The sequence below is a fragment of the Halichoerus grypus genome, chromosome 2, assembly GCF_964656455.1.
Source record: "Halichoerus grypus chromosome 2, mHalGry1.hap1.1, whole genome shotgun sequence".
Lineage (NCBI taxonomy): Eukaryota > Metazoa > Chordata > Mammalia > Carnivora > Phocidae > Halichoerus > Halichoerus grypus.
Genome location: NC_135713.1, coordinates 161,496,872 through 161,568,778, shown reverse-complemented (window position 1 = coordinate 161,568,778; position 71,907 = coordinate 161,496,872). Strand labels below are relative to the sequence as shown.

Below are 71,907 nucleotides of genomic sequence, written 5' to 3'. Positions count from 1 at the left end.
TATTCACTGTGTTGTGCAACCATCACCACTATTTAATTCCAGAGTGTTTCTATCACCCCCAAAAGAAACCCCATATGTATTAGCAATTAGTCCTAATTCTACCCTCCCTACAACCCCTGACAACCAGTAACCCACATTCTGTCTCTATAGGTTTGCCTATTTTCTGGACATTTCATGTAAATGGAATCCTATACTGAGTGACCTTTTGTGCTTGGCTTATTTCACTCAGCATAATGTCTTCAAGGTTCATCCATGTTGTAGCAGGTGTCAGAATTTCCTCCTTTGAAAGTCTGAATAATACTCCATTGTGGGGATATACCACCTCTTGTTTATTCATTCTTTTGTTAATGGACACTTGGATTGCTTCCACCTTTGGGCTATTATTAGCAATGCTGTTATAAACAAGGGTGTACAAATATTTGTTCAAGTCTTTGCTTTCAGTTCTTTTGGATATATGCCCAGAAGTGGAATTGCTGGATTATATAGTAATTCTACTTTTAATTTTTTGAGGTACTGCCATACCATTTCCCACTAACGGTGAACAGAATTTTGATTTCTTTATATCGTCACCAACATTTGTTATTTTCTATTTAAAAAAAATAAATTTTATGATAGCCATCCTAATGGGTGTCACATGGTATCTCACTGTGGTTTTGATTTGCATTATCTATCAGTAATATTGAGTATCTTTTCATATTCTTATTGGCTATCAATATATTTTCTTTGGAGAAATGTCTATTCAAGTCATTTTCCCATTTTTAAATGTCACTTGCATTGTTTCTGACACAAAGTCTGCTGTCATCCTTATCTTTGTTCCTCTGTAGATAATGTGTCTTTATTTTTCTGGAGGCTTTTAATATTTTCTCTTTATTGGGGCACCTGGCTGGCTCAGTCGTTAAGCATCTGCCTTTGGCTCAGGTCATGATCCCAGGGTCCTGGGATCGAGCCCCACATTGGGCTCTCTGCTTAGCGGGAAGCCTGCTTCTCCCTCTCCCACTCCTCCTGCTTGTGTTTCATCTCTGGCTGTGTCTCTCTCTGTCAAATAAATAAATAAAATCTTAAAAAATATATTTTCTCTTCATTACTGGTTTTGAGCAATTTGGTTATGATATGTCTTTGTTTCCCCAACCATAGGAACTCCAATCATGCATAACTTAGAGTCATTAATAGAATTTACAGCAGAGGGTTGGGGTCCTTGTGGTCAGGAAACAGAAAAATATTTGAAGAAATAATGGCTGAAAACCTTCTAAATTTGATGAAAACTATAATCCTACAGATTCAAGAAGCTCAACAAACCCCAAACACAAAAAAGATGAAGCAAACTATGGCAAGGCATATCACCCTGAGACTGGAAGGTATTAAGGAAATCATACACACCAAAAAAGTGATCCCATAAAGCTGTGTATGAATTCATGATCTCACCTCCAAGTAACGCATGTATGAATTGGACCCTAAACTGTACAACAAAGTCTTTGGAAACTGAACTGTGGGGTAGACCACTTCCCAGATCTGAGACTGACAAGTAGGTGGTGCACACAGGACAGATCTGAGTAGCACTGCAACAGCTTTGAAAACTGAACTAATGAAGTTGTAGTGCACAGAGGGTTGGTAGAAAATGGTGAATTGGAGCTAACATGGTTAATGGCGTGCTAAAACAAAACAAAACAAAACAAAACAAAAATCAACATTTTCCACAGGACTTAAATAAGACCAGGGGTCTCATAACACAATATTCAAAATGTTCAAGATAAATTCCGAAATTGCTTGACATATTAAGAACCATGAAAATGTAAAATTCTTTTCTTGAAGAGATTTTATTTACTTATTTGAAAGAGAGAGATCATGAGTGGGAGGGAGGGGTAGAGCAAGAGGGAGAAGCAGGCTCCCCGTTGAGCAGGGAGCCTGATGCAGGACTTGATCCCAGGACCTAGAGATTATGACCTGAGCCGAAGGCAGACGCTTAACTGACTGAGACACCCAGGCGCCCTGAAAATGTCAAATTCTAACAAGAGAAGAGACAGTCATCATGTCAACTCAGAGATGACACAGACGTTGGGATTATCAGACAGACTTTAAGTTCATTATAACCATGTTCCAAAAGAAAGGATGAGCAGACTTGAAACAAATGGAAAGATAGTTTTGTCAGAGAAATAGAAGATTCGAAAAAGAACCAAAAAGAAACTGTAGAGCTGAGGAACACAGTAACTGAAAGAAAAAAATGCTGGATGGGATGAATAATAGAATGGAGATGAGAGGGGAAAGGGTTGGTGAACATGAAGATAGTTTAAGCTGAACAACAGAAAGAAAAAACAAAACAAAACAAAAACATAAACAGAGCCACAAGGACCTGTACAATACCTAGAAGGTCTAACGTTTATATCATTAGAATTCCAGAAAGAGAGTAGGAAGAGTACAATGTGGAAAAAATATTTGAAGAAATAATGGTCTAAAACTTTCCAAATTTGGCAACATATTTAAATTTACAATTTGAAGAAACTCATCAAAATCCAAACAGGATGAACTCAAACAGATCCATCCCCAGACACATCACAATTAAACAGCTGAAAATAAAAGGCAAAAATAAATATTCTAAGCAGCCAAAGAGTAATGAAGCACTACATATAGGGAAAGAATGATTAGAATGATTTCAAATTTCTCATCAGAAAACATGGAGGTTGGAAGATGGTGGGACATTTTTCAAGTGCTGAAAGAAAAGAACTGCCAACACCTAATTCTACATCCCACAAAAATACCCTTCAAGAATGAAGACAGAATAAAGACATTCTCAGAAGAAAGAAAACTAAGAATTTATCACATGTAGACCTGATCTAAAAGAAATCCAAAGAGAGTTCTTTAGATGGAAGGGCAGGGATACCAGAGGGAAACCTGGAACTTTAGGAATGAAGGAAGAGTAACAGAAATGGTGACTATCTATGTAAAGCCAATTTTTGGGCTTTTTTTCTTCTCAAATTCTTTAAAATACATATAATGCTTGAAAGCCAAATTTATAATATGGTCTGTGAATAGCCAAAGCAAATTTGAAAAAGAAAAAAAACTGGAAGTATCACAATTCCAGAGTTCAAGTTACAAAGCAGTAGTAATTAAAACAGTATGGTATTGGCATAAAAATAGACACATATATAAATGGAATAGGATGGAAAACCCAGAAATAAATGCACAACTATGTGGTCAGTTAATCTTCGACAAAGGGGGGATGAATATACAATGGGAAAAAGACAATCTCTTCAATCAACCAACTAGGGGCACCTGGGTGGCTCAGTTGTTGGGTGTCTACCTTCGGCTCGGGTCGTGATCCTGGGGTCCTGGGATCGAGCCGCACATCAGGCTCCCTGCTCGCCGGGAAGCCTGCTTCTCCCTCTCCCACTCTCCCTGCTTGTGTTTCCTCTCTTGCTGTGTCTCTCTCTGTCAAATAAATAAATAAAATCTTTAAAAAAAATCAACCAACTAAAAGGCAATTTACTGAATGGGAGAAGACATTTACAAATGACGTATCTGATAAAGAGCTAGTATCCAAAATATATAAAGAACTGATACAACTCAACACCCCAAAACCAAATACTCCAATTAAAAAATGGGCGGAAGACATGAACAGGCTAACCCATCCTCCCACCCCCCTCCCCTCTAACATCCTCAATTTGTTTCTCAGAGTCCATAATCTCTCATGGTTCATCTCTCCCTCCGATTCCCCCCCCTTCATTTTTCCCTTTCTTCTCCTAATGTCCTCTGTGCTATTCCTTATGTTCCACAAATAAGTGAAACCATATGATAATTGACTTTCTCTGCTTGACTTATTTCACTTAGCATAATCTCCTCCAGTCTGGGTATTAAGGAGGGCACGTATTGCATGGAGCACTGGATGTTATATGAAAACAATGAAGCGTGGATCACTACATCAAAAACTAATGAGGGGGGTGCCTGGGTGGCTCAGTCGTTAAGCATCTGCCTTCAGCTCAGGTCATGATCCCAGAGTCCTGGGATCAAGCCCCACATTGGGCTCTCTGCTCGGCCGGAAGCCTGCTTCTCCCTCTCCCACTCCCCCTGCTTGTGTTCCCTCTCTCGCTATGTCTCTGTCAAATAAATAAAATCTTAAAAAAAAAAAAAAAACTAATGATGTATTCTATGGTGACTAACATAACATAATAAAATAAAATTAAAAAAAAGAAAAAAGAAACATGTAAAAAAAATAAAAAAATAAAACAACAACAACAACAAAAGAAGACATGAACAGACATTTCTCCAAAGAAGACATCTAAATGGCCAACAGACACATGAAAAGATGCTCAACATCACTCATCATCAGGGAAATGCAAATCAAAACTCCAATGAGATATCATTGCACACCTGTCAGAATGGCTAAAATCAACAACACAAGGAACAAGTGTTGGCAAGGATGTGGAGGAAAAGAAACCCTCTTGCACAGTTGGTTGGAATGCAAACTGGTCCAGCCACTGTGGAAAACAGTATGGATGCTCCTCAAAAAAAATAAAAATAAAACTAACCTACGATCCAGTAATCTCACGGTATTTACCCCCAAAATGCAGAAACACTAATTCAAAGGGTTACATGCACCCCTATGCTTATTGAAGCATTATTTACAATAGCCAAACAATGGAAGCAGCCCAGGTATCCACTGATAGATGACTGGATAAAGAAGTTGTGGTATATTTATACAATGGAATATTACTTGGCCATAAAAAAGAATGAAATCTTGCCATTTTCAACAACATGGATATAGCTAGACAGTATAATGCTAAGTTACGTAAGTCAGTCAGAGAAAGACAAATGCCATATCATCTCATTCATATGTGGAATTTAAGAAACAAATGAGCAGAGGAAAAAGAGAGAAAAAAAAAACCAAGAAATAGACTCTTAACTGAGGGGAGGTAGGTGAGGGATAGGGGAAATAGGTAATGGGGACTAAATAGTGTACTTATCATGATGAAAAAAATGTATAATAAGGTCTGATGGGGTTTCCAGTGTTTGTAGATGTAAAATATGACAACTACAACAGAAAAGGGGAGGGTAAATGGACCTAATAGTGGTAACGTTTGTATATTCTACTTGAAGTGGTAAAATATTTATTCCTAGTAGTATATGAAAAGTTAAATATGTATTGTAATCCTTAAGTATATATTGTAACCACTAAAAAGTTAGAAAAAAAACTCAATAGAAACATGAAAAATACTAAAAAAATGTCAAATAATCAAAAGAAGGCAGGAAATAAAAAAAAACAGAATTGAAAAACAGAGGAAACAAACAGAAAACAAATAATGAAATGGTAGGCTTAAATCCAATCACATGCACAATTACATTAAATATAAATGGTTTAAATGCTCCAATTACAGAATTGAGATTGTCAGAATGGATCAAAAAGTTGATCCAAGTATATTTTATCTACAAGAAACTCACCTAAAAGTTAATGCAAAGATAAAAAGTAAAAGGATGGGAAAAGATATGCCTTGAAACACTAGTCAAAAGAAAGTTGGAGGTGGCTATATTAATATCAAACATAGTAAAATTATGTACAGAGAGTTGTTCATAGTATTCTCTTATTATCTTTACAATATTTGTAGATTCTGTAGTGATATATCCTACAAGGAAAATTAACAGAGATAAAGATAATGCTGAAAGAGTCAATTCATCAAAAGGATATAACAATCTTAAATGTGTATAAACTTAACCTCAAAATATATGAACCAAAATTGATAAGAAAAAACTGAAATGGACAAATCCATAATTATAGTTGGAGATTTTGACATTGCTCTGTAAGTAATTGATAGAACAAGTAGACAGAAAATCAGCAAGGAACTATAAAAACTGAACAACACCATCAAACAACTGTATCTAACTGATACTTAATACAACACTTCATCCGATAACAACACAATACACATTCTTTTCAAATGCACATGGAACATTCCCCAAGACATACCATATAGTGGGTCATAACACAGGCCTTAACAAACTTAAAAGAATTGGAATCATACAAAGCATGTTCTCTAAATAATGGAATTAAAGAAGAAATCAAGAACAAAAAGATAACTGGAAACTTTCTAAATACCTGGACATGGAAGAACACACTTCTAAACAGTTTATTGGTTGAAGAAGAAGTCTCAAGGGAAACTAGAAAATATTTTGAACTGGATGAAAATTAAAATATAATAAATCAAAATTTGTGAGATGCAGCTAAAGCAGTGCTTAGAGAAAATAGTATAGCATTTCACATTATATTATAAAAGAAGTTCTTAAATCAACAATCTAAACTTCCATGAAAACCACAGACTAATATCCTTCATGAACATAGGCACATAAAAGCTCAACAGAATATTAGCAAATTGAATTCAGCAATAGAAAAAAAGTCATACCATGACTAAGCTGGGTTTATCTCAGGAATGCATGAGTTGTTCATTGTTTGAAAATCAATGTAATCCATCATATTAACAGCCTGAAGAAGAGAAACTATATGATCATATAAACTGATGCATGCAGAGAAGACATTTGTCAATATTCAACATGCATTTGTGATTTTAAAAAACTCTCAGAAAACTAGGCATAGAAAGGAACTGCTTAATTGGATTAAAAAAAAAAGTGTCTGCAAAAAGCTCACAGCTAACATGATTCTTAATGGTGAAAAAAATGAATTCTTTCCCCCAAGATGAGGAAAAAGGCAAAGATAATTTTTAAAATCCTAAAACAAAAACTAAAAACAGCTAATCAACACTCAAAGATCTTAGTATTTAAAATCTTTGGGGCGCCTGGGTGGCTCAGTTGGTTAAGCGACTGCCTTCGGCTCAGGTCATGATCCTGGAGTCCCGGGATCGAGTCCCACATCGGGCTCCCTGCTCAGCAGGGAGTCTGCTTCTCCCTCTGACCCTCCTCCCTCTCATGCCCTCTGTCTCTCATTCTCTCTCTCGCAAAAAAAAAAAAAAAAAAAAAAAAATTAAAATCTTTGAGCCTTTAATTTTTACATAAGAACCAACTGGACTGTAAATGTCATGGTATCTTCTATCTATTTCATATCTAAGCAACTATGAAACATATATACTCAGGGCATAGTATATCTTTTCTTCTCAGTTTTTGACATGTAACTCACATGCCATAATCTTTCACCCTTTTACAATTTAGTTGTATAATTCAGCTGTTTTTTTGTATATTACAAGGTTGTGCAACCATCACCACTACTTAATTCTGGAATATTTTCTTCACACTAAAAGACATTGCATTCCCATTAGCACTCATTCCGCATTCCCTCCTACCTCTTCCAATCCCCTGGCAACCATCAATTTATTTTCTATCTCTATAGATTTGCCTAATCTGGACATTGCATATAAATGAAATTATGCAATATGTGACATTTTATGTCTGGCTTCTTTTACTTAGCATGTCTTCATGGTTCAAGTACAAGCAGCTATACCCTGTAGAGAAAGCAAGAACGGTGAGCGGATCCAAGCTTCTATCCCCTACCACCATGGAGATGTTAAGCTTGCTTCTTGCAGGCACCATGTTGGCAGGGAGGGATCCCCAGTAAACATTAGCCTGGACAGTGGAAGAAGATACAGGCTCAAGGGTGGGGGTGCCAGTCAGGAGATCCTCATCTATTTTATCCAAAGACAGTATTTTTGGCAAGTGAGGTCCTCAACCAATAGGGCAAAATAATCTTTTTTATCATAAAAATCAACTCTTGTACACTGGGCTATTTTTAATTCAGCAAGAACTCTTTGCCTGCCTTTTGTGTGCCAAGCATAGGGAGGAACCTGGGGGATTATGTGGTGAATCACTGCTTTGGCCTGTGAGTGAATGAGAAAACATATGGAAAGCCTTTGGCACGGTGCCTGGCACGTAGCAAACCCCCAATAAATGTGAGTTCTTTTTTTTTTTTTTTTTGAGAGGTTTATTTATTTTAGAAAGAGAGAGGGGGGAGGGGCCAAGGGAGAGTGAGAGAGAGAATCTCAAGCAGACTCCCCACTGAGCGTAGATCCCCACTTTGGGCTCGATCCCATGACCCTGAGATCATGACCTGAGCTGAAATCAGGTCAGAGGTTTAGCCGACTGAGCCACCCAGGCGCCCTTGGCAGTTCTCTGTTCCACCCTAACCAGTTAGCAGAAAATCTAGCTTAATGCAGAGATTGGAAGATCATATGATGGGAAGGATTGGTTTGAAGTCATACGGGCTTGAGTCACAGGCCAACTGTGTTAGTGACTAGCTGTGTGACCTGGAGAAAGTTACTTCTCCTCTCTGAGGCTATGTCTACCCTGTGAAATGATGATGCCTACCTCACAGGGTCATTGTGAAGATACAACAAGATAAAGTGCTTGCCCGCGTTGGATAGAAAACAACTATCAGGTAACACAATGTCAATGACTCTCAAGATAATACAACTGAGATATACACTGAGTGTCTGCTATGTGCAGACTCAGTTCTGAATGCTGCAAGCGTAAATAGTCATGTGATTCCACAAGAACCCTAGGAGGCAGGTGCTACTATTATTTCCGTTTTGCAGATGAGGGAATCTAAGTGATATTTAAAGACATGTCAAAGTGATATTTAAAGACAGTCACAATCGATAAGTGCCAGAGTCAGGATTAAAACCCAGGCAGCTGAACTCCAGAGCCTGTACCCCCGGTCACTGCACTGCAGTGCAAACCTTAGGCACTGGGCTCCAATCAAAGTCACTAACGCATGGAAACCATTTCACAGAGCCCGATGCATGAGAGACACTCATTTAAGGATAGATGTCATTATGTACATTGATGTCAATGGGAGTCTGACTGGACTGAACTAAATCCCAGTTCTAACGCTTACTAGTGACCTAGTGTATTTGTGAGCTATTGATTTGTCAAAATTACCCCCAAACTTAGAGGCTTGAAACAACAAACATTTACTATCTCACAATTTCTGCGTTACAAATCTGAGAGCAGCTGAGGTGGGTGGTTCTGAGCCAGGGTCTCTCAGGAGATTATAGTCAAGATATCAGTTGAAGCTGCACCATCTGAAAGCTTGACTGGGGTGGAAGGGTCTGTTGCTAAGATGGGTCACTCACATGACTATCGTCAGGGGAACTTCCGTTCTTCTCTGGATATTGGTAGGAGCCTGAGTTTCTTAACCTGGGGACCTCTCCATGGGGCTGCTTGAGTGTCCACAGACATGGCAGGGAGAGAAATGAGAAAGAGAGAGAGAGAGAGAAGCCACAATGTCTTTTATGACCTATTCTTGGAAGTCCCAAACCATCACGACAGTATTGATCAGAAGTGCAGAAGTAAATCCAGTCCGTATCCAAGGGCACAGGAATTCAGGTCCATCTCCTGAAGGGACAAATATCAAAATCATTTGTTTCAAATGACCAACACCAAGGGGCAAGTTATTAATCTCTCAGTGCTTCAGTGCTTTTATCCTTTAAAATGGGTTATTATTAATATTCTTCACGGCAACTTTGTGGGGTTAAGTGAGACGATTCACACCAAGAGCCTAGATGGTGCCTGACCGACAGAGTAGGTAAGCATCCATATATGTCAGCTCTGATTATTATTTATTATCAGCTATGTTGAACATGGCTGTGCCTCTTGTCCCTTAGTCCCAGTCTTCTCACCCTGTCAAATGGGATTAGTGTTATCTGCTGTGTTCAAGCCACACAAAAACTATTTGTTGAATACATGCACGAATGAATTTATTGAACACATACTATATGCCAGGCCCTGTTCTAAGCACTAGGGACATAACTAAACACACCAGACAAGGTTTTACCCCTACGCAACATACATTCTAAAGGGGGAAGACAAAAAATAAAACCCCACAAGTAAACAACAAAGTGAATCATTTTATTTTTTAGAAGATTTTATTTATTCATTTGAGAGGGAGAGAGAGAGAGAGCATGAGCAGGGAGAGAGGGAGAAGCAGACTCCCCGCTGAGCCAGGAGCCCGATGTGGGGCTCGATTCCAGGATCCGGAGATCATGACCTGAGCTGAAGGCAGACGCTTAACCATCTGAGCCACCCAGGCGCCCCTAAAGCAAATCATTTTAGAAATAAAAAACAAAACATGGCGATGTATGCAAGATAGAACGCAATGAGATACGACCAACACACCCACCAGAACGGCTAAAAAGACTGACAACATCAAATATTGGTGAGTATGTGGGACAAACAGAACTCTCATACATTGCTTATGGGTGTGTAAAATGGCACAATCAGTTTGAGAAATATCTGGCAGGTTTTTTTTAAGATTTTATTTTTAAGTAATCTCTATACCCAACGTGGGGCTCGACCTCACAATCCTGAGATCAAGAGTCGCATCCTCCGCTGACTGAGCCAACAGATGCCCCTCTGGCAGTTTCTTATAAAACTAAACACATACCTTTTCCTAGGACTTGATGATCCCACTTTCAGGTATTTACTCAAGAGAAAAAAAAAATCCACACAAAGACTTGTATGAGTTCATAGCCACTTTATTCATAGTAGTCCCAAACTAGAAACAGCTCAATGCCCATCAATGGGAGAATGGACAAACTGACATATATTCATGCAATTGAATATTCAGCAATAAAAGAAACTTCTGATACAACAACACGAATGACTCAAAAACATGCTGAGTGAAAGAAGTCAGTCACAAAAAAGTACACAGCATAAGATTCCATTTATAGTTCTAGAACAGGCAAAACTCATCTATGGTGAAAAAAATTAGAACAGTGGGAGACGGGGCTGATGGAGAAGAAGCAAGAAGGAACTTTCTGGGAAGATGGAGATGTTCTATAGCTGCACTGTTTGACATGCTGGCCACCAGACTTGTGGATTATTTAAATTAAATTATTTAAAGTAAAGTAAAATGGAAAATTTGGTCCCACAGCAGCAGTAGGCACATTTTAATTACTCAACAGCCACATGTGGCCAGTGGCTACTGTATCTGGATAGCATTATTCCATGTCTTCCTAGGAATGCATCCCCAGGGATGAGTTGTCAAAAAGCCACAGAATGGTGAAGTTAAGATTTGTGCATTTCATTTGTAAGACTTACATTTAAATACATTGAACTCGCTTAAAGCTACGGAGGCTAATGTGTTGAGGGTGAAGTATACTGCTGTCTACAGCTTACTTTGAAATGCATCCAAGAATAAGATGGACTGATGGAGGGATCGGGAGACACACCGATGTATGGTAAAGCAAATATAGCAAACTGTTAACTGCAGGATCCAGGTGGTGGGTATATGTATCTTCCTCAGACAAGTCTTTCAACTTTTCTGTGTGAACACTTTTGTAATAAAATTATGAAGGATCACCAGTTTTATTAAGGCTTTGTGATGTTTGCAATGTATTTATTTGTCCTACTAGTATCATATACAGTATCTTTAATTATGACATAATTAAAAAATGATTATCAAGATGGAGAAACACAGTGGGGCGTCTTAGCCAGGGGGTCAGAGAATAACCAGAAAAGGTTCCTTCTGGGATCACATTCATTCATTCATTCATTCAGGACACAGGGATGAATCAGACCTGGTCTCCTCGCTTGAATCCAGGAGGTGCCATGAGAGTAACCCGTTGTGCAAGGGTGCTGAGGACCTACTGTGTGCCTGGGCTGGAGCATGGGTCTGTGGGACACCACAGCCCAAATACTTTTTGAACTGTGCCACACTGGTTCCTTGTGGCCCTGACTATCTCTCTGGCTTGAGAGTGGACTACCCTACCCTTCCTTCACCATAATTTTGGGCAGATCCAAAAATGTCCGTCCCGTGAGGGGCGCTTGATATCCACCACCCAGCACATAGGAGATGTTCAACAAGCCTGTACCAAAGAAATATAAGAATGAAAATTGTGGTTCCGTTGGCCTCTCCACTCTGAGGCTTTTGAGCTTGCTGCTCGTGCTGTCTGGACCACTAGGTCTCTATTCTCGTCATTTCTGACTCTGCTCCAGCATCCCCTCCTGCAAGAGGCCTTCCCTGACCACCTTGCGAGTCTCCCCACCTCTCCATCATCACGTCATCCTGCTTTTCTCCCCCTTCTGTTAAAAAAAAAAAAAGCAATCAATACCAACGTACAAAACAATATATGTTTATAGATTTATTTGAAAATCACCGGTTTTATTAAGGGTTTGTGATGTTTGCAACGTATTTATTTGTCCTACTAGTATCAGCTTCTCCCCAGATGTTCACTATAAAGCAGGAAGGCTCTCCGAGTGCACCTCATCCTGTTTTGGTTCCTTCATACTATTGTCACCCTCTGAAAAAAATTTTTTTGCCTGTTTCGTACGCTTGTCTGTCTCCTCTTCTTAAAGGTAAATTCCAGGATGGCAGGAACCTTGCGAGGTTTGCCCACGGCCGCGTACGGTAAGTGCTCAGCGACGCAGCCTCGCTCCATCAGCGTGCACGGCTCCTGCAATCTCGCTGCTGCACTGGGAGGAGGGAGCCCAGACCCGCGGTCCTGGGAGAAGATGCGAGTGGAGAGCCTGGGACTGTGGACTGTCCCCAAAGCCACGCCCCCCGAGCCCCGCCTCCGCCGGGGCGCGTGCCGCAGCCTCGCTCTGGGGCCAGAGCCTGCGCGCTCGCGCCCCGAGCGCCTAGCGCCCCGCGCTCCCCGCGCTCTTCGCGCGCTCCGGCCGGCAGGGGTTTCTTTCCCCCAAGCCGCCCTCCGCGCCCCCGCTGTCATGTCTCCGGGCCCGGCCCGGCGGGGTGGCGCGGCCCAGGCCCCGGCGCCCGCGGCGAGCGACCGCCAGGGGCCATGATCCGGCTTGGCGGCTGGTGTGCGCGGCGGCCCCGCGGCGCGGCGTTCCCGGCGGGGCGGCGCTGGGGGGCGGGCTGGCCGGCGGGCCGGGAGTGCGGCCGCGCCCTGCGGGTGCTGGTGGACATGGACGGCGTGCTGGCCGACTTCGAGGGCGGCTTCCTCAGGAAGTTCCGCGCGCGCTTCCCCGACCAGCCATTCATCGCGCTGGAGGACCGGCGCGGCTTCTGGTTGTCCGAGCAGTACGGCCTCCTGCAGCCCGGCCTGAGCGTGAGCATCCCCCGCCCCGGGGCCCCGTTCCCGCTCCGGGGCCCCGAGCCCACCCGAGCCTGGCGGGACTGCGGCCCTCCTTCCCAGCCCTGGGCCGGGAGCCCGCGTGATCTTGGGTGGGGGTCACCTCCCCGAGCCTCGGGGTGGTCCTCTCGTAAAACGGGGGCGGGGGGGGGATGCTGGGGAGGACCGGCGGCGCCGCGCCCCGCGCAGCCCGGCGCGAAGGAACTGTTGGCCGTCATCGAGGCTTCTCAAAAGTCAGGAGAGTATGAAGCGTAAAATACGAACTCTATCTTTAGCTGACTTTTTAATTTTTGGTGCATTTGGCCGCAAGTCTTGAAATTTTTTTAAATGAAATAAACGTTACAAGTAAAGTCCTCTTTGACCCCTGCCACAGTCACATGTCCATTTCTTCATCCTCACGAATTTGATGAGTGTCTTTACCGTTCTTTTTTGTCCTTTCCCATGAATGCATAGCTCCCAGTATTTGATGCCCAGAGAAGTTGAGTGACTTTCTGGACATCACAAAATGAGTCAGTGGTCAAGATGGGGTGGGTTCAACTCCTTGGTTTATCCCCTTGCTTTGGTGGCCCTGCTGAACCTGAGCCCACCGCATCCCCCTGACTCCCGCTGTACTTTGCTGTCTGAGTCCAGGATGGATGGAGGGGAAATATCCAGGCATGTTTATAGACAGATGGCTTAGTTTGTGAGTTTAAACTATTTCGGGAAAGGAACGGGATTTTGCCTTGCACAAACTTAAAGAGGCTGATGTTTTCTGGCATCTCTTGATTGGAGACCCAAGGTCACCACCAGAAGTGTGATGATGATGATATTCGAGGCTGTTTTGTATCCACAGGTTGACTGCATTGTCTCCCATGTGAGGTAGACATTATTATCTTCATGATGCAGATGAGGAAACTTGTCCCAAGTCCTATAGCTAGTAAGGGGCTCAGCTAGGATTCCAACCCAAGTCTGTCTGCCTTCCCAAGCACATTTAGCTTTCCCCACCCCAAAATCCTCTTCTCTGTCCTGCTCTAACAAGTGACATTTCTTTTGACTTAAAAAAGTAACTTGACAATAATTGGTTTGTTGAGAGGCAGGTGTTAGAAAGAAAACCAAGCACCACGGCTCTTCGTCAACACCGTGCACTTCAGAAGGTGACTTTCCCAGAGTTCTGTGTGCTCACTTCTCCGAGCTCTAATACCTGATTACCAACTTCAAGCTGGAGAGAATATCCTAGTAATTTTTGCGGTCTCAGTAACAGACTCCCCTGCTCTATGTGGCTGTTCATTTATAGACAGTGCACAGTATTGGCAGTCTGGGCACCTTATTTCCTCCCAGGAGTGTATTGGGGTGAGGAAATAAAGCCCACCCCCAACTCTGAAAAGGACAGTGGCTTTTGAACTCCTTTGTACAGAGGTGCAGACTCCACATCTAAGGAGATAATTTTACCATTTTCTAAGGACTAGGCAAAGGAATGGAGCTCTTGGGACACTAAGGATGCAGTGTTCTGGGAGTGACCTGCTGAGTTCTGCTTCTGGGAGCATTGCAGGAAACAGGATTTTAATAGATGAACACATGCCCTGTGTCCCCAGCATAGCCCACAGCAGGACATCCCTGGGTCTCCCCTTGGCTGAGCTGGCCCGGCACCTACAGGTAAAAACAACCAATGAACCAACCCACCTTGATTATGTAAGCATTTCTGCTTTACAAAATATCACTCTCTTGGTAACCCCTTTGATCTTCATAGGGCTTGCAGAAGTAATCAGGGCAGAGGTGGAAGGCAAAGCTCATTTTAACTGACTTAGAATCCTACACTGTTAGGACAGTTGAAGAACTCAGTCCAGAGAGGGGAAGTGCCTTGACCAGGGTTTCAGAGCCAAGTTAGTGATGGAAGGAGGGAGGGGATGCCGGGATGCTGATTATTGAGGCAAGGTGGTGAGGCCAAGATCACACAGCCAGGGCCAGGACCTCTTACTCGTCCGTCAAGTACATTTTCCCCCCGTCCCCACTGCCTCTGGGTGAGTCAGAAGCCTTGAGTCAAGTTCTGACAGTATCACCCATAAGTGGCCTTGAAAACAGTCCTCTGTAAGCCTCTTTCCTTATCAGTAAACTGGGGATAGCGATTCTTGCCCCTTGTGGGAGATGAGGGTGAAACAAGAGAGACCATATATTAGCTATCAGTACTCATTTGCTTCAGCCCACATAGTTCACAAGAATAATGCCAGTCTGGGCGCCTGGGTGGCTCAGTTGGTTAAGCGACTGCCTTCGGCTCAGGTCATGATCCTGGAGTCCCTGGATCGAGTCCCGCATGGGGCTCCCTGCTCGGCAGGGAGTCTGCTTCTCCCTCTGACCCTCCCCCCTCTCATGTGCTTGCTCTCTCTCATTCTCTCTCTCTCAAATAAATAAATTTAAAAAAAAAAATCTTAAAAAAAAAAAAAAAGAATAATGCCAGTGTGATCTCGGGGTGCTCCACCTCTAAGTGGGACATGGTGGTGGTGCTTGTTCTAGAGTGTGCGGGTTCTGACCTGGGAGAGACACCTCCTGCTGCAGACGTGGGATTCAGGTTCCTGTTCCTCGGAGACCACGGTCTGTCCCCCCTCCCCTTGTCCTGGGCCTGGAAAAGTGTGGCATTCTGCAAACTGATTTTAGGCCGGTGACAAACGGTAGAACCTTGTAGCCTCGGAGTCAGGAGATGGTGTTCAGCTCTCAGTAATGCCACTCTTTTGCTGTGTGGCATTGAGTAAATCCCTTCCGCATTCAGAGCCTTGATTTTCTCATATGAACAATGAGGGTCTGGATTTTTGGTTTTCAGACTTTAAAAGCTGCAGAATACTTTTTAAACAAAGTACTTAATGACATACCAATGCATAAGACAGATACCAGAGCTGTTCCAGTTGATACGGGTGAGGAACCTGGAGTTCTGCTCATTTGGCCTTCCACCTGCCCTCCCTGGCCCCCCTTACCCCACATGGCACAGCAGTGCTCTTAAGAATCCCTGAGTTCCTCCAGCTCTTGAATTTAAGGACTCTAGTGCCATGGCAAGACCAGGTCCACCCCCAGAGCCTCTGAGATGCCTCCGGACATTAGAATCAAGCAAGCGCGTGATTCATGATGACTTGCCTTTGGTCCCAGACGGCTCTAGCCATGCCTCAAGGAGAGCAGGCTTCGGGATCCATAGCTCCTGACCCCTTAGCTGGTCTCTACTGGATCTTTGCAGACGTCAGAGCCCCTGGAGAGAGGCTGGAGCACACACATGCTCCATGTGATTCCCCAGTCCCCCCAGGATATGACCTTGGGTATGTGTGTGTGTATTGGGGGAGGAACGTGGAAGGCTCACACTCTTCTTGTCAACAGCTCTTCCCAGCTGTGCCATCGTCCCTGTGATGAAGCAATGTGCTGAGTCCCCTGAAGTCACCCACTTCTCTCTTGTCTTCTTAGGAGAAGGCCATTAGCATATGGGAATCAGAAAATTTCTTTCTTGACCTGGAGCCTCTGCCGGGGGCTGTGGAAGCTGTGAAGCAGATGGCCGACCTAGAAAAGTAAGTTTGTCTTCCCGCCTGAGCATCTGTGCCGTCCCCCTGCCAGTGCCTCCCCTACCCTTCCCCGCCCTCTGCCTCCCCTCACCCCTGCACGGGCCCGTGCTTGTTTCTTTGGTACTCAACCTGGTGACACCCTGAGTGAAACAGTCTCAGCTTGTAAACCAGTGTGGTGTTTTGATCTGGTAACAGGAGAAAATATTGAGTCTGATTGGACCTGGTGGACTGGGTGCTGGATGCGCATTTAATCAGCAAATAGCTGAGAACCGACCGTTAGATGCTGTTGGACAACAGTGGTACAGAGATGAACAAACGTGGTCCTGCCCTCATGGAGCTCACAGAGTAGACGTTAAACAAAGAATCTCACAAGCAGAGATAATCACAGATTGTGGTAAGCGCTGGAAAGGAACCGAGGAAGGAGTACGAAGAGGTCTAAAGGAGACCTAACAAGAAAACTCGGTGTGGAAGCAGTGTGAGCTATTTCTCTTTTGCTCTAGTGAAGTGGCTGCTTCTGGGAGCTGAAGCCCCAGCTCCATAGCCATTCACTAAAATCCATTAGCAGTTACAGATGACGTGCTTCCCTGAGGACTTAAAAAACAACAACAGCCGCATTGAGATATGATTCACATACCCTACACCCATTTAAAGTGTAAAATTCAGTGGTTTTTAGTATGTCGGCAGCAGAGTTGTGCATTCATGACCGTAGTCAATTTCCGAAGACTTTCATCAGCCCCGAAAGAAACCCTATACCCGTTACCAGTCACTACCCCTTCTCTCTCCTTCCCCTGCAGCCTTAGGCAGCCACTGTCTACTTTAGGGCTCTGTAGATTTGCCTGTGCTGGATATTTCATGTATATCTCATGTGCATTTCACACAGTACATTATGTGGTCTTTTGTGATTGGCTTCTTTTATGCAACATTGTGTTTTCAGGGTCATCTCCTTTGTAGCACAAGTCAGTACTTCATTCCCTTTCATTGCTGAGTAATATTCCTCTGTATGGATAGGACACATTTTGTTTATCTGTTCATCAGTTGGTAGACACTTGGATTGTTTCTGCTTTTTAAGAGTAATACTGCTGTGAACACTCATGTAGTTTTTTTTGTGGTTGTATGTTTTCATATAGGTTGTCTATACCTAGGAGCAGAATCACTGGGTCGTGTGGTAAATCCATGTTTAACATTTTGGGGACTGCCAAGCTGTTTTCCAAAGCGACAGTACCATCTGACATTCTCATTAGCAATGTATGAGGGTTCCAACTTCACACCCTTGCCAACACTTGTAGTCTTTTTTATTCTAGCCATCCTAGTGGGTGTGAAGGGGTATCTCATCATGGTTTTGATTTGCATTTCTCTGATGGCTAATGATTTGAGCATCTTCTTGTGTGTTTTTAGCCATTTGTTTATGTTTTTTGGAGAATTATCTTTTTTTGCTAATTTTTTTCAATTGGGTTATTTATCTTTTTGTTGCTGTTTTTAAGAGTTCTTTATTCATTTTATTTTTTAAAAAGATTTTGTTTATTTGAGAGAGAGAGAGAGAGAGAGAGAGAGAGAGAATGAGTGGGGGAGGGACAGAGGGAGAAGCTGACTCTCTGCGGAGCAGGGAGCCTGATGAGGGACTGGATTCCAGGACCCTGGGATAATGACCTGAGCTGAAGGCAGATACTTAACCAAATGAGCCACCCAGGCACACAAAGAGTTCTTTACGTATTTTAGATGATAAGTCCCTTATCAGATATATGATTTGCAAATATATTCTCTCATTCTGTGGATTGTTGTTTTAGTCTCTTCATGGTATCCTTTGAAACCCAAAATTTTTATGTGGATATAGTTCAATTTATCTGTTTTTTTCTTTTTTCTTTTCTTTTCTTTTTTTTAAGATTTTATTTATTTATTTGAGAGAGAGCATGAGCAGAGGCAGAGGGAGAGGGAGAAACAGACTCCCCACTGAGCAGGGAGCCCGACACAGGGCTCCATCCCAGGACCCCGGGATCATGACCTGAGCCGAAAGCAGACCCTTAACTGACTGAGCCACCCAGGTGCTCCTGTTTTTTTTTTTCTTTTGTCATTTGTGTTTTTGGTGTGTATCTAAGGGTTGTTTGCCTAATCCAAGGTCACAAAGACTTGCTCCTATGTTTTCTTCTATGAGTTTTATAGTTTTTGCTCTTACATTTAGGTCTTTGATCCATTTTGAGTTAATTTTTGAATATGGTGTGAGGAAGGCGTCCCACCTCATTCTTTTGCATGCGGAAATCCACTTCTCAGTACCATTTGTTGAAAAGACTCCCTCCCCCCCGCCCATTGAATTGTCTTGGCTTTCTTGGCAAACATCAACTGACCATCAATATTAGGATTTATTTCTAGGCCTGTGTATACTTTTATTGGTCACAGTTTTGATTGAATTTACCAACCTGAGAGACCAATCAAACATAAGGTCCGATTCGGTCTTTATTGTGCCATATAAAGGCCTCCAAAAATCATCAGCGTTCAAAGTTCTGACTTGGTAAATGGGCATCAGAGGAACACAAAATGCTTAGAGTTTGAGTTGAATCATAGACTCGTTTGGTAATTTATTTTTAGACTGGACTCAGGTTGTGCAGAGTAGTATATTTCATTCTGGTTTATGATTTGAACTTGATTGATAGTGGAGTACTGTTGCATAACTTCTTGCATCTGCAGGAAGAGCCTAGAGAGGCAAAGCATATGTGTATTTGCATTGCAGCTTTTCAAAGCTCTGTTTGTGTCTGGATCAGCGTTTCCTGGACCACATTCAGCCAACTGTATCCTGGGGTGCTAGATGGCATAGTGGCTAAGGTTATGTCCTAACTGGAATGAGACGGCCCAGGCTCAAGCCCGGGCTTTTCCAGAATCTAATCCTCAAACATTGGGCAAGTTATTAAGCTTTCTGGGTCTCAGTTTCTTCAACTGTAAAATGAGGGGAATGAGAGAGGCCTCACTATAGCGCCTGGCACGTAGTAGGTGCTCAGTAACCGTTAGCCGCAGTTGTTATTATTCTGCAAGATTTAATAGGTATGCAACAAAAAAAGCGTTCTTTAACCAAAACAGTGTGGGGGACATTGGATTAAGGAGGTTTCTTTACCATAAGACTTCGAAGGGCTTCAGGTTTGCTAATATGCATCGTGCCTCTTCACTGGGGTAGCAGAGGATGCAGCTTTTCTTCATATGTATTCTAGTCCAGAGCACTCTTTCCCACAGCTTCCCTGTGAACACTTCTGTGAGAATGCAAGTCTAGACCATACCACAGGTCTGTCACCTCCATTTTGGCTCTTAACGGGGTAGATTCCCAAGGTCAGTCAATGCCCAAAGTGTGGACAGAGACGGGGTCTAGTCCGTAGCGAAGTGGCTAGCTTTGTGTGTGGTGCTGAAGTAGACAGCGGCCAAGATTTAAAATGTTCCTGAAGGAATATTTGTCAGGCACCTGCTATGGGCGAGGCCCTGATACCAGATGCTGCAGATACAGAAGTAATTAAAAGACGGTTCTGGCCTTGGAGAAGTTCACCAGGAAACAAATGACTAGAACAGAGTTCTGAAAGTGATGTGGTAGATGTACGGATAGAGACGGGCAGGGCTACTCCCCAGGGCAGGCAGCGACACAGCTGTTATGCTGAGACGTGGAAAGGAATCTGCCGGGCGGAGAAGGCAAAGGGGTTTCCGGTAGGAGGGGAAGAGTGAGCAAACACCTTATCTGCCCGCTGTCCTAAAACCGCCTCCCTGGCAGGCTGTGTCCTGGCTCTGGGAGCACTGGGCAGGCGGCTGTACCGTCCTGGGCCTCACATCACGGCCCAAAGAGCCTCCTTGGAATATCTTCAGGGGCGACTGCCCTTTATTCAGTAATACCTGAGTATTTTCTTACGAAACACTCAAACGGTGGGAGCACACGTGAAAAAAATGTGACTTGCCCATTTTGTCCCTCTCTCCCCGTGTACATCTCCCTCAATCCCACTCTTCCTGTCCTAGTGAACAATTTGGGGTGCGCACCTCCAGACCTTCTCAAATGCACTTGCATACATGTTTGTCTATAGGTTTGCAACGTATCTGTTCTACCCGGCAGCCAGAGCGGTATCTCTAAACCAAATTCTGCTGATGTGGGTCCCCTCTTAAAACTCTCCCTTGGCTTCTTTTTGCACTCAGATAAAACCCTAACTCAGCCAGGCTTGTGAGGTGGTCTGCGACCCGGCCGTGCTACCCTCTGACCTCTTTTCCCCTGTTCCAGGCCAAGCTTGTTTCTGATCTTACAGCCTTTGTTCCTAGCAAATCCTCTTGTAGTGTTTCTCCTCGAGTACTTGGCGTGGACACATTGTTGTTGTTGTTGTTTTTTAAGATTTTATTTATTTATTTGACAGAGAGAGAGCACAAGTAGGCAGAGCGGCAGGCAGAGGGAGAGCGAGAAGCAGGCTTCCCGCAGAGCAGGGAGCCCGATGCGGGGCTCGATCCCAGGGCGCTGGGATCATGACCTGAGCCGAAGGCAGATGCTTAACCGACTGAGCCACCCAGGCGCCCCTGGCCACATTGTTTTTAATCCTTCAACTCCGAGCACTTTGCGTGTCACCTTCTCAAAGAGGCCATCCTGCTATTGCAGTAGAGGCCACTGTCCCCAGCTAGTCATTCTGGCGCATTCCCCCGGCTAAGCTGAAGTTGGGTGTCTGTGTTTGTCCCTTCCTCTGTCAAATGTCAGCTCCCTGAGTTCAGGGATTGTCCCGGTCCCTAGCGTGCTGCCTGGTGCATGGTACGCGCTCAGCCATCTGCTGAAGAAACATTCACATCATAGTTGTTGCTTATAAAGTAGGATTGTAGTCCTCTATATTATGCTACTGCTTTTTCTTTTCTACTTAGCAATATAATATGTGTTCGCTATCTTTCCATAACAACACTATTGAACTATCTTATTCTTTTAACTGCCACATGGTATTTTATTGTACGCCATATACCATCATGTATGTAACGATTTCCACAGAGACATTTAAGTGGTTCTCATTTCTTCCTGTATATCAGGGCTGCAGTGAGTGTGGATGTACATGTGCCAAGTATTTCTGTATAATAGTGGGCTAGCTGAGTCAAAGCCGTGTGCATTGAAAAATAGTTTTTATTGAGGTATAATTAACATACGTGTTATGTTCGTTTCAGGTGGGCCATTTAATGATTCAAAGATTGTATACATTACTCAGGCTCATTACGATAAGTGTACTCTTTTATTTTAAAGATTATTTATTTATTTGGGGGAGAAAGAGAAAGTGCATGCGCAGGAGTAGGGGAAGGGACAGAGGGAGAGAATTCCCAAGCAGACTCCCCACTGAGCGCAGAGTCTGATGCAGGGGCTCGATCTCATGACCCTGAGGCCATGACCCTGAGATCATAACCTGAGCGGAAACTGAGTCAGATGCTTAACCGTCTGAGCCACCCAGGTGCCCCACAATAATTGTACTCTTAATCCTCTTTGTCTATTTCACCCATTCTCCACCCCCCCAACTTCTCTGGCAACCTCCAGTCTGTTCTTTGCATTTAAACTTGATAGATACTTAGTGATAGATACTTAGATACTATCCTTTATGCAGACATTCCCCCATAATAAGTAGCATAGTATATTTCATATAAAATGCCCTCCATCAACCTGATTTATCCTTGAAAGGGGCATTTGGTGTTAAAAAAAAAAAAAAAAGCCAAAACTGATTTGGAGCCAATGTTAGCAAATAAATGAGTCCTATCTGAATCTCCCTAATGCTTAGAATATGATGGATTTTAATATATGTTGAATAAAAGGAACTCATGATGTCTAAAGCAATGAGTACTTTCTGATGGGACTGTAATTGGCTTCCCTAAGGGAGAAAAATGTTTGCTTTTAAAGAAAATAGAGCTTATGAGGGGGTGCCTGGGTGGCTCAGTCGTTAAGCGTCTGCCTTGGCTCAGGTCGTGGTCCCAGGGTCCTGGGATCGAGCCCCGCATCGGGCTCTCTGCTTCTCCCTCTCCCACTCCCCCTGCTTGTGTTCCCTCTCTCACTGTGTCTCTCTCTGTCAAATAAATAAAATCTTTAAAAAAAATAGAGCTTATGGTTAATTTTGGAAAATTAAAATATAGGATAAAAAAATCATTTATAATCTCGTCGTTTGAAACCACCACTTTCTTACATTTTGGTGTTTTTGCTTGAGTTTTAGCTCATATAGATCTTTTCCCCATAGTTGTTATTTTATGTGTAGCTCTTAAGCAATTATTAAGAAGTAGCGGTATTTGCCAAAACAAGTATTTGACATCCTAGGGGGACGACTTAACACCACTCATCTAGAAGGATAAGTTTAGATGTGCTTACACCTGTGTTTAATAAACATGACTTTCAACACCTATTGTTAGAAGTTGAAGGGGGGATAATACAGCATCCTCCAAACTGAGAAGGTACTTTTTTTTAAAAAAAGGATTTTATTTATTTATTTGAGAGAGAGAGATTGGGAGAACGAGTAGGAGGAGGGGCAGAGGGAGAAGCAGACTACCCGTGGAGCAGGGAACCCGACTCGGGACTCCATCCCAGGACCCTGGGATCATGACTAGAGCCGAAGGTATACACTTAACTGACTGAGCCACCCAGGCGCCCTGAGAAAGTACTTTGAGACCGGGGACTCCATACAGTTTACTCAGTTTTATTCAGGGTAACACTGACAGGGGGCTCAGACGGGTGAGGATCCAGAGCTGCCCAGCTATTCTGTGCAAAGTTCCAATCTTAAGCCATAGATTTTATAGGTCAAGGGGATGTACGGAGGGCACTATGGTGAGGTCAAAGGGTCTAACACTTAACAGACCTCATAGTGTCATCTGTGTGCCGAAAGAGGGGGGAAGAAACTATATTATCTCTACTAGTTACCTAAGCAACTTTAGGGGAGATCAGAACAAGCCCTCCCGCATTCCGGGCCGGGCATACATTAATCCGCCAGGGGCCTGGAACACGTACCCCCAAGGGAGGTCATTGCGTGGACATGAACAAGATGGAGTCAGTGTTGTCAACCTACCTACAGTTGAGGAGCCTGGCACAGGAGGCGATGTATTCATTCACCCACTAGACAGATATATTTTGTGTCACTTACTATGTGCCTGGCACTGTGCTAGCACTGGGCATATATTTGTAAATAAGACACCTAGCCTAAGGTCTGGGTCTTGAGGGGTTTTCGTTATGGTAGGGAGGATGACAAGTAAAAAGAAAACTAATTTTAGCTTGCAGTAAGCTTGGTGAAGGAAATAGCCAATGTGTTTGAGACTAACTGGGGAAAGGGCTACTTCAGATGGGGAGGAGATGACATGTGACTTCAGAGCTTAATGTTAAGAATGAACTAGTTAGTAAGAAGTCAGAGGGCAGAGGTCCTGATATGGGCAAGGATTTGCTTATTTGAGTGACATTTTGAAGGAGACAAGTATGGGTAGAATTCAGTGAGCATGGCGGGGACAGGAGGGATGGTCCACTGGCGGATGATTGAAGACTGAATCATGTGATTTAACTTAAGTTTTAAAAACATGGGCTTGGAGTGATAAGTTTGGACAGGGATTTCTCCAAAAAATATACACAAATGGCCAATGAATGCATGAAATTTTGCCCCAATGTCAGTAGTCCATAATGAAATGCAAATCAAAACCACAATGAGATACCACTTCACACCCACTAGAATGACTATAATAATAATAATAAAAAAAGGACAATCGTGTTACTGAGGATGGAGAGCATTTGGACCCCTTATCACTGCTGGTGGGACTGGAAAATGATGCGGCTGCTGTGGAAAGCACTTGGGAAAACATTTCGTCCAAATAGTAAATATGGAGTTACCATATGACCCAGCAGTAGCACTCCTGGGAGTATACTTGAGAGACATGAAAACACACATCCACACAAAAACTTGTGCATGAATGTTCCTAGCAGCGTTGTTCATAATAGCCAAAAGGTGAAAACAGCCCACATGTCCGTCAGCTGATACATGCATGAACAAATGAGGTCCATCCATCCACATCCAATGGAATAATACTCAGCAATTCAAAGGCGTGAAGCCCGGGTACATTCTACAATGCAGGTGACCCTTGGAAACGTTTTCCTAAATGAAGGAGGCCAGTAACAAAAGACCGTGTATTATATGTATGTGAAATATCCAGAACAGGCAAATCCACAGAGATAGGGAGTAGGTTGATGGTTTCCTAAGGCCAAGGGCAGAATGCAGAGTAATTGCTAATGGACACAAGGTTCCTTTTGGGGGCATGAAAATGTTCTGGTGATTGCTGTCAAAGTCTGTAAATGTAGCAACATTCATTGGATTACAAACTGAAAATGGGCAGCTGTGATGGTTTAGGAATTATATCTCCATAAAGTTGTTTTTTAAAAAATCAGCCCACTCAAAAACAAAACAAAACAAAACAAAAACAACCAACTATGGATACATTTAATAACATGACTGAGTCCCAGAAATAACTTTACTGGATGGAAGAAGCCAGAAGAAAAAGAGTACATATTCTGTGTTTCCATTTATATAAAATTCTAGAAAATACAGTCTAATCTGTGGTGACAGAAAGCAGATCAGTGGTTGCCTGGGGCCCAGGGGTGGGGTAGGGACAAGGAGGGGCAGGTGGAGAGATGACAGGAGGGTGCCAGGAAACTTTAGGGGGTTATTTATTATCTTGATTGTGGAGATCTGTGTTTCACATGTAACTTATCATATACCTGTGTAGTTTATTGCGTGTCAGTCATACCTCAATGAAGCTGTTTAAAAATAATCAGTCCAGGGCGCCTGGGTGGCTCAGTTGGTTAAGCGACTGCCTTCGGCTCAGGTCATGATCCTGGAGTCCCTGGATCGAGTCCCACATCGGGCTCCCTGCTCGGCAGGGAGTCTGCTTCTCCCTCTGACCCTCCCCCCTCTCATGTGCTCTCTCTCATTCTCTCTCTCTCAAATAAATAAATAAAAATCTTTAAAAAAAATAAAAAATAAAAAATAAAATAAATAAAAATAATCAGTCCAGGGGCACCTGGGTGGTGCAGTCGGTTGAGCATCTGATTCTTGGTTTCGGCTCAGGTCATGGTGTCAGGGTTGTGAGATCGAGCCCTGCATCGGACTCTGTGCTCAGCGCTGAGTCGGCTTCAGATTCTCCCTCCCTCTGCCTTTCCCTCTGCCCCTCTCCCCGCTCGTGTGGTCTCTCTCTCGTTCAAATAAATAAAAATAAAATCTCAAAAAGAAAAATCAGTCTGGATGCTGGGTGGAGAAAGCCTCGGCGGGGGGCAGAATTGGAAGTTGAAGAACCATGAGAGGTGGCAATGCTTGAGATCGGGGTGGCGACCATGGAAGAAAGTTGATGGAATGAAACACACCTTGGAGGAAGAACCCATGGGGGATGGATCTTGGGGAAGGGGAAAGGGTAGGAAAAGGGGTGATCTTTAGGTTTTTTGCTTGAGCAGCTAGATCTATATAATAGTGTCATCAACTGGGGAAGGAACAGGTTTGGCGAGTGGGGAGAACCATGTGTGCCATTTTGGAAAAAACGAGTGTTGGTGAGATGTCCACGCAGAGATATTCAGTAGGCTGTTAAGGACGTGAGCCTGGCACTCGGGGGACGGAGCTGGATGGTGAAGGTAAAGTTGGGGGCACCAGCATGAAGATGGTGCATAAAGCCCTTGATGACATCGCTGAGCAGGGAGTGCAGAAGAAGAGCCCCTGAGGGTCAGAATCACCAGGGCGGCTGGGAGATTATGCCTGGGGTGGCCGACGACGGGCAGGTGTGCCAGGACCAGGAGCTCTCACAGAGGAGGGCAGGGCTACCTGGGTGCTGGTGAGCCAAAGAAAGAGGGGGCGTGTGCATTGGCTATGGTGACATGAGGGTCCTTGGTGACAACAGGCACTTTCTGGGTAGTGGACGGCACGGACTCCAGATCAGGGTGGATCGAAGCACACACAGGAGGTGAGGCTGTGGGGTCAACAGGTACAGGCCGCTTGGGATGTCTTGGGAGCTGAGAGAAGGGACGGCACAGGAGCGGGTGTGAGGTCAAGGTCGTGTGTGTGTATATGTATGTTTTAAGATGAGAGAGAGCACAAGTTTGAGTTGTCGGGAAGCTCAATCCCGGAAAAGGGAATGTGGCAGCCCATTTCCTCCTTGTGAAGATCAGGGGATGGAATCCTGCGCACAAATGAAGGGCTCACCTTGAGAGTAAGGAGGGATGCCCATTCCTCCCGTGGAACTGAAAGGGAGAAGAAGTTCAGACACAGGCGTGGTTCTAGATTCCATGATGAGAAGCCAGGGAGTCTCAGAGCCAAGAAGTTGGAGGACACAGGGGTGGTGTGTGGCGGCTGTCCTGGAGACTAGTACCCGCCAGGGCCCTGGGGACAGGCTGCCTGGTAACTGCACCACTGCCTTGGGGTTGGGGTTATGAATTTAAGATGAAAAGGACCTAACTAACCACGCACTCTAACAGGAGTAATGGTCTGGAAGTGACAAGGGAGGGCGATGAAGACCCTCCTCGCCTGTGTCTCTGAAGCAGGTGGGGTGTGAGGGAAACCCACAGGGGAGGCGGCTTCCCCGCGTGAGGCCAGCTTTCAGTGCGGGCAGGAGGCGAGAGAACATGGAGGAGAGGCTGAGGACCTAGGGGACGGCCCTGCCCGTGGGAGGGGACAGTGAGGTTGGAGAGGCCGTGCCGAGAGGTAACGAGAAGGCACGTGCTCTCTTCCGAGGGACCTGGCAGTCTGACGTCGGCAGGACTCTCGGGACTAATTTGCCAAAGAGCAAAGGAGCCCGGAAAATCTAGTCTTCCATAGGCTCAGTCCGCAGAGCGGTAGATGGTGGCTTTCTGCGGATGTTCGGGACCAGATGGCTCTGTTGGGGAGGGTCTGGGGCCCCTGGGCTGTGGGGACAAGGCCCTTGAGGTCAGCTCCCCCGCTCTCACCAGCGCAGAAGAACCAGACTGTGGGAGAGGGCGATCCTCAGCAGAGCCCTTGTCCGGTTTGAGGGAGCTTAGCCTGGCTGAGAAGAGGGTGCTCCTCCCCCTCCCCCTTCTGCCAGAGGGCTTGGCGGACACACTTTACCAGAAGACTCTCCCTCATGGGGTTCTTTGCTTTGCATTGTGTGAGGCCCTGATTCTCCCTCAAGTGACTTGCCCTGTACCCCTTTAATGCTTCTCTCATTGCTAATGCTTCTTTCTCTCAGTATTTCCCTGTTCAGATTCCAGAGAGGGCAGGTGCTTCGCCCAGCCAAGCTCTGGGCTCCGGCCATGCAGAATTGCCATCCATGGATGCCCATCCCTGAGCGGGTCACTGGGCCAGAGGAGAGGTCACACGTGGCTGCTCAGGGCTGGGGGACGGGATGTGTCTGGCTGGGAGAGCAGTGTGGGGCGGTGGGTTTTCCCGTTTCCAGGTGATAGGGGCAGACCTGGGAGGGCCTGACGCCCGCAGAGCAGGGGGGCAAGAGTGACAAAGGCTGCGTGGGCGTGGGGCTCAGGCTGACTGTCCTTCCTCTTTCTCATAGCACTGATGTCTTCATCTGCACGAGCCCCACAAAGATGTACAAGTACTGTCCCTACGAGAAGGTAAGATGTGCAGCCTGCTTGCAGCCTCCTCTCATCTTGACCCCACGTGTCACAGGTAAGGGGTGCTAGCGCTCAGCACACCCCGGGGGAGGGGTGCAGACCCTCACAGTGAGGCCTTCAGCAGCTGGGGTGGTCTCGTTGCTGCCCCTTCTCCCGTCCGTCCCTCCCAAAGACCTTTGCTAGCACCAGTCTGACATTCCAGCACATTCTCTGCAGGGAGCCTGGTGAGAAGGCCAGGTTCTCTGGAAGGTGACCACCCCCATGGTAGTGAGACATCATTTGTGAAGGGTGAGGTGCTGGAGGCAACCCAAACCCAAACATTAGGGTGCGTGAATGTATTTATGCAAAAGTCTTACAAAAGTGAAACGGTTACATTGCGCTTCGCCACACACTCGTGTCCTCATCTTCATTGAAAATAGAATTACTTAAAACTGAGGTTTTTCTGGAAATTGGGAACCTGTGGTGGCTAAACCCATGGGAAAGGTGTGTTGCCCAGGAGGTGGGCATTTGCACAGGAGGTGGGTTCAGGGGAAGTGGGAGCAGCCTCGCCAGTACAGGAAGGTGGGATTGGGGGCCCCACTACCCCCCTGCTCCTGGGGGGCGAGGGGTGCTTGCTTGGCACAGACCTTTAGGCAAGTGTGTTCACATGATCTCTCCCTCTCCAACTCCGTATTAGAAACAAAATGCACACAGTCCGCCAACATTAAATGCCTTTGGCATGTGTTAAATGGAATGGGGACTCACCCTTACTGAGTAGTTAACAGCAGTGTTACGGGAGGTGCTTGGCAGCCACCGAGTCATCACGTGCTCCCACACCCCATTCCCTCGTTATCCCCGTGACTTTTTACGGGAGTTTAGCTAAACTCAGGGAAGTTAACAACTTGATAGAAGTGGACATTCTCCAGCCCCTCCTGGGACCTTCTGAGCTGCCCAGTGTGTTTTAACAAGTCCTGCAGGTGCACCCTTAAGTGTGAGTAACTCGAGCTGGAGCACCTGTTTCAGCTGTGGTTGTAGCGGGCCATCAGGGCGATCGTCCAGGGCTTCTTGGAGGAAGAGGGATGCGATGGCTGTCATCCATGCATTCCTGTGGATCTAGGTTCCATCTTTCTGCCCACCATCGCACCTGTGCAGCTTCAGCCCGGGACTGCACTGAGCTCCGGACAACTCAAACCTGATGTGCCTGTCCCTGGGCTCCTGACATCCCCGTCCCATGTCTGTCCCTCCCCTCTCAGTAGACTGGCATCGTCTACCAGCCTCTGAGGCTGAAAGCCAGGGAACCATCCTGGTGACACGCTTTTTACCCCTCACACCGAGTGCATCAGCAAGTTGTGTGTCCTGTTCAGGGTACCTGGTGTCCTGTTCAGGGTACCTGTTCAGGGTACCTGGCATCCTCCTACTTTCTCTCCATCGCACCACCTTAGCATTTCTTCCCAGAACCACTCTGAGAGCCTTCTACACTGCCTGTTCATTTCCACCCAGAGCCAGTGGAGGTCTTTCATAAAGTAGATCATGTCAGCCCCCTACTAGAAAACCTTTTAACAGTTTCCCACTGCACTTAAAATAGAATTTTAAAATATATACATACACACACACACACACACACACACACGAACTTCTCGTCAAAACCTGCCAAGCCCCTCCCAGCCACCTCTCTATCATCATAAGTTCCTGATTCTGCATTCACGATGCTCCCATGTTCCTATTTCTTGGACACGCTTCATGCCCCTAAACATGCGGGGACCCCTGTGTGCCTCGTTCCTCCTCATCCCTTATGTCTCACTTAGCTGCCCCCCCCATTTCCTGACTGTATCTTAAAGCTTATTCTTTCTCTGCCTTGCTGTTCCATCCCTCAGCCCTTGTTTCCTGTAGAAACACTTGAAATGGGTTCGCGTCTTTGTCTATGTCCTGTTACCTGTCTGTCTCCCCAGCGGACTGCAAGCCCCATGAGGGCAGCGACCGTGTCTGTCTTGTTGACTGTGGGTCCCCGTGCCCGGCGTGCTGTAAACACCCAGGATTTGTTGTCGGATGAATAGATTCATTTGTTCAACAGAAGCTTATCAAACATATCTTCGTAATAATGTTTGCCATTTATCCGATGCCCCCAATGTGCCAAGCTCTATACTTTTATAATTAGTACAGCAACTCCCTGTGAAACAGAGGACTCCTCTGGTCTGACAGATGAAGAAGGAGGCTGAGAGGGGCAAGGCGGCTTGTCTCCTGGGTCTCGTGATCATACAGGCAGCGGGGCTCGGTCCAGAGCCATGCGTCCCAGAGCCCGTGCCCCGAGCCGCTCCCACGAGCAGCGCATGCTTCCTGCCGAGGGTTTGGAGTCCAGTGAACACGTGGGCAGAGGATATCACTTGGGACCCCTCAGTTGCAGCAACGTGAATGGTGTCCGGCTAACTTGAACGAAAGTAGAGTTTATTAGGACACTATTGGTTTGCTCAGAGAATCACAGGAGAATCTGAAGCCCCTTGACAAGCCCCTTGACAAGCAGGCTGGGAGCCAGAGCCGGCGGGCGGTCTCCCCAAGCATACGTGCTCACAGAAGACCAAAGCCCCGTTCATTCTCCATCTGTGGGTGTCTCTGCCCAGGATTCCCGTTCCCAGGAGAGAGGCTTCCCAGCTGAGCTCAGGTCACAGTCCTGGCACTTGGCCAGGGGAGCATAGGCATCCTGACTGATGTCCCATTAAGGACAGGGGTATTTGCAGAGAAAAATCGAGGTGCTGATATCAGAGGAAGGGGCGCCATGATAGTGGATAGTGGATGCCCTGACCAAACAAAGGGAAAAAAGCAACAAAACCCCAGCTACCAACTTACTACCTAGTGATAGAAACCCTGTTAACATTTTGAGGTGTTTCTTTCTAGTTTTTCTTTGATGCATAGTAAACATAATACATATATTTTAACAAAACTTGAATCTCATGTGGTTTAGTATCCTTTTTCTCCTTAATGGAGTTTTAGCCTTTTTTCTGTCACCAAATATTCTTCAAAAGCATGATTGCTAAGAGCTGAAGTCATCTCGTACCTACATCTTCGTGTGATTATGTCCATAGGATAGATTCCAGGAGGTGGAATTCCTGGCTCCCACAAGAAGGGCACATTGTGACACGCACCGCAGGGAGGGGCATGTTGTCACTGTTGTGCTGGCGGCCGGCAGAACACCCTTCCCACCCAGCGGCCAGGCCGGGCCACGTACGGTTGGTCAGTGGAGGAAGTGGGACACTGAACAAAGACATGAAGCCAGCAAAATGCGGAGTATGTTTGAGGAACTTCGGGTGAATTGTGTTGGCTGGTAGCCCTAGAGCCTGTGGGGTTGGGATCAGACTGGGGTACAGGCTTATCTCCCAGCCATGTTGTCACCTCCAGCCCCCCGCCCCCGCCCCAGAACTAAGTCAGTGGGGAAGGCAGACAATGGTATCTTGTGAAGAGATGAAAATAGCCCCAGCCACCTCCTCTCCCACCATCCATGATCTCTCCCATCCCTAGTAGATGGACCTTGCATCCTTGGCTAGTTGAGGCTGGGGGCAGACGGGTGCTGATGATTCTTCTGCCTGGTGCCTGTGGTGGGGGAGTGCGGGGGCTAGTCTCAGGACATCAACTGAGGATGGATGTTTTGCCCTCATGGTGGTCCCAGTGGGGGCTCAAGACCCAGAACTCTCACAGAGTTCTTCCCTCTGCTCCTGCTCCCCAGAGCAGCATCAGCCTTGGGCAGCCGAAGTGGAAGTTTTTCTCCTTAGTTGATTCCTCTCGAGACCCAGTCAAAGGAGGGAAGCCTAATTGCTAAGAGGTCAACTTCTTTATCATACCTAAGGAGTCAGACTTAGGTGCCATTTAGTTTATCAGAACCTTCTTTCTGGCTGGAGCTTGCTGACATTTTAAACCCAAACCGGCTCAGAAGTAGCTGACTCGTGAGTTGGTAGTAATGCAGGCAAGGGCTTCTCCTGTAATGATCCATTAGCCTTCATAATAGCCCTTTGCAGTAGGTACTATTATTATCCCCATTCTAAAGATGAGGGAACTGAGGCACAGAGAGGTTAAGTCACTTGCCCAAGGTTGGTGGCAAGACATGGTGAGTCAGGGTTGGGCAGTCTGGCTCCAGAGTCTGTACTCTGTACCTCTGTGCTATGCTCACCCCCTTCTCTAATTCCACCTGACTCAGAACTTAGCATGGTTTACTAGTTGTTTTCCCCCAAGGAGATTAAAAAAAATCCATGTTAAATTCTTCATACTTGAGCATGACAGTTTACTGTTACTTTCCCTCGTTCCACAAGGTGAGTGATCACAAGTGGGATTAAGTGAGATGCTTGGTTGTAACAGTGGGACATGTTCTTTTCATCTGAAGTCGGGTCTCCTGATCATATGTCTTTCAGATGCTGTGGTTGATTTTAAGAATCAATGTCAAACATTTCCACCCCATCATCGAGCCTCTCCACTTAAACTCAAGTAAAAAAATGTAGATAATGAATTAAATTTCTTCACACATTTCACACCACATTGTCCAACTGCTCCCAGAACTTGAACCTCTTATAAGACTTACACTAAAAGGTGCATCACTTTCTCTTGCCACCAGCAGAAACCACAGGTTCTTTTGGGAGCAGGTAGAGCCACACTCCAGCAATTCAGGAACTTTCTCTGGTGATACCTCCCACTTAGTGCTACCCAGTAGTCTAAAACTGGGGCTCATGGTATGTTTTGACCCAAACTCCTTTTTATAAAATAATTGGCTATTCATGGTAATTGGCATAGGGTTTTTTGGGAGGATGATGGAAACTTCTGGGGATTAGATGGGCAATGGTTGTACAACATAGAGGATTACTTAAAAAAAACACTGAAATGTACACTCTCAATTGCTGAATTTTATAATATGTAAATTATATATTAAAAATGACTATCAAGTGAAATAAAAGGAAAAAGCCTTTTATAGTATAGAAAAGGAGAGGTCTCAAATAAAACCAGAAATGAAAGAGTTGATACAACTGTGGTTGATACCACAGAAATATGAAGGATCATAAGAGACTACTAAGAATAATTATATGCCAACAAATTGGACATTGTAGAAGAAATGGATACTTTCCTAGAAACACAACCTTCTAGGACTGAATCATGGTGAAATAGAAGATCTGAACAGACCAGTTACTACCAAGGAGATGGAGTCAGTAATCAAGAACTTCCCAAAGAACAAAAGTCCATGACCAGATGACTTCACTGGTGAATCCTGCCAAACATTCAAAGAAGAATTAATCCCAACCCTCCTCAAACTCTTCCAAAAAAATAGAAGGGGGCTGGAGGGACTCTTCCAGACACATTTATGAGGCCAGCATTACCCTGATACCCAAACCAGACAAGAATGCCACAAAAAAGAAAATTCAAGGACAATATTCCTGATGAATATAGATGCAAAATTCCTGAACAAAATATTAGCAAACTGAATTCAACGATACAGTAAAAGGATCATACACCATGATCAAGTGGGATTTATTCCAGGAATGCAAGGATGGTTCAACATCTGCAAATCAATTAATGTGATATAATACATTAACAAAACAGATAAAAATTATGTGATCATTTCAATAGATGCAGAAAAAGCATTTGACAAAATTCAACATCCATTTTATTTATTTATTTTAAAAGATTTTATTTCTTTATTTTGAGAGAGAGAGTGTGAGCAAGGGGAGAGGCAAAGGGAGAGGGAGAGAGAACCTCAAGCAGGCTCCAGATTGAGTGCAGATTCTGACATGGGGATCAATCCCACGATTCTGAGATCATGACCTGAGCCGAAACCAAGAGTCAGTCACTCAACCAACTGAGCCACCCAGGTGCCCCTGAACATCCATTAAAAAAAAAAAAAAAAAAAACTCTCAACAAAGCATATATAGAGGGAACGTACCTCAACTTAATAAAGGTCATATATGATAAATGCACAGCTAATGTTATACTTAATGGTGAACAGCTGAAAGCTTTTCCTCTAAGATCAGGAACAAGACAAGGATGTCCACTCTTGACACTTTTATTCAATAGAATATTGGATGTCCTAGCCACAGCAGTTAGGCAAGAAAAAAAAATCATCCAAATTGGAAAGGAAGAAGTAAAACTATCACTATTTGTAGATGACATGATATTATATATAGAAAAACCTACTGACTCCATCAAAAAACTGTTAGAACTAATAAATTCAGTAAAGTTACAGGATAAAAAAAATCATACACAAAAATCTGTTGCATTTCTTTACACTAATAATGAACTGTGCATAACAATAAAAAAAATTAAAAAAATTAATTAAAAAAAATAATGAACTGTGAGAGAAATTAAGAAAATAGTTCCATTCACAATTGCATCAAAAAGAATAAAATACTGAGGAATAAATTTATCCAAGGAGGTGAAAGACCTATATATTAAAAACTATAAGACATTAATGAAAGAAATTGAAGAAGACAGAAATAAATATAAAGATATTCTGTACTCATGGATTGAAAGAATTCATATTGTTAAAATAGTCATACTACCCAAAAACAATCCACAGATTCAGTGCAATCGCTATAAAAATTCCAATAGTAACTTTCACAGTCCTAGAACAAACCTAAAATTTGGAACCACAAAAGACCCCAATAGTCAAAGCAATTTTGAGAAAGAAGAACAAAGCTGGAGGTGTTGCACTCCCTCATTTCAAACTATATTACAAAGCTATAGTAATCAAAACAGTATAGTATTGGCATAAAACAGACACATAGATCAATGGAACTAATAGCCCAGAAATAAACCCATGCATATATGGTCAATTTATGACAAAGGAACCAAGAATATACAATGGAGAAAGGACAGTCTCTTCAAGAAATGGTGGTGGGAAAATTGGACAGCCACATGCAAAAGAATGAAACTGGACCTCTATCTTATACCATGCACAAAAATTAACTCAAAATGGATTAAAGACTTGAATGTAAGACCTGAAACCATAGAACTCCTAGAAGAAAAATAGGTGGTAAGCTCCTTGGCATAGCTCTTGGCAATGGTTTGAATCTGACACCAAAACATAAGCAACAGAAGCAAAAACAAACATGTGGGACTACATCAAACCAAAAAGCTTCTGTATAGCAAAGGAAACCATCAACAAAATGAAAAGGCAACCGCCTGAATGAGAGAAAATAATTACATATCATATATCTGATAAGGGGCTAATATCCAAAATGCATAAAGAACTCATACAACTCAAGAGCAAAAACCAAACAACCCCCAGACCAAACAGTCTGAGTAAAAACTGGGCAAAGGATCTGAATAGACATTTTCCAAAGAAGATATACAACAGGTACATGAAAAGAAGCTCAACATCACTAAATATCAGGGGAATGCAAATCAAAACCACAATGAGATGTCATCTCGCACCTGTTAGAGTGGCTTTTATCAAAAAGGCAAACAATAACAAGTGTTGGTGAGGATAAGGAGAAAAAGGAACTGTTGTGCGCTGTTGGTGGGAATGTAAATTAATGCAGCCACTGTGGAAAACAGAATGAAGGTTCCTCAAATGATTAAAAATAAAACTACCATATGATCCTGCAAGTTTACTTCTGGGTATTTATTCCAAGAGAACAAAAACACTAATTTGAAAAGATATATGTACCTCTATGTGTATTGAAGCATTATTTACAATAGCCAAGATATGGAAACAACCTCAGTGTCCATTGATGGGTGAATGGATAAAGAAATTTTGTTATTATATGCAATGGAATATGACTTCAGCCATAAAAAATAATGGAATCTTGCCATTTGTGACAACATGGATGGACCTCAAGGGTATTATGCTGAGTGAAATGTCAGACAGAGAAAGACAAATACTGTATGTCTTATATGTGGAATCTAAAAACAAGCAAGCAGGGATGCCTGGGTGGCTCAGATGGTTAAGCGTCTGCCTTAGGCTCAGGTCATGATCTCCAGGTCCTGGGATCAAGCCTCATGTTGGGCTCCCAGCTCAGCAGGGAGTCTGCTTCTCCCACTCCCTCTGCCTCTCCCCCTGCTTGTGCTCCCTCTGTCTCTCTCTCAAATGAATAAATAAAATCTTTAAAAAAAATAAAAAAACAATAAAAACAAGCAAACCAAACAAAAACCCCAAATCCAAGCTTATAAATGCAGAGAACAGATTGGTGGTTATAAGAGGTGAGGGTTGGGAGAAATGGGTGAACAATTTGTTTTAGTTTAAATAAATCAAATTTAAAAAAACTAATGGAACTGCAAGGGGAAATAGACAAATTCACAATTCTTATCCAAGGCTTTAATATCCCTGTTTTAATAGCTGATAAAATAAGTAGACCCCCCCCAATCAGTCAAGATGTAGAAGCCCTTGAACAAGCATTGACAACCAGCTTGACCAAGTTGACATTTATATAACACCTCGCACAACAACAGTAGGTATCTGTTCTAGTCCAGTGCACACAGAACATTTAGCAAGATAGGCCATGTTTTGGTATAGCGGATATACTAAAAGCCACTGAATTGTATACTTTAAATTGGTAGATTTTATGGTATGTGAATTATAGCTAAAAAAATTTGGTTGTTCAAATGGCTGATAGTTCCAAAACTAACTCTATTCTTCTGCTTAGATGTGGTTATTTTATCATCTTAATTGGGTTTGTGGACAGAAGTGCATGATACCTGTACGGGGTCCTGGGTCAAGCCACTTTCCCTGAAAATCTTGGGCTCAATGCCACCACTTTTCACATCTTTCACTAAATGAAGTAGGCCAGTAATGATGACACCTGTTGTTGGGTAATGGCCTGTCCCCACCATCTCCCAGGACTTGCATCCCCTCCCTGATTTGAGGCTTGTCCTGGGATCTGCTCATCTGAGCAGAGCAAGACTTTTGGGGGGATTCCACCCAATATTTGATGAGCCAGGACCGTGTCTAACTCACAGATCTTCATTTCTGAGCTGCGTCTTTGCTTGTGGACCCACATGGCTCTGAGAGGGCTGTGAGGAGGTGTCAGGGAGCTGCTCCAGGCCCTGTCACTACCCTGGGTGTTCTCCCTCCTGTCTTTTCTCAGCACTATCCTCATCAGCACCCGCCTCCCCCCATTCATCATCCTCACAGTAAATTCTTCACTCCTACAGTGACTGGTTTTATGAGCTTGCTGCTCATACCGTAGGTCTTGAGAGATCACCTCCCTTGAAAGTCCTTCTTGTGATTCTTGTGCTAACATGTAGTTTGGATTCAGTTTCAGTCATTTTGACAGATTCTGGTTTAGGAATGGCAACACCATTTTACACTTGGATAGCTCTACATTCATCTTATCCCCAAGTATTTTTAGGAACTGAAATTGTAATCAGGTGAATAATGAGCAATGCCTCTCTTTCAAAACAGCAGCTAATAAACATAATGAATGATGCTTGTCCAAGCCCTGACTTACCCCTAGAGGTGTCCCTCAGACACCTGACCTCTCTGAGCCCTGGCTGAACCTGAGAGTCACACTTTCACCTCTGGATCTGTGGCCCCACCTGTGAGCTTCTCAGCTCACCTCTCTGGGACTTGGCTTCTTCGTCAGTACAGTTGTAGTAATACCTTCCATGGGCATAATTAAAATTGACTAGTAATCAAATTGCATTATATAAATGTATCAAGTCAACACAAATTCCTTAAACTTATACAATGTTATATGTCAATTATAACTCAATAAATGTAAATTAAAAAAATAAGTTGGAGAAGAAATTTACATAAAGCACCTGACACTATGCTTGCTATAGCAGTAAGTGTCATCCCCTTGTTTCTATCTGTCCCCAAATTCTCCTGTCCAGCAGTAAAGAATGAACTTCAACACACATTTCTCAAACCAGAAACCCTGGACAGTTCTATGGTTGATTAGTTTTTCTGCATTCTTGGATCCCAGAAAAATAACTTTTGTATAAAGTTGCCTGTTGCCTATACAGTTTGACTAGAACTGTTTCTTTTTTTTTTTTTTTAAGATTTTATTTATTCATTTGAGACACAGAGATACAGAGAGAGAGAGAGAAAGCATGAGCAGGGAGAGAGGCAGAGGGAGAAGCAGGCTCCCCGCCGAGCCAGGAGCCCGATGTGGGGCTCGATCCCAGGACCCTGGGATCATGACCTGAGCCGAAGGCAGACGCTCAACCATCTGAGCCACCCAGGCGCCCTGACTAGAATTGTTTCTTAAAATAGCAAATTAAAAAGGGGAAGGAAATACAGCCAACTATAGATGTTTCTTTCTCTAACGTTCTCGATTTTCCAAATTTTATTTGATAAGCCATTACTTTTGCAATAAAAATGTAAATTTTTTTGGTTGGCATTCATTCAGCAAACATTTACTGAGCAATCTGCTACAATGCTTACAAAATGCCCCGTCTCTGCTTTAGGAAGATAGGTGGTTATCACTCTGTGTCACAGGCTCTGTGGTCACACAAGAGGAGGAAGCCAGGGTGGCTTCTTGGGGAAAGGAAGAATTGAGTCGAATCATGGAGATGAGAAGACAAAGAAGTGGGAGAGTGAGCTCTGAGTGGTTGGAACAGCATGTACAAAGGCAAAGAGGAATTCCAGGGATCTTGGGGGTGTGTGGGGTGTAGGGGGTAAGGACAGAGAGGCATGGGAGGGAGATGGTCCTGGGGGGGGTTGGGATGAGAGGGGAGAAGCTAGAGATGAGACTGAATAGGCAGGCAGGGAGCCTTTGGTAATCAGGAGTTTGTACTTGAGGCTTGAGGTTTGTAGTTGAGTTTGTACAGCCACTGAGACGCTTTTGAAGGATTTTTAAACAAAACTGTCATGCATCCCATTGGTGTTTTTGAACACTCGTTGCAGCAGTATAGGGGGTTCATCAGTGGAGGCCACATAGAGCCTGCTGCGGTGATCCAGATGGGCTATAAGGGGGACCTAAACCAAGACAGTGACAAAGACCCAAATGGACTTAACTGTTGCCGTGGGGATGACTTGAAAGACTTCTTACACCCATGGGAAACAGTGAACACCCTAGAGATAAATGGGCTGTGGATGTGAATAGAAAGCTCCCTGAGAGCAAAAACCTACAGTGAACTTACGCGCAGAGCACTTAACTTTATTAGGAAAGAAATTACACTTGAAGTGATTTTTTTTCCTATTAGGGATAATTGTTTAAAAATTATAACAACTTGTTTGCGTTTTCAGATAGGGTTGATGGAAATAAACATAAAACCTTTCTGGGTGGCAATTTAGCAGAAATCTCAAATTCCTTAACATTTGCCTTATTACTATATATATTTTTTGCATTGTTTATTGGGATATAATTGAAACTCAACAAATTTACTTCCTTAAAGGATAATCACCACCACAGTCAAAATGCTTCCTCTCGGGCCCCAGTCATCGGGGGCCCCCACACTGTTGTGAGTTTTGCTTTTAGGAGCTTTCCCAGGTTCTCATAGTGAAGCTCAGGAAAAAAAAATTCCCTTGCACTTCTGGTAGGGGGAGGAAAAAGTAACTATTTTGAAACGTGCCAGAATATTCTATTCTATTTAACAAGGCCTACCCTCAACAAAAACTGTTTTACAAAAGCCTAAATTGCTGAAGTTTTATCAGAACTTACCTGACCTTTCCTCCTGCCCATTTAGCTATCCTTTCCCACTTAAGAGGGAAGCACTGTGAAACACTGGTGAGGCTCACAGTCCAGGGGCACGGGCTCATCACAGGACTAGAGAACGCTGTCCCTTTCCCCACACCTCACCACCACATTGCTGAAGGCCTGTTTACTGCAGTTCCTTCTACCCAGTACATCTGTATGGCTTTCAGCAAAAAGTTACAAGGCATACTAAAAGGCAAAGAACACAGTTTGAAGAGAGAGCAAACAATTCTAAGAAAGAATAAAAAATGAGTGCTGGAGGACAAAACACTGTAACAGAAATGAAGAATGCCTTTAATGGGCTTGTTAAGTAGACTGGACACAGCTGAGGAAAGAATCTCTGAGCTGGAGGATATCTCAGTAGAAACTTTGAAACTGAAAAGCAAAGGTGAAAGGAGTATAAAAACCAAAAACTAAACCTCCAGAGTATCCAAGAACCATGGGACAACTAGAAAAGGTATAACATACATGTAATAGGAATACCGGAAGGAGAAGAAAGAGAGACAGGAACAGAATACTTGAAGCAAAAATGACTGAGAATTTTTCACCAAATGAATATCTGACACCAAACCACAGATCCAGGAAACTCAGAGAACACCCAGCAGGATAAATAGGAAAAACAAAAACAAAAACAAAACAACCCATACCTAGGCATATATTTATACTACAGAAAATCAAAGATGAGGGCAAAACCTTGAAAGAAGTCAGAGGAATAAAAAACCTTAGCTGTAGAGGAACAAACATAAGAATTATATCTGACTTCTCAGAAATCATGCAAACAAGAAGGGAGTAGAGTGAAATATTTAAAGTATTGAGGGAAAAAAAAACCAAACCCACCAACCTACAGTTCTTTCTCCAGCAAAATTCTCTTTCAAAAGTGAAGGAGAAGGGTGCCTGGGTGGCTCAGTCGTTAAGCGTCTTCCTTCGACTCAGGTCATGATCCCAGGGTCCTGCGATTGAGCCCCACATCGGGCTCCCTGCTCCGCAGGAAGTCTGCTTCTTCCTCTCCCACTCCCCCTGCTTGTGTTCCCTCTCTCGCTGTGTCTCTCTCTGTCAAATAAATAAATAAAATCTTAAAAAAAAAGTGAAGGAGAAATAAAGATGTTCTTGAGCATACAAAAATGGAGGGAATTTGTTGTCCGCAGACCTGCCTTGCATGAAATGTTAAAAGAAATTCTTCAGAGAGAAGGGAAATTATATGTCAGAAACTCAAATCTACATGAAGGAGGAAAGTGCATTAGAGAATAAATGAAGGTAAAATCAAAATTTTCATTTTTAATTCATCTAACTGTTTTCAGAATAGCATTAGCAACAATGTATTTGATGATTATAACTTCTGTGCAAGTGAAATGAATTACAACAATGATATATACATGGGATGGGAGGGAGAAATTAGGAATATATTGCTATTATAATGTACTTTCACTATCTGTGAAGTAGCATGTTTTTGAAAGTGGACTTGGGTTAGTTGTAAATGTATATTTCAAACTCTGGGCCAACCAGTTAGAAAAGTAAAAAAAAAAAAAAGTACATGCTTCTTGATATGCTAAGAAAGGGTAGAAAGTGGAATTATATAAAATGCTCAATTAAAATCATGAAAGGTAGAAAAGAGTGGAAGACAACAGAAATAGAGAATAAAGGCAGAAAGAAAATGTTTTTTTCTCTCAAAAATGGTAACAAATACAGCAGATATTAATCCAACTATATCAATAATCATTTTAAAAATCGATGGTCTAAATGGTCTAAATTAAAAGACATTATTATAGTGGGTCAAAAAAAAAAAAAAGACCCACACTTATGCTGTCTACAAGAAACACAGTTTAAATATAAAGACATAGACAGATTGAAAGTAAAGAGATAGAGAAAGATATATCGTGCTAACACTGTCAAAGGAAAGTGAGAATAGCTATTTTAACTTGAGACAGAGCAGACTTCAGGCCAAAGAAAATTATCATGGATAAATAAAGGCATTATATAATGATAAAAGGGTTAGTTTTCCAAGAAGACATGCTAATCCTTAAAGTGTATCCATTTAACAACAGTGTCAAAATATGTGAGGCAAAAACTGATAGAACTTCGAGGAGAATTCAATGAATCCACTATTACAGTGGTAGACTTCAGCATCCCTTTATCAGAAATGGACAGATCCAGTTGGCAGAAAATCGGTAAAGATATGGTTGCATTCAATAATACCATCAATCAGCTAGATATAATTGACATTTATAGACTACTTTAACAACAGAAGAATACATATTTTTCTCAAGCTCACATGGGACATTCATCAAGGCTGACCACATTCTGAACCACAAAACACACCTTAGAAATTTAAAATAATAGAAATCATACAATATATGTTCTCAAACTAGACACCAGTAATAGAAAGATAGCTGGAAAATCCGAAAATTCCTGGAAATTAAACAACACACTTCTAAATAACACATGGTTCAAAGAAGGAGCTCAATAGAAATTTTAAAAAAATATCTAGAAGTGAGAATGAAAGCACAGCTTATCAAAATTTGTGGGATGCAGTGAAAGCAGTGCTTCGTGGACAATTTATAGCAAGGTCTACATGACCTTGGACATCATGATGATGACTTTTTAGATACAACACCAAAGGAACAGTTCACGAAAGAAATAATTGATAAGCTGAGCTTCATTGAAATGAAAAACTTCTGCTTTGCAAAATATGATGTCAAGAGAATGAGAAGACAGGTCACAGACTGGGAGAAAATATTTGCAAAAGACAACTGATAGGGGACTGTTATCTAAGATATACAAAGCATTCTGAAAACTCAACAATAAGACAATAGACAGCCTATTGAAAAAATGGTCTTGAACAGTCACCTCATCAAAGAGGATTTACAGATGGCAAATAAGCACATGAAAGGGTGCTCAATATCCTATGTCATTAGGGAATTGCAAATTAAAACAACAGTGAGATATTACTATGCACTTATTAAAATGGCCAAAATCCAGGACACTGACAACACCAAATGCTGGAGAGGATGTGGAACAACAGGAACTCTCGTTCATTGCTGGTGGAAATACAAAATGGTAGAGCCACTTGGGAAGATAGTTTGGCACATCCTTACAAAACGACACCTACTCTTAACTGTATGATCTGCTAATCACACTCCTTGGTATTTATCCAGATGAGTTGAAAACATATGTCCACTCAAAACCCTGTAAAAAGATGTGTATAGAAGCTTTATCCATGATGGCCAAGACTTGGAAGCAACCAAGATATCCTACATGGATAAAGAAACTGTGGTATACCCCAGGTAGAGAAATATTTTCAGCACTAAGAGGAAATGAACCAACAAGCTATTAAAAGACGTGCAGGAACCTAAATGTATATTACTAAGTGAAAAGAAGCCCATCTGAAGAAGCTACAATACTGTATGATTCCAAATATATGACATTCTGGAAAAGGCAAAACTATGGAAGCAGTAAAAAGATCAGTGGTTGCCAGAGATTAGTGGGGAGGGAGGGATGGATAAATGGAGAGCAGAGGATTTTCAGATTAATGAAATTATTCATGGTGGATGCACGTCCTTATACCTCTGTCCAAACCCATAGAATGTACGACACCAAGAGTGAACCCTCATGTAAATTATGGACTTTGGATGATAATGATGTGTCAATGTAGGTTCCTTGAGTGTAACAAACGCCCCACCCCGTTGTTGGATGTCAGTAATGGGGGAGGTTGTGCATATTTGGGGACAGGAATTATATGGGAACTCTCTGTACTTTGTGATCAATTTTTCTGTGAACCTAAAACTGCTCTTAAAAAATAAATTAAAAAAAAATAGTGCGCCTTTGTGTCCCTTTCAGTCAGCCCTTTTCTCTGCGTCTTCCCTCTCTGGTATTGTTGGTAAGAGTGAACTACTGATGTGTCCTCCATGGCTACACTTTTGCCTCTTACACAGTGTCATATAGTGGGACTCATATAGTTTGTGTCTGGCTTTCATTTGAAGGCATAATACTTTGAGCTTCATCCATGTTGCTGCATGTATCAAGAGCGTATTCCTTTTTATTGCTGAATCTAATTCTACCGTATGACTGTAATCATCGTTTGTTTATCCATTTGCCAGTTGATGGACTTTGGGGGAGTTCCCAGCTTTTGGCTTCTATGAATAAAGTTCCTATAAACATTCATGTCCACATCTTTGGGTGGACGTGTGCTTTCATTTCTCTAGGGCAGATAGCCAGGGTGGGATTGGCTGGTTTGTATGATAGGTGTGTGTTTAACTTTTAAAGTAACTGTCAAGCTATTTTTATTTTTTTATTTTTATTTATTTTATTTTTTTTAAAGATTTTATTTATTTATTTATTTGAGAGAGAGAGAGAGAAACAGCATGAGAGGGGATAGGGTCAGAGGGAGAAGCAGGCTTCCCGCTGAGCCGGGAGCCCGATGTGGGACTCTGTTCAAGACTCTGGGATCATGACCTGAGCCGAAGGCAGTCGCTTAACCAACTGAGCCACCCAGGCGCCCCAAGCTATTTTTAAAAGCGGCTGTCCCGTCTTGCATTCCTACCAGCAATGTAGGGGTTGTCTGGTTGCTTCACATTCTTGTGTGCACTTAGTATTGTCCATCTTTTTTATTTCAGCTGTTTTAGTAGGTTCCTCATGATATCTCATTGTGGTTTTGATTTGTGTTTGCCTAATGATGAACGATGTTGAGCATCTCTTATGTGCTTATTTGTCCTCTTTGATAAAGCGTTCACATTTTTTGACTGATTTTTCATTGGGCTGTTTGTGTTAGTTTGAGTTGGGAAAAATCTTTATTCTAGAAACAAGTCCTTTATCAGATAATGGGTTTTTTAACAAATATTTTCTCTCAGTCTGTGGCTTATCTTTTCATTTTCTTAACTGTGGCTTTTGAAGAGCAGCATTTATAATTTTGGGTTTTATATTTGGGTTTTGGTCCATTTTGAGTTAATTTTTATATATGGTAGGAGTGAAAAATAGAGGTTTTTATGTGTGTGATTTTATGTCTTGTTTTTTTTTTTCTTTTTTTGGCCTATGGGTACCCAGCTGTTCCTCTGTTGGAAAGCCCCGCCTTTCTCTGTTGAATTACCTTGGTACCTTTGGGTCTGTTTCTTAAATATATTCTGTACCTTTGATCTAAATATCTATCCTTATGTGAATACCACTCTATCTCAGTTACTGTAGTTTTATAGTGACTTTTTAAAAAAAAGAATTTATTTATTTATTTTGACAGAGAGAGAGTGAGTACGAGCAGGGGGAGGGGCAGAGGGAGAAGCAGGCTCCCGGCTGAGCAAGGAGCCTGATGTGGGACTCCATCCCAGGACCCTGGGATCATGACCTGAGCCTAAGGCAGACACTTAACTGACTGAGCCACCCAGGCATCTCAACTTTTTTTTTTTAAGATTTTATTTATTTATTTGACAGAGAGAGAAAGAGACAACACAAGTGGGGGGAGGAACAGAGGGAGAAGGAGAAACATACTCCCCACTGAGCAAGGAGCCCGATGCGGGATTGATCCCGGGACTCTAGGGCCATGACCTGAGCCAAAGGCAGACACTTAACTGACTGAGCCACCCAGGTGCCCATTTATAGTGACTCTTGAAAACAGTGTGAACTCTCCAGCTTTATTCTTCATTTAAAAAATTGTCGGGGCACCTGAGTGGCTCAGTAGGGTAAGCATCCAACTCTTGGTTTTGGCTCAGGTCATGATCTCAGGGTCGTGGGATCCAGCTCCGCATCGGGCTCTGTGCTCAGCGCAGAGTCTGCTGGAAATTATCTCCCTCTCCCTCTGCTCCTCCCCCCTGCTCACACCTCTTTCTCTCTAAAATGAATAAATAAAATCTTAAAAAAAAAAAAAATGTTTGACGATTGTGGTAAAGTACAGGTAACATAGAATTTACCATCTGAACTATTTCTAAGTGTGTAGTCAGCCTATTTCATATTTTTGGTGCTATTGTAAAAGGTATTATTTCTTTCATTTCAATATCCAACTGTATATAAATACAAGTGATTTTTGTGTATTGACCTTGTATCCTGCTATTTTTTTTTAAAGAATTTATTTATTTATTGACAGAGATAGACAGTGAGAGAGGGAACACCAGCAGGGGGAGTGGGAGAGGAAGAAGCAGGCTTCCCGCGGAGCAGGGAGCCAGACGTGGGGCTTGATCCCAGGACCCTGGGATCACGACCTGAGCTGAAGGCAGACACTTAACGACTGAGCCACCCAGGCGCCCCGTATCCTGCTATTTTGAAAAACGTATTTGTTCTAGTAGCTTTTTTACATATAATTTGGGGCTATTAAAATTTAACTATAATGACATTTATTGAGTAAGTACTATGTGTCAGGCATTACTCTGCGTCCGACATAGATTTAATGTAATCACATCAACACCACTGTGAAGACACTGAGTCTTGGAAGGTTGAGTGGTTCGTTTGAGGCCCCGGAGCTCAGACACATCAGAACCACAGGAGAGGAGAGATAAGACCAAAAGCTAGAAGCCTTTGTCCAGCTGCCTAGTACTGAGCGCTTTCTGTGAGCCAGGCACTGGGCTAAGACTTTTATGTACATTTTCCCATTTAATCCCCAAAGGAGTCCCATGAGGCAATACTGTTATTATCCCTGTTTTACCGTGGATGGCCTGGACAACTCGCTGGGGACTCTTCATGACCAGCGTGTGGGCTCTGGAGGTGCAGACCCAATGTTGAACGGGGCTCTGCCACTCGCTGAACCTCTCTGAGCTTCAGTTGGTTTGTATGGCATTGATTCGCCACCATGACCCTTTAAAAATGTACATCTAGAGTCTTTTTCCTAAACGAAACCCATGTTTGGAGCTCCACTTGTGGTCTACAGACAGGTGCCGGCCCGAGACCAGAGAAACACAGAACTTGGATGTGGGTGGAAACTTTCATGGCCATTTGACATGGATGCAGCATCCAAACACATGATTGGATTTCGTATCTTTTTAAAAAAAATTTTAATTTCAATTCAATTTAATTAACATATAGTATATCATTAGTTTCAGAGGTAGAGTTTAGTGATTCACCGGTGGCATATAACACCCAGGGCTCATTACATCACATACATTACATCACATCACATCACTTACATCTTACTGCCCGTCACCCAGTTACCCCATCTGCCCACCTAATTCCCCTCCAGCAACCCTCAGTTTGTTTTCTAGAGTTAAGAGTCTCTTATGATTTGCCGCCCTCTCTGTTTTTGTCTTATTTCATTTTTCCGTCCCTTCCCCTATGTTCATCTGTTTTGTTTCTTAAATTCCACATATGAGTGAGATCATCTGGTATTTGTCATTCTCTGACTGACTTATTTTACTTAGCATAATAGCCTCTAGTTCTATCCACGTCACTGCAAATGGCAAGAATTTGGGTTTTTTTATGGCTGAGTAATATTCCATTGTATATATATAATACTACATCTTCTTTTTCCATTCATCTGTCGATGGACATCTGGGCTCTTTCCATATTTTGGCTATTGTGGACATTGCTGCTATAAACATTGAGGTGCAGGTGCCCCTTTGAATCACTATGTTTATATCCTTTGGATAAATACCTAGTCGTGAAATTGCTGGGTCATAGGGTAGCTCTATTTTTAACTTTTTGAGGAACCTCCATACTGTTTTCCATAATGGCTGCACCAATTTGCATTCCCACCAACAGTGTAGGAGGGTTCCCCTTTCTCCGAATCCTCACCAACATCTGTCGTTTCCTGACTTGTTAATTTTAGCCATTCTGACCAGTGTGAGGTGGTATCTCATTGTGGTTTTCATTTGCATTTCCCTGACGCCTAGTGATGTTGAGCATTTTTTCGTGTGTTTGTTGGCCATTTGTAGGTCTTCTTTGAAGAAAAGAACTTGTCAAACTCAGCACCCAAAACCCAAAAAATCCAGTCAAGAAATGGGCAGAAGACATGGATTTCATCTCTTACAGACAGAGGGGTCCACAATAAGTTGGGAATTTAGAAAACAACCACTCCTTCTCCATAGATAGTTTGTGAAACCAAGCTCTAATAGATGCCTGGCGGACTGAGAACAAGGAGTCCCTCTCTACCAAGGCCAGCGAGGCCCCATGGGACCTGGCCTGCCCCCTGCCTCTCTCTTTCCTCCCGCTTCTCTTCTGCACTCCAGCCACTCAGATAAACTCCAAAGTGTGTTCCTGCTCTGCACCGTTTGCATTTGTTACTCTGTGTGGAACTTTCTAGACCTTTTAATACCCAGGCTCTGCCACGTCCTGCGTGGCCAGTTGCAGATGTCTCTTCTCAGAGAGGCCTTCTCTCCCGCCCTCTGTCAGAGCTCCTTGCTGTATTACTTGGGAGGCCTGTTCCACCTGAATTTGCTTGTCTGTGTGCTGTGTCTCCTGCATTGTAGAATGTGGACTGCATGAGAGCATCTCTCCTACACACCGGGGGCTTCCAGGTCCTAGTGGATGCTCAGTAGACCCTGGGTGCATAAGGGACTGAATGAAGAGAATGCTGCCTGCTGCATCGGCTGTTTGAGGCTTAGATAAGATGATGGGTGGTGAGTGTTTGCGGAGTAGGTATGCTGGAAACATTAGCCCTGGGCCATTCCTGCCTCCGCATTGCACTGCACCCCACGCAGGTCAGGGGCCCTGCAGACTGCTGTTTGGGGGCAGTTTCCCTGGAGGCATCTAATGAATTGCTTCAGTGTGTCTTGAGCTCTGTCCCCCTTCGCCTCTGTCCCTAGAGCCCAACAGAGTGCATGCACACGGGGATCAGAGAAGGCAATCATGGCATGAGTGTTGGATTGCGTAGACCAGGCATGGGCAGGATTGGAGCTGTGGGGACATGGACAAGTCACACCATCTCCGGAGTATCCGTTTTCTCTGCTGCCCATGGGATCATCTCATCTCCTTGATGGCGGCCCTTCTTCCTGGAGAAAGCCTGGCTGGGCCCCAGCTCCGTCTGTGCCCAGGTCTGACGGCACTCTCTTCTCCCCCTACCTGTTTGTGTTCCAGTATGCTTGGGTGGAGAAGCACTTTGGCTCTGACTTTCTGGATCACATTGTGCTGGCCACAGACAAGACCGTGGTCTCTGCCGACCTTCTCATAGACGACAGGCCAGACATCACAGGCAAGTGGCCTACGGCAGGTGAGGAGCGAGTGTGGAGCTGAGAGCTGCCGGGACAAACAGCATGCGGGGCTGGCCTCAGGGCCCCTGTCCTGAGTGGTCCCCACTTGATCACCAGCGGTGTATTAGGCCTCCAGCCTCAGGCCCAGTGCCAAGCCCCTTCCCTACCAGGAAGACAAGGTTATTCTCAGCATCCAGCCTTCGAAGGGGTGCCACTGGGAGTCAGGAGAAGCAGGTCCTAGCTCCTGGGGTAACTCATGGGGTGGCCTCGGATGAGTCCCTTTATACCTTGAGGCCTTGCCTTTCTTATGTAAAATGAGGGCCAGACTGGCTTCCAAAAGTTTGGTTTTAGCACCAAAGCCATTTTTTCCCCAAGAGCAATTTGGAGTGAAGCTACTATGTAAAACAGAAGAGCAAAGTATCATTTCTTTAGTTGAAGGTGGTTTTGGAACTGTATTTATCCCTTTTGCTTCTAGGTGACTCCTTCCCAACAAACAAACAAACAAACAAACAAACCTTAAACTGGCTTAGAAAGGAGAGGGGAGATTTATTAGCACACCTACTTGGAAAGGTGAGGTAGGGAGGCTTCAGGCACAGTGAAACAAGGAGCTCGAACAACATGAGTCCAAATTCAGTTTCTTTGTCTCCCGGCTCTGCTCTGGTTTGTCTTTGTACGCACGCACGCTCTCTCCTCTCGGTAGCCATCAGCAGTTTCAGGGTTAAATCCTGTTCTTTTGGACACCTCAGTGGGAGAATACAGAATATTGCTTCCCTGATGGCATTTGGAGCTGCCTCAGGAAGCATGTGCATCTCTGCACTAGTCACAGTGTCCAGAGGGTAGAATTCGTGGGTGTGCCCACCCTTGACCTCCCAGACCACGCGGTGAACCAAGGAGAGTCAGGGCACACAGAGGGGGGGCCCCAGCGCCCCGCTCAGCTTCCGTGTCCAGCCACGGGGGAGCAGGGGAGAGGCCTGTGCAAGGAGGAGCCAGGGAGTCAGTGCCAGTGCGCAGAGGTGGACATGAGGGATGGGAGCGTGGGGGCGCTCGTGGGGCCCACGGCCAAGAGCCGGGAAGCTGCGGGAAGGCTGAGCCCGCGGGAGGGCAGGGGCCGGGCATCAGCGGGGCTCAGCCTCCGATGGTGGCCGCCGCGATGGCCGGCACAGAAGTCCCCGTGTGCGGTGCATCCGCCGGGTGCCACCCCCCTTCCCCACCCCCCCACCCCCATGCTTCCCGTGGGCCAGGCTCACGTAATCCTGGCCACCTGTGTCGGGACAGGCGCTAGTGTGGTCACCACTTTACGGACGGGGACTGGGAAGCCTGCCTGAGGACGCTCGGGGGCCTCCGGGGACTGAGGCGCTGCTTTCCCGCCCACAGGGGCCGAGCCAAACCCCAGCTGGGAGCACATCCTCTTCACGGCCTGTCACAACCGGCACGTGCAGCTGCAGCCCCCCGGCCGCAGGCTGCACTCGTGGGCGGACGACTGGAAGGCCATCCTGGACAGCAAGCGGCCCCGCTGAGCTCGACTGTGCTCTGGGCTCCGCCGCGGGGCCCCTGACCTCAGGGCTCCCAGCTCAGCGCCCCCCCCGGGGGCGGGGTGGGCGTCCCTCTCACATGGCCCGGGCCCACTGCATGTCTCCCCGCTCTCCCCAGCCCTGCCAGGCCTTAAACTGATCTCGGGGCAGGGCTGGCCCAAGGGCCCTGGACAAGACACGTCCGGCCAGGCGGTGCAGGCCGACCTTGGGCCAGGGCCAGGCTGCACGGGGCTAAAGGGGCTCCAGACCGGAAGGAGCCGAGGGCCAGCAGTCCTGCCCCCATCCCTCAGGGAAGTCCCCTCCCCATCGTGTCCGCGGCCCCTCGGCCATGGTGCTGGCAGTGAGGTGCTGGCGGGGTGAGAGGGCTACGAGCAGGAGCAGGTGGGACGAGCCCTCACAGTCTGGGCCGCAGCCCCTCCCTCCCCTCCCCTCCCGCCGGGGCCCCGCTCCCCCCACCCCCGCCCGGGGGCCCACCATGGATTCAGCAAACACTCCCCGAGTGCCAGGGCACGCCAGGCTCTGTGCTGGGGGCGCCGCACGCCGCCCTGCCTGGGACCGGCCGAGAGGTTTCACGCACCCCTGTCCCTGGGGCCCTGCTCAGGGCCCAGCAGTCAGCAGCCTTGAACATTTGTTGAAGGCCGGCCAAATAAATGCGGTTCACGTGTCGCCCGAGGATGTGGCCCCCTCTAGCCCCTGCCCCGAGATCGTCCGGCGTCTGGTGCCTGGGCACCCAGCTGCACACCTTGTAAGTACTTGGGGGGCAGCCTGCACTGCTGAGGGCGCTGAGGAGGGCGCGGCCTCACCGCCCACTTCACCACGGATGCTGCGTGGGACCAAGGAGGAATGGGCTGAGGGAGGAGCTGGTGGCCATGGTGGTCCCCTGGGTAGGCCGCCCACCACGCTGACTGGTCCCCCTCTCACGTGCCTCCTTGCCATGCATGCCCCCCCGCCCCGGCCTCCAGCCCCTCCTGCCCTGCCCAGTTCACAGCACCCCACTCTCTGCTCCTCTCCCATACAATGTTCCTAATGAGAGCCCAGGAGCCATGTGGGGAAGGGGCCGGGGGAGGTCACCCTCTTCCTTTTGTGCTTTTCGGTTTCTGTGCTCTTCGCCCACTGGGAAGGGGCAACTTGAACCTACCATCACCTCCCCAGGCTTTCTTGAAGACCTTTGCCCCCCCACTTGCTGTCGTCCCCATCGCCGCCCTGCAGAGAACCCCTAGTTGTCCTATCTCTGGGGGCCTCCTGGGAGGCCCCTGTGACAGGCACACTCGGGCTGCCCCACGGGGTGGCGTCAAGTGGGAGAAAAGGTGAGGGAAAAGTGTCTGAAGCTCGGGCTGGCTGAGTTTCGGGGCTTTGTGGCTCTCAGGCCAGCTTGGTCATCCAGATGAGGAAGGAAGGACTGTCGGCTTGATCAAAGGCGGTCTTCCACGGCGCTGTCCCACCTCGGTGGCTGTAGCCCTCGGGGGATGGGGTGGGGGCTCTGCGGGTCCCATCCTACGAGGAGTGTATTTGGGGTTGCGTCACCTGACCAAGCAGGGCAGCGTCCTGGGGAGTCTTGGCCACCCCAGCCTGTAGCTCTGGGAGGAGTTAGACCCTGGAGGGCTGGCTCCCCAGCTGCTCCCCGGAGACCCTCTGTTGCCACCCACTTGAGGACAAGGCCACTGTCTAAGGGCCAGGAGACCGTGCCACCTGCATGACGTACTTTCTTCCTGGGCCTGTGTCTTGTGGCCTCCACGCCCCAGTCGCCAGCAGAGGCCTGCCCACCGAGCCTTCACGCCCTCTCCTAAGAGCCTCCTCTGCTTGGTGGTCATGCGGAGACCCCCTGGGATCCAATCGCCCGGGACCGGCAGGGCATTGCAGCCTCTGGCTTGGTGAGAACCACGCTCTGCCCGGACTTGACCTTCTGGCTGGGAGGAGGACCCACAGAGCACCTGCTGCTCTGGGGCTGGTGCTAGCTCAAGGCCACAGCAGTGAACCAGACCCAGCCAGCCTGGTGCCCTCAAAACAAAAAAGCCACTTAGCTCATTTTTGTCTTGGGGCCTCATTGTGCTGAGGACAGAAACTTAATCTCATCAGGCTTTTCTCGGCCACATCGGGTTCCTCCCCAGGGAGTGTCCCAAGCGTAGGGTGGGAGGCATGCTGGGATGTGTGGTGGGGATGCGGGGTGTGTGGATGTGGGGGCATTTTATTTCGTGTAGTGATGGCAGTGGTGAAGGGAATCCCCTCCTCATCCTTGTGCTGGGGTCACTGGACCCATGGGTGCTGGCACTGCTGACCTAGCCTGTCCCCCCGAGGTCAGCTTTAGAGCCCCCCGTCTGGGGGACAGGCCACCTCCGTCAGAGGGAGACAGTTGCTCCCGCCTGTGCCCTGCTGGGGGCAGTGAGACCCCTTTGCCTGCTCACCTCCTGCAGCCTTTTCTTCCCCTGCTCCTGGCCCCTGGTGAACTGTAGGGAGCTCTAGGGCTCCGGGCATGAGGAGGGGTGGGGTGGGAGGCCAGGGCACAGAGCCCCCTCTTGGAGACTCCCTCCGTCGCATCTGCCAGCTGTCTACTCCCAGCCCGTGGCAGGGCCTGATTCTAGATCTGCTTCTCTCGGAGCTCTGGCAAGGGTGCTGTGCTCCGAGTCTCCCCAAACCTTTCCTTTTCAACTGATGGCCACCAGGACTTTTAAAGGCCAGTTTAAAAACTCCAAAGCTACAAATCGCTGAATTCATTCTTTGCTCATCGAACCTCACTCACCCTGAGGTAGCACTCACCTCTTCAGCTGCCTGATTCGTTTAAAGGAGAAAAAATAATTGCGGGGCAAGGATGCTTTAGTCAGTGCTTGGGAATGTGGCCCCGCCGGACAGGCCATCCAGAACTCACTGTAATTATACAGCGCTCCAGGAGAGGTCTGGGGGCTGCGGGGGGGGGGGGGGCGGGGGGAGGCAAGTGGAGTGGGGCCCTGGGCTGCCTGAGGTCCTGGAGAGGCCCCTTCCAGCAGGGGGCATCACCTGAGGGCTGGGTAGAAGAGAGTAGAGCCCTCTTGGCTGAGGGAAGGCGGTGCAGAGGCCCTGGGGCTGGAGGGTGTTGCCGAGGAGCAGAAGGGAGTGTAGGAGGGAGGAAGCCATAGAACTGGAAGCCAGAGAAGAGAAAGGGGAGGTAGGAGATAGAACCTGGGCAGGTAACCAGCATGGACGGCTGCCCACCCCATGGCACTCACTCTGCCGTGGGGCCCGTCACCACCCTCTTTGTGCCGGTGAGGGGGGGTACCCGCAACAGCCGATGACAGAGGCCAGGACTGCGAGGCTTTATGATTTTGTTCTTGTCAAATGGATATACACAATTGGAATGAAGGTGACTTTCTTCAAAGCCTGAGAGGCATATGTTTTGCTTTAGAACCGTTGAATGGACTGCAGCGAAGGAAGTCCGCCCTCCCGGTAGGAAAGCCAGCTTGTCCTGCCCTGAGATGAGGTGGCCCTGGTCAGAAGTGGAGAGTTGCCCCTTTGAAAACATTGGAAATGTTCTGGGTCCTAGGGCCAGAGCCCCTGGAAGGAGCGACAGCCTCCAGGTCAGCCAGGGGTTTTAGGCAGAAAGACGCAGTGTAGTTTCTTCAGTCTTCTGGGCCACGGTGTCCCCACTGGGACCCATTCCAAAATCATAACCCTAGCAATGATCATTTCCTTAGCACTTACAGTGTTCCAGAGCCTGATGAGCATGTTCTATGGCCTCATAACCACCCTCCTGCGGTCACTCCCACTTAACTGATGGGGCTGTGGTCTCAGCAGAGTCAAGGGTCCCCACCGAGGCCGTGCCGGGTCAGTGGTGCCAGCAGGATTGTAGCCCAGGCGACTGTGCTCTGGGGCTTGTCACCTCTACATGACACTGTCCTCCAATCTGGAATGCCCTAAGTGCTCAGGTGTTCGTGGTGAAAGCTGAGTCAGTGCTCAAGGGATGGGCCTCCATCTGAAGGTGAGTATTCAGGCACTCAGCCCACAGCAGACCCGAGGGCAGGTGGGAAAGGTTCAGGCCAGACCTGTGCATTGCCTAGAAGTCAGGAGAGTTGGCTGAGTTGGCCCTCAGTCACAAGCCCGAGGAAGGGGGTATGGGGAGGGGGGGAGAGAAAGAGGTGGAAGAGAAGGGGGCAGGGTTGGGGGGGGAAGCTCACTGATTCCTCTGCAGGCCAGGCAGAAGGACGAATATAACAGAGCATGCATGACACTTGGTACATGACCTGTGGCCCCTGATTTGCCAGTGGTCCTCCCCTGCACTCCTGCCATTCAGGCAAAGCCAGGGGTCCCACTGCCCCACAGAACGGCAGGCACGTGTTGTCTAGAACAGGAAGTCCATGGGGTGAGCAAGAAGGAGGAGATGGCCTGGGTCAGTCCTCACTAGAGAGAACGTGGCCTGCTGGTACTGGGATGAGTGACCACAGCTAGAGCAAGGATGAGCAGGAAGGGTCCTGGGAAGGGACCCCCCACCCTCTCGCAAGTGTGTGCATCAGGGGTGTGAGAGGGATGTTAGAAATTCCAGCAGCCAATCCAGCTGCTTGAGGAGGCCAGTTTCACAGGCAGGGGAGCCACTGAGCAGGTGAGGCCGAGGTGGCCCCCAAGATCCCAGCTCTCCCTCTGGCCCAGAAGGGAATGAATTCAGGGTCCCTGCATGCCTGTGTGGGGGATGCAGATGGAGGAGGACCCTGGCTGGGAGCTCATTAGGTGGCCGCCGAGGAGGGCCCAAGTGGCCCTGGAGCTGAGGGCTGTCGGGGGACCACCCAATCTGGCTGGGCCAAGAGGAGACCCTCATTAGCCCTGAAGCAGGGACTCAGTAGTGCAAGCAGGTAGGGTGAGGCTCACAGCCTAAAGCCAGGAGACATGAGCCCTGACCTGGGCTCCAAGCGGAAGCCAGCTCCTTGATCCAGATGTCCTCTTGGCTGGGACAGAAACGAGGGAGACCCTCTGACGAGCAAGAGGGGATCTCAGCCCCTCCAGGAGTGAGGATTTAGAGTTGAACACCTCTGGAAAGAGCCTGAGTTAGAGATCAAAGAAGACCATTTTAGGTGGAAAGAGGCTGAGTTAGTTTTAGTTGGCAATTAAAAAAACAGTTATCAGTCATAGTTAATATCAAGCATGTATCTGCTTGATATTATCTATAGAGTTTTAGCTTACGTATATTTGGTTTCTCCCACAACCTGCCCAGGAAGCAGGGCTCAGAGAGGTTAATTGACAAGCCCTGGGCCACCCAGTGGGCAGAGATGGGCTCTAAAGTCAGCTCCCAGAGCCTGCAGGGAAGAGCCAGAGGGCAGCCTGACAGTGGGAGGGTCTGGGAACAGGGAGTCTGGAGACTGGGTTTGCCACCAGCTTGCTGGGACCTCTCTGCAAAGCCACTTCTCTCTCAGCCTGTTCCAGAGCTGGTCAGCTTCCATGGTGACATGAGAAAGGGTTGCAGGCAATAAGGACGTTTATTCCTCCCTGGAGAAAACAGACTTGCTTTGTGAAACAAGGTGGTGAAATCGGTGGTGGGGAGCCCCCCCCCCCCCCCCCCCGCCCCCGCCGTGGGGTCGGATTTGTGTGGGCTCTGGAGGCTCGGATGGGAACCAGGGGCGCTTATCCTGGCTTGGCCACCAGGTGGCAGCACAGCCCACTCTTGAAATTGTGTGTGTGGCGGGGGGTTGGGGGGGTGGGGACGGGGACACTAGTGATTCGTGAGTACACAGGCAATTGCTGGGAAAGAAGAAGGAAGGGCCAAATTCCCTAAGCTCCGTGCTGGCCCTCCTGGACCAGCTCTTCTTGCCTCTTCCTCCCGAGCTGTTGGGGACAAGGTGGGGGGCCCTGGGTGTCAGGCCGAGGACCCTTGTCCAGCCTGCCTGGTGGGCAGGATACCCTGGCTCCAGCCACAAACCTCAAACACCAGCCACCCTCAAGGACTTCAGGGGGCCTGAAGAGGAAAGACATCCTCCTTCCGAGTCAGGAGTTTGTGCAGGTCCCAAGCCAGCTTCGGCTCCCTGAGGGTAAGGGGGAGACTCCTCAGCACTCCAGGAAGGCCCTTCCTGACCTGGCCCTGCCCACGTCTCTCAGATACCCTGGACCTCTGCGGGCCCTGGAATGCATCTTACCCGTGTCTTCACACGTGCTGTTTGCTGCCCTTTGCCAGAGGGTTTCTGTGCCAGACCTGACCTCCAACTCCTGGTGGGGAGGCAGGCTGCCGTCCCTCCCAGCCCTGCACCATCTGCGGGAAGGAAGGGCTGGTTCAAGTTGGCGGCTGTGGTTGCAGGGGTGTGTGTGTGAGAGAGAGAGCGAGAGAGGAGTGCGGGCGGGGGGCAGAGGGAAAGGGAGAGAGAATTTTAAGCAGACTCCGTGCTCATTGCGGAGCCCAAAGCGGGGCTCGATCTCACGACCCTGAGATCATGACCTGAGCCGAAATCAAGGGTCAGATGCTTAACTGACTGAGCTGCCCAGGTGCCCCGCATTTGCAGGTTTTTATCCAGAGCTGACCAGGCCTGGAGGCCGGGCCTCGGAGATGAACACGTCCGCACAAGTCCCAGAGTGGCAGCCCTCCACAGATAACGTTGGGGCTGTGACAAAATGACTCTTAAGGATAGAAACGCATAGAAATAGGAACCAAATCACCTGTCCAATGAACACCTCAGCCCTGTTGGCAATTTGGATAAAATTTTTAAAATCCTGGGTTAGATTCCACAAAGCTGGTTCAGAAGCATAGGCTGGGGCAGGGGACAGAAATCAGGGTACTTAAAATTTAGAGGTCAGGGGAGAAGTGGGGCTTAGGAGACGCAGCCTGTGATGTTAACAGTGTTCTCCCAGATTCTGCAGCATCCTCCCTGGCGGGGATCCTCTTTTGTGCACAGACAGGTGATGCAGGCTGGAGCGCGGGATCTGCAGTTCACACGATGGCCACAGGATGGAGCCAGAGGACCAGCTCTGGCTGCTCCGTGCCTCTCTGGGGTCCCCAGAGTGTAGTCGGCCTCCTGGACCAGACCTGCCCGGTATTCTGGTCCCATCCTGGTGTTCCCAACCACCAGCATCTCTTTCTGACCCCCTGTATGCTCTGGAAACCCCTGTGGGCTGAGCCTGGGCTGTGCACAGAGGGGACATCAGCTACTGATTCCTGAGCAGATGGATGAATGGCGTCAGCTCTAACCCTCACCTAAGAGAGCAGTTCAGGCTCCAGGGAGAGAGCAGGTGGGGCGGGCCTGGCTAGGGGAGAATGCTGAGAGACCTTATGGGTCCCTGTTCTCATGGAGATGGCACTGTTGTGGGGTCCCATCCAAGCTTGCTGCCTTCCCTCCTTCACAAGGCACCCCACACAAACCAGAGGCACCAGCTGGAGTCCTGAAGCATGGGCTATTGGCTAACAACATTTTTTCAGGGGATCTTTTACACCCTCCCACTCAAGTGCCCCCAGTCTGGCCAGGGACAGCGGGTGGCTGTCCTGGTTGGGCAGTGCTGAGCAGAGCTTCGGGATCAATGTGCTCACTCCTGTGTGCGCTGGAGGATTTGTCTCCACTCCCCGCATGACCCAGGCCTGTCCACACGTTTGAGTTATCTCCTGGCCCCTGGTGGCAGTTGAGCCCCTGGCCTCTGACTGGAAACAAGGCTTACCATTGTTTGCTCAACATTCCCACTCTTGACCCTGTCCTGTTCTCCCATCCTGCCCCACCCCCACAGCCTGCAACTCCCCCCTTTTCCTCTCCACTCAGTTCACCCCTGCTTGCCTCTGCCACCCCCCAGAAAGTTCTCGCAGACTGCCCTAGCCCCCTGGGACATCTCACTCTTCTGACCTCCTCAGCACTAACTGCCTGAACCACTAGCTTCAAACCTAAGCTCTAGGGAGGCGTTTCCTGTGTAATGGATGAAAGAGTCAGGAGGAAGAGGGAAAGGATCCAACATTTATTGAGTGTACTCCAGACACGTTATCACTTCATTAATCTTCCCACACGAGTATGAAGTCAGACCAGGATAATCTGGTTTTAATTTTGTGAAAACTGAAGCTGAGAAAGTGGAGCCTGGGTTCCACCCAACTCCGAAGGCCGTGCCATTCCCGCCATCCAGAGCAGCTGCTCTGAGTGGAAAGGAAAACACCCCCAGGCACACACAAGTGGAGAGGTCAAGTGGCTGCTGACTCACACTGAAGCCTCCCCGCATGGTCCCAAATCCCAACAACATGACAAACAGGAATGGTGCCGCTGGTGAACCAGAAACTGCCTAACACCTTAAAGGTGGGAGACAACTGGGGCTGATGGAAGGAGGGAGCCATGGGAGGGGGGTGGCCCTGGAGGGGGGATCTGGGGACTCAAGAGGGCCCTGGGCTCCTGGCAGAATAACTAACTGTTTAGGGAGCCACCAGGTGAGTTGAACCCTCTTCCCTACCACCCACATTCATGTCACACACACAAACACACACACACACACACACCTGGGCCAAGCAGAGAACTCTGGTATCTGTGTTTTGGGGAAGTGGGGAGAAGCAAGTGTGGATGCTATAGCTGAAGAGATAGGCAGTGTCCCAGAAAACTGGTAACACCCAGGGAGAATGGAGACCCCCAAGCACAGAACATTAGGGATCGCATAGTGATACATTCTCTTCCCCCCCCCCCCCGAATGAGTGAAGGCAGGCTGTGGGAAATCGATTTGGTGTCTGCAGCTAGAGTGAAACTCAGATACAAGGATGAGCCCATGAATGATGTCATCAAAGTCCTAAACAAGAGAACTGATACCCAAGGAAAGGGAGTTATGTAGCCAGAACAACAATTTAGAACAGGTATGGTCAATATCGTTAGACGTAGTAGAATATTGGACCTTCCAAAAGAACAATTAAAGAATTTGGAAAATTAAAATCTAGTCATGGGAAAAAAAAAAAAAAACCAATAAATAGGCTGAATAGCAGAATGGACATAGCTGAATAGCCAATAGTGGGTTGGAAGATTAAGTCGAGGACTCCTAGAATGCAACACTAAAAGGACAAAGAGATCCAAAGAACGAAATTTTGTTTCCTAGTCCAAAAGGAGACAAGAATGTGGGGGAGAAATTGTCCAGGGTTGAGGTTGACAGTGTCCCAGAACTCTGATTAAAATAGGTCACCAGGGTGCCTGGGTGACTCAGTCAGTTAAGCGTCTGCCTTCAGCTCAGGTCATGATCCTAGGGTCCTGGGATCAAGTCCTGCATCCCTGCATCGGGCTCCCTGCTCAGTGGAGTCTGCTTCTCCCTCTCTCTCTCCCCCTGCTTGTGCTCTCTCTCTCTCTGTCAAATAAATTAAATTAAAAAAATAAAAAAGGTCACCAGTGCCAGGCAGGATGAATGAAAGAGATTCACTACTGGACAGAGCATTGAAATTTTAGAACACTGGGGATAATAAATTCTAAATATTTCCGGACAAAAACCAGGCTACTTGCAAATGACATAATGCTAGAAACAAAAAGAAAGTGATTATCTTCAAAATCTAAGGGAAAATAATTTCAAACTCAGAATTCTCTACCCAGCTAAATGTAAGAAGAAAACCACATCCTGAAGACATGTGATTTCTTAGAATGTTTAGCATTGAAAAAAACTCCCTTTTAAAAATAATACTAATTGATGTGCTCTAGCAAGAAGAAAAATTAATCCAAGAAATGAAATACAAGAAACAATGATTAGCCAAGAACCAATAAAATTGATTAAATTTAAGTAAGTGTTGATTGTGTAAGAATTAATTACAATCTGGAGCTAAGATCACAGATCTTATCAACAGAGGAAAAAACAAAACAGCATAAGAAATAGAAAACATAAGTAATATCAGGAATAAGTTCAAACATTCTAAAAATTGCAATAAGTGTGAATGGGTTAAAATTTAAAGAAAAATCTCCACAGATAAAAAAAATACAATCCTGCCTTCAAGAGACACATATAAATGGTAACGACTCAGGAAGGGTCTACATAGGAGAATAGAAAGAGACATACCACATGAGTCCTAACAAAGGAATATTGGTGAGTGTACATCAATATCAGATGAAACAAAATCCAAAGAAGAACATTAAAAGGGGACAAAGTTGGGTTCATGTTGCTAAAAGAGACAATCTACCAGCAAAATAAAAGTTATGAAATTGTATGCCCCTAACAAAATTGCTTCAAAATGTTTACAACAAAGACTGATAGAACTATAAAGAGAAATGGGCAATTTCACAATTAGAGCAGGAAACTTGAATATATTTTTTCTCAGAAATTGACAGATCAAAGAGGCAAAAATAAGGAACACATATATGTGTGTATAAATATGTATTTTATACATATATTTATATATACAGTTCAAAAAAGAAATTACACTATTTTCAAATATACAGGGACTGACTGGGCATGAAATTGAAGTCTTGAAAAAGAAAATATAAAGCAAATTATTTTGTAGACAATATGATCATCTCCTTAGAAAAGGGAGAAAGAGCCAATGGCAGAGTTGTTGGATTGTAAGACCACATGCAAGAACCATTGCTTCCCTGGCAGTGGGAACAGGAAAGAGCAAGACAATTATGAGAGATGACATTTGGAAGGCAGGGCAAGGGGGCTGGGAGAGCAAGGACAAGATGATAATGGGAGGCCTCTTCTGGCTGAGGAGGTGAGAGCTGGGAGGGATTGTCTCCCAAGTGTAGGGAAGACGCAGAACAGATGAGTCTGGACTTGCCAATGGTTAGTGAGTGCCATGCGTCTCCCAAGTGGTATATATGAATTATCTAATCCTTGAGGTGGGTGCTCTGAATACACCCATTTTGCAGATGGAAAACCCAGGATGTACATAGGGATAGTGAATCATAGCAGGGTTGGGGTTTGGACTTGGGTCCATCTGATGCCAACACTGCTCTCAATCTTTAAACCATATGAAGAACATAAATCACCATAAACAGGTGCTCTTAACCCTGCTCTGGGTACCCTTCTAGGGAGAGAGTCTGTTGGTTTTATCTGATTTTAAGGAAGTCTATGATCCAGGAAATTTTAAGAATCCCTGACTCCCATATTGGGCTACCTTCCTGAATTAGAAAGGAGGGACTCTGAGAGCCTGGCAGTGGGGAGGGTGCTGGCCTCACAGCCTCTGGGGCCATCGGAAACCTGGGCAAGAGGTCCTGGGATAGACTGTGCTTGCCATTCTGATTCTCCCACGAGTCAGGACAGGACATGTGGTTCCATCTAAGCTCTGAGAGAGAGGAGAGACAGACTATCTGAGAACACCTCTCTAGTCCAACCCTGCCATCACAGATAGGGCCTCTGAGGCCCAGAGGTTGCCCTGGTCACCCATGGTCCTACAGCTGGTTGGTGGCTGGTGGTTGCAGCCAGGGAGTGGTCAACACCCTCCCATCTCACTGTCCTGAACACGATGGCCCAGCCTCTCCTCCCATGGTGTGATGTCCAGGAATGAAGGAAGAGCCCAGTTCTCCAGGGAACCTGTGGGCAGCAAAGGGACCAGAAGAAGACGTCAGCCTGTGGCCAAATGGGTTGATTTTTTTAAATTGTGGTAAAATACATATAACATAAAATTTATCATTTTAACCATTAAAAAATGCACAATTCAGTAGCATTAAGTACATTTGCCATGCTGCCACGACTGGCACCACCATCTAGTTCCAGAACTTTCTCATCACCCCAAACCCATTTGCCATCACTCTTCATGCTCCCCTCCCTCAGCCTCTGGAAACTACCAGTCTACTTTCCGTCTGTGCATTTGTCTATTCTGGAGATTTCATGTGAACAGAATCCAACAGTGGCCTTCTGTGTGCAGCTTCTTTCACTTAGCGTATTTCCAAGGTTCATCCATGCTATAACATGCATCAGGACTTCATTCTGTTTTATGACCTAATAATATTCCATTGTGTGGATAGATTACATTTTAATGTTTACCATTCATCTGTTGAAGGACACCTGGATTGTTTCCATCTTTTGGTGATTGTGACTAGTGCTATTATGAACACTGATGTACAAGTTTTTTTTGAACACCTGCTCTCAGTTCTTTTGGGTGTATACTTGGGAGCAAAATTCCTGAGTCATATGGTAATTCTATGCTTGACTTGTCGAGGAACCACCAAACTGAAGTCCACAACAGACTGGATTTTTCCTGGCCCTTCCTCTCTACGTTCAGCACCCCATTCCTGGACAGCTCCCTGCCCCCACACCCAGCAGCTGCATCTGCTCTCCTGGGCTCCAGACCCACGTCCCCAGGGCCTGCATGACCCCTCGGACCTCCCGGTGCATTTTCTTTCTCAAGTCTGCTCCAGCTGTGCTTGCCTCTTTTCTTTGACATCCAGTGTCCCTGCAGCATGGGTCCCAACAGGTGACAAACCTCCACCTCAGGCTGGCACCTGGACCACAGGTCATGAGGGTAAGGATGGTACACCTACTGTGTGCTGCTGGTCTAACTATGTATATTGTCCCACTTCATCCTCACAGCAAGGCCTGAGACAGGTACTAGTATTGTCCCCATTTGTGGATGTGGAAACCAAGGCTCAGAGAGGTTCAGCCACTTGCCCAGGACCACACAGCTAGTAAAGGGGTAGAGTATAAGCTTAAAACAGTTAGTCTGTCTCCTCAGGGGTTAAGACAGATCGCTGGGCTCCTGGGAACAACAGAAAACCCCTCTGACTTTCAAAAAAGAAGGTTAGAGATTAGGACCTGGGCTCCAGAAGAGACAGATGTAGGAGAGATGGTGGCTCTTGAGAGAAGTGCCTCTCTCAGGGGGGTAAGGTTAGAATGAGGGTCCCCTCAGGGCTGGCTGTCATCAGATCCCATATTTCCTGGCTACTGTGGCCCTTAAGGGCCTGCTGAGCCTGGGGAAGTTGACAGATAGCTGAGAGATTATGATTTTGCTCCAGTGTGACTGGAACACAACATGTGATTTCTTGGTGAGATGGTTTGTATCCCCATTCGCAGGCTGCGAGTGAAGGGGTACACCCCAACAGTGAGTATAATCCTCAGCCCCATCAAGGACCCAGGCGGCGCACAGAGGTGGGGGAGGGTGCCCACGTGCCCACGTGTCAATGTGCTGGAGCCTGAACATAACACAAACACCTGGCTGGTGGCCATTCCACAAGCCCTTCCTCTAGATGAAGAACCAGCCTCCAGGGGCAGTGACTGGCCTCTTGGTGGGCCTCCTTCTCCTCTTTGTCAGGAAGGCCGGGTGTTCATCTGTGGCTGCATTAGACTTGAGCCAGGCCTCATGCTGTCTTCTCAGCATGGGCTCTGGCTCAGGTTCCAGCTGATCCCCGAGGGCAGAAGGCAAAAAGGAGGCCTGCAGCATGCTGGGCCCTGTCCTAGGTGCAGGATCGTGCTGGGGAAGGCACACCCCATCCCTGCCTTCCTGAGCATAGGCCACACAAGCAAAGGAGAAGGTAGTGGTGGGCCATGAGGAACCCCACTCTCTCCCCTGTATGGATTCCAAGTAGGGGTAGCCACCAAGGATGCTCAGGAGGCCCTGGGAGCCCCAAGGCATATATGCCAGCACTGAATGGACACTAGGACCTTGCACCTGAGCAATCCAACTGACTGGGAGACCTTGGCTCTCCTGTGGATACGGCGGTCTCCCAGGTTCCAGCCCCCCAAAACTCCTCCCCACTGGAGCCTCTGGAAAACAGTTTCTGGATCCAGGTAGCTGAAGATCAGGTCCCTGATGGTGGAGACCTTGATGATTACCCATTGCTTTGTGGATTCCATGAGAGGGAGTGAGGGTAGAAGGGAGGGAGGGACAGACATATAAACTGGGACAAGAAGGAGGAGCAGGAGTTAGCTAGGCAGAGGAGGTGGTAGGGGTGATGGGAAAGGGATAATGTGTGAAGACCCTGGGGCAGGAGGAACATGGCCTTGATGGGGGGGGCACTGAAACAAGGCCCATATGGTGGCTAGTGTAGATGGGGACAGGAAGCAGGTGAGGGAAGAGGCAGAGGTAGGCAGAACCTCTACCCTGGCTGTACCTGGTGGCCCTAGCTTGTTATGGCACCCTTAGCTATCAGCCAGCTTATTACAGTGACCTGCCCACACCCTATCTCCCTGGGTGACTATAAGTGTCCTCCAGGTCAGACTGTCCTTCTTAGCCTTATCTGTACCTGACACAGGGACCAGTTGGCGCCTGGTGATTGTCCACAGGACCCATAAATGAATAGATGTTCGAATTAACCACCCAATCTCACAGAGAGATAAAAACCAGGGTTAGGTGAGGTTGAGAGACCTGTGTCCCTGCTATATCCCAGAATTCCTGGGATGGGTAGAGCAGCCCCCTGGGTGGGGCTTCCAGATGCCAAAGAGTGTGTTTTTAAAGGAGCCAGACAGGGAGAAAGAGAAATCAGGTCTCCACAGCTCTTCTGGAAAGTGAAGCACCTTCTTGAAAACTTGGAAGGCTCCCTGGAAGAGGTGATTCCAAGGTAGCTGTCTCCTCTAGCCACACTGGGCTTCTGACCCACTCTCCCTTGAACCCAAAGACCCAGCCCATTCCCTTTCTGACAGGGGCTCATCTCCTCTGGTTTGAGGGCCTGGGAGGGAGCAACAGGAAGTGGGAACAAGGCAGCCACCTTGCTCAGGGACACTGGTTAATTCATCGGGTTTTGCTGCTTTCCGAAGCTCTGCACCCCTCAGTTGAATATTCAGGCTGGCTCCTGGCTTAGCCCTGCCTGCGTCTGTGCAGCTCTATTTTTACAGCCCTGGGGATGGCTGACGAAAACATTTAAAAAGACACAAAAATTAAAAAATTTAAGAGTCGGGTTCCCAGCTGTTCTGTTTGGAAAGCAGGATGACATCTGTGTTCTGTCTCACGGAAATGCATGCTATCTCCACCCCCACCTCCCACCCTGAGGGCCCAGGGGCTTTGGAAACCTGGCTCAAGCCCCCACTTTGCCACTCACCCTCTGTGTGACCTTAGCCAAGCCCCTTCTTGTCCTGTGCCTCAGTTTCCACTATGTGATAAAGAGAAGTTTGGACAAGTTGATTCTTGTTTAAATTTGGGTGATTCAAGAACTTTTTCCCTGCAGGAGACAGGTGTGACGGGGAGGCAGCTTCCTTTCTCTGTTTCAACATCCTGTCCTTCTCCATCTTTTGACTAATTCCCCTAAAAAAGCTCCACTTTTAACCTGGAGGAGGGGTCCTGCCAGGGTCCTTGCAGTGGGTTGGGAGGCTGTGGGGACAGGGATCAGCATCCCTGAGTCCTAGTCTTGACCTTGCAACCTTTTGGGTCTGTTTCCATATCTGTCAAAAGGTGTGTGTGGGGGGTAACAATGCTCACCCAGCTCACCTTAGACAGCAGTGGTGGGACTCCAAAGTCACAAAAAATGTATGTAGTTGATGAGACTCAGGGTCCCTTCAATGCCACCAAGTTTCATGTACTCTAGTCCAGATATTAACTGAGCACTTGTGGTACCGGAAAATTCATGAGAGTTGACACGCAGGGTGGGGGAAGCCACCTGTACAAGGTGATTTCTGAGGTAGTCCTGGTGAGGAGCAGTGGTGCCTCTCAGTTCCCCTTGTGGGGGCAGAGTCGCCCGGATGTGGCCAGGGTTCACCCCCATGACCTCTCCCTTTGCAGGATGTGGTGGCCACCCCAATCTCTCTCTCCCACATGTTCTCTGCAATGTGACCTCACCTTCCCCCTTGAATCTGGTGAATGTGAACTCACTTTGGAGCAATCGAATGTGCAAAGCAACCTGAAGCTTAGGACAGAAAAGGCAATGAGGTTTCCTCTTTCTTGGCGGCTTTGACATTGGGTAGCTGTGGACCTTTTGCTGAGCTGGCTTCTCTGGGGCTCTGGGAGCCTCCTCTATCAAGTGAGTGATGGCAAGATGATGGCTCTGATCATTTTAACTAGTGCTCACCAGAACTTCCATCCCTCCCCCTCGCTCCCCAGAGGAGGTGTGGCCACGTGACTTGACCAGGGAAACCAAAGCAAAAGTGATAGCTGACACATTCTGGAGGAAAAAACCTATGTGTGGTTCTCCATGGCCTCTGACTTGGCCTCATGTCAAGATGGTGGTGTCACAAGACACCAAACATCTCTTACTCTGTGTTCTGAAGTTCTGTGAAGAGAGAGACCCTTCCCGCTAAGCCTAACCTTTGTGGTATGAAGCCATTGAGATTTGGGGGTGGTTTGTTACTGCAGCATGAAATAACTATTTTGGCTGATGCAACGATAAAAACTAATAATAACAAAGATTTCTCATGGTATTGTTGAGAGTCTGGGTCAGCAATCAATTTAGTGCTAGCTCTTACTACAATACCAGTTCCCTATCTTAGGTGGATTTCCCCAAAGCACATGCTGAGACAAAGATCTGAATGCAAGAAGTGTATCTGGAAAGTGATTCCAAGGAGCATGGATAGGGAAGTGGAAACGAGATGGGGAAGAAAAGGGGGTTCAGTTATAGTGTGTAGGGACTAGCCGGTTACTGCTGTGTGCAGTTGGGGTTCAGTTCTTCCCGGGACCTCTGGGAGACCTCTCAGCATGCATCAGGTTGTCCCAACCCGGAGGAGCAGGGAGCTGGGGTCATTAGCTGAGAGCTGCTCCCGGGGCGTAGGGCCCAGGGGCTAGAGTGGAGAAGCAGGACGCGGTGCCGGGGAGGCATCTGCTTTCGCAGCCAGGAGGTGGGACTCCCGGGGTGGGTGCGCACAGACCCCAGCTCGACCTGGGCCCCCTGACTTCCCGGCTGGCCTGGATCGCCCACGCTCCAGGTGGGAGAAGTGCACACTGGGACGGGCCCTGGGGTCCAACAACGAGCGCGGGGCGGGAAGGGACTGTCTGGCATGCACCTGCCGGAGTGACCGTGACCCTGCGGACTGCGAGTGAGCCGCGCGAGCACCGGCCGGGCCCCAGCCGCCGAGCCTCGCTCCTGCCCCGCGCCCGCACCCACAGCACCTTTGTCTCGCCGCCCCTGTGCTGCCCGCCGCCCGCGGCACCCGGGAGCAGGGTGGCCTCGGAGAGACCGTGACACCCGCGTGGCTGGCGGAAGAGCCGGTTCCCAAGCCCGCCCCACACTCTGAGGTCCCCTTTAGGCTCTTCAACAAACATGAGAAGAAACTGACGCTGCTCACCATGGACTTTGGGGAAGCATGGGTACCCAGAAAGGGCTTTGAATTAGGCATCGGGCAACTTCTAACCCTGGCTGTGCCTTCTTTAGCTGTGTGACCTTGGGCAGGACACTTGACCGCTCTGGTTTACCTCTCAAGTTCTCTTCTCTAAAGGAGAGGAGAGGCTTGGGCTGCACTGAGGTAGGGGAGTATTGTGTTAGGGGCTGGCATAGGAGTCAGCCAGATCTGGGTTCAAATGCTGCCGCTGCTACCGCTGCTTGCTGACTGCCTGATCTTGGCCAGGAGACGTCCTCTCTACGAGCCCAGTTTCCTTTTCTGTCATGAGGAGAGATCATGCATGCTGAAGGACCCAGTGTGGGGCCTGCTACTCTGCATCACCCGGTATTCTCAGTGTCAGGGATGACTGGGAAGGTCTTGGCTCTTCCACCCTTGCTGTATGACCCAGAGAAACACAGGGGACCTCTCTGGTTATAATATCTGACCCTGCTTTGCCCAGATATTTGCACGGACAGATGAGGCGGTGGGTATGATATGACGGATTAGGGCCAATGAGGAAAGAACAGGGATCAGCGGTGAGCATTACAATCCATAAGGAGAAGCTGAGGTGGACAGTATAGACCCCATCCCAGCGTGCGGGGCACACTTTTTCATTTGTCCTCCATCCCTGGAGACACTTACTCTCCACCACTCCTAACCCTATCTCTGATTAAAAAAAAAAAAAAATCAACTCCAGGCATCCATCATTTATTCATTCATCCTCTGGACACACTTATTTAGTAACTTACAGGCCTTTGGGGGAAGAGGATTCAAGACAAAGGTACATATAATTGATTTGGAGTGAAAAGTATATAAACAAATAACTCAAAACCTGGAGGTTTATTTAAATTTTGGAGTAAACTGTCACACTGAGAAATTGCTTCTTCACTGTGTGATCCTGTGAAAGCCTCATAAGGAAGAGAGGGCAGGTCTCCTGTCCAGAAGGGCCCCTGCCTCACCTGGGACGAGAGTCCATACCCTTCTGACTCCCAGGTGTGGGAAAAGATTTTTGGATTCTAGGGCGGGAAAAGAGCAGGTAAGGCTGTCAGGCACTTGGAGACATCACCAAAAATTTGAGAAGGAGCAGGAATGGAGGGCTGGGGTCTCCAAGACTGAACCCGACCGGGCCATTGGGCACTTGGAGTCTGGGAGAACTGGAGGCCACCAGACATTCAGTGTGGTCTGAGCAAGGGGTGATGCCAACTGAGGATCCCTTCACCTGAGAGTCAGGACCTGCCCATGTATGTAGTCCCAGAGTAGCCAAGTTCTCATCTGTTCTGTGGGTCTGGGAGGGAAGAGATCCCAAAATTAATTGGTTCTGACTTCTCCTCATCTATGGGTAAGTGGCTGCTCAAATGGGATTTAAAATGACTTTAAAGAGGTATGAATGTAAACAAAACCACAACGGACCAGAACCTGTGGGATGCAGCAAAAGCAGCGCTAATTGGGAAGTTTATAGCTGTGAATGACTACATTAAAAAAGAAGGAAGATCTCAAATCAACCGAACGTCACAACTTAAGGAACTAGAAAAAGAAGAATAAACTAAACCCAAAGCTAGCAGAAAGAAGGAAATACAATTAGAGAAGAGATTAATAAAATAGAAAATAGGAAACAAAGGAGAAAAATCAATGAAACCAAATTTGGTTCTTCAAAACATAAGAAAATTTTTTAAAAATTGACAAGCCATTAGCTAGAGGGACTGAGAGAGACTGGGGGGTGGGAACCTCAAGTTATTAAAATCAGAAATGAAAGTGAGGACATTACTACTGATTCTAGGGAAATAAAACTGATTGTAAGAGAGTACTATGAACCATGAATGACTTTACTCCAGTGAATTGGATAACCCAGCTGAAATGGACAAATTTCTAGAAACATGCAACCTATCAATACTGAATCACAAAGAGATAGAAAATCTGAATAGGTGATCAGATCAGTAATCAAAAACCTCCTGACAAAGAAAAGCCCTAAACCTGATGGCCTCACTGTTGAATTCTACCAAACATTTACAGAAGAACAAACATCAATCTTCCTTGAATGTTTCAAAAAATTTGAAGAGAAGGAAACACTTTCTAACTCATTCAATGAGGCCAGCATTACCCTGAAACCAAAGCCAAAGAAACTACAAGGAAGCTACAGACCAATATCCTTTATGAATATTGGTGCAAGAATGCTCAGAAAAATACCAGCAAACCGAATTCAGCAGCATATTGAAAGGATTATACACCATGACCAAATGGGATTTATACCAGGAATGCAAGGATGGTTCAATATGCAAAAATCTATTAATATGATATACCACATTCACAGAACAAAGGAAAAAACCCCCACAAGAATTGCATACAGGTACTCAGACAGGTTTTTATACACCCATGTTCGCAGAGGCATTATTCACAATAGCCAAAAGGTGGGAATGATGCAAGTGTCCATTGATGGAGAAATGGATAAACAAAATATGGTCTACACATCCAACAGAATATTATTCAGTCTCTTAGCCTGGTGATGGGTATTGAGGAGGGCACGTTCTGCATGGAGCACTGGGTGTTATGCACAAACAATGAATCATGGAACACTATATCTAAAACTAATGATGTAATGTATGGGGATTAACATAACAATAAAAAATTTTTTTAAAAAAGAATATTATTCAGTCTTAAAAAGAGAAGGAATTCTGACACCTGCTACAACATGACTGAAACTTGAAGACATTATGCCAAGTGAAAAAAAGCCAAATACTGTGTGATTCCACTTACATGAGACACCTACAGTAGTCAAATTTATAGAGATAAAAAGTAAAATGGTGGTTGCCAGGGGCTAGAAGAAAGGGGATGAAGAGTTAGCATTTAATTGGACAGAGTTTCAGATTGGGAAGCTGAGAAAGTTCTGTGGATGGATGATAAAGATGGTTGCACAAAAAATGTGAATATGCTTAATTCTGTTGAACTGTGCACTTAAAAATGGTTAAGCCAGACACAGTGCTGCACACTTGTAGTCCCAGCAATCCAGAAGGCTGGGGCAGGAGGATCACTTGAGGCCAGAAGCAACAGGTTGTGCAAGAAGGGCTGAACCTGCCCAGGTCAGAAATGGAGCAGGTAAAAAAACGATTAAAATAGTAAAATTTTTGTTATGTGTATTTTACCATAGTAAAAATGTAAAGTTCACAAAACAAAAATAATGAGGTGATGTATGAGCCCATGGTGTTGTGGAAAAACTTATACCTGTGACAAGTTTATAATATAAGGTATTGATGAATGTGGTCTTAGGAAAGGTTGAACAAAAGGCCATGGGAAGCCAGAGTGGGGAGTAAATGCTTGCGCACAAAAGGACTGAAAGCTGCTTTTGAGCTGGACCTCCCAGGAGGGCAGGGTGGAGAGGGGTTTACAGGCAGTGGTACTGCATAGGCAAAGCCTGGAGGGGAGTGAGGGCTGTCCTGGGGTGATCTGCTGTGACTGGTAGCAGGACCCAGGAGAGGGGCAATCTAGGGGAAGGCAGGCCTCACCTGCTCCAGTCCTCAGGCTTGCCTGCTCACTCATGGGGTTTGGGGCCCTGGTGACCCTCCCTGGGCAGCTTGCTGGAAGGGAAGGATTAATCCAGGCTTCTTGTTTCACATGGGAGGAAATGGGAATCCGGAGTGCGGTGAAGTGCTGGGAGATAATTCAATAAGGACACATAACTGCTAAAACTCTAATGTGACCATAGCTAGGTATTATAGGTATTTTATCCATATCAAAGAGGTTGGTGGAACTGCTGTGTCTGTTATGTTACTTTCAAGTAACAAGAAAGGGAATTCATGGGCTCAAGTATCTGAAAAAAAATCCTGAACAGTGTTGTTTCATGCAGGGCTTGCTCCAAGCTCAGTGAGGTCTCTCAGGTCCTGCTCCCTGTCTCTCTGCCCTCCCTTCTGCAGAGGATACTTGTCCTAGGGAGGAGGAGGAGCTCCTCCTGGCCCTATGATGGGTGTTGGAGTTCCCAGGGATATGTGCCCCATGCTCAGGTTCAGAAGGAGTGTTCCCAAGATGGAGTGACTCCAAGTGGACCAACTTGACACTGGCCAGGGATGGAATGTTCTAATTAGCATAGACTGAGCCCTGTAATTAGTTTTGCCCTAGGATCCAGGTGTGGAACCAGGACCATATGGATCCCAATTGGAATCAGGGATTATTGGGGAGGAAGGGGAGGGAAATGGATGTTGAGATCAATTCTGAGTGCGAATTTTAAGAGATATCACAACAAATGAAAAAAAAAATGTTAGAAATGCTTTTGGCTGCAAGTAAGAGAAAATGCAACCAATGGTGAATAAAACAAATAGAAATCTGGGGTCCCCCAGTGGCTGGCACGATTAAACTGTCCAGCAATGTTCCCCTAAGGAGCCAGGCTCCGTCTGTACTCTTGCTTCTCCCCTCGGTGTGCTCACTTTTATTCTTTTGTTGCTTGATAACTGCCATAGCCCCAGGAATAATACCCAAGTTCAAGGCAGGGAGGTGGGGAACAGATCAAACCTACAAGCTCACTTCCCACGTCATCCCTCTTATTGGGATGCAGGAGCCTTTCCAGATGCTTCTGAAGGGATTT

The 71,907-nt window shown here is 46.4% G+C and overlaps 1 protein-coding gene across 2 annotated transcripts; it reads left to right on the top strand.

Moving 5' to 3' along the window:
* Positions 1 to 12,554: 12,554 nt before the first annotated feature.
* On the top strand, positions 12,555 to 50,960 carry NT5M (5',3'-nucleotidase, mitochondrial). 2 transcript variants are annotated; one of them, XM_036073821.2, is made up of 5 exons: positions 12,555 to 12,998; positions 16,440 to 16,540; positions 28,022 to 28,082; positions 48,650 to 48,782; positions 50,137 to 50,960. In XM_036073821.2, the coding sequence occupies exons 1-5, from the start codon at positions 12,729 to 12,731 to the stop codon at positions 50,277 to 50,279; spliced, it is 708 nt and encodes a 235-aa protein (XP_035929714.2). In that variant the 5' UTR covers positions 12,555 to 12,728; the 3' UTR covers positions 50,280 to 50,960. The 2 variants fall into 2 exon arrangements, with proteins under 2 accessions (XP_035929714.2, XP_035929715.2); XM_036073822.2 differs by having other exon boundaries at positions 12,560 to 12,998; positions 48,650 to 48,764.
* Positions 50,961 to 71,907: the final 20,947 nt, after the last annotated feature.

Coding starts and splice junctions, on each gene's coding strand:
- NT5M (XM_036073821.2), top strand. CDS start 12,729: ATGATCCGGCTTGGCGGCTGGTGTGCGCGGCGGCCCCGCGGCGCGGCG. Junction 28,083..48,649: donor AGTACTGTCCCTACGAGAAG/GTAAGATGTGCA, acceptor TTTGTGTTCCAG/TATGCTTGGGTGGAGAAGCA. Junction 48,783..50,136: donor AGGCAAGTGGCCTACGGCAG/GTGAGGAGCGAG, acceptor TCCCGCCCACAG/GGGCCGAGCCAAACCCCAGC.